Source organism: Aotus nancymaae, unplaced genomic scaffold (genome assembly GCF_030222135.1).
Source record: "Aotus nancymaae isolate 86718 unplaced genomic scaffold, 86718_ANA_hifiasm-v0.15.2.pri h1tg000006l, whole genome shotgun sequence".
Classification (NCBI taxonomy): Eukaryota; Metazoa; Chordata; class Mammalia; order Primates; family Aotidae; genus Aotus; species Aotus nancymaae.
Genome location: NW_026988417.1, coordinates 9,670,243 through 9,742,331, shown reverse-complemented (window position 1 = coordinate 9,742,331; position 72,089 = coordinate 9,670,243). Strand labels below are relative to the sequence as shown.

General features: G+C 38.8%; 1 protein-coding gene and 1 long non-coding RNA gene across 2 annotated transcripts; one reads left to right on the top strand and one right to left on the bottom strand.

The window, feature by feature from the left end:
- Positions 1-51,389: 51,389 nt before the first annotated feature.
- LOC135269664 (uncharacterized) lies at positions 51,390-57,391 on the bottom strand. The gene is made up of 3 exons (XR_010337909.1): positions 57,021-57,391; positions 54,252-54,366; positions 51,390-51,620 (listed from the first exon to the last, which is right to left on the bottom strand). It is a non-coding gene; the product is annotated as an uncharacterized LOC135269664 (long non-coding RNA).
- Positions 57,392-70,989: 13,598 nt separating this feature from the next.
- LOC110567996 (nascent polypeptide-associated complex subunit alpha-like) lies at positions 70,990-71,810 on the top strand. Its single transcript, XM_064363950.1, has one exon. The coding sequence runs from the start codon at positions 71,032-71,034 to the stop codon at positions 71,677-71,679; it is 648 nt and encodes a 215-aa protein (XP_064220020.1). The 5' UTR covers positions 70,990-71,031; the 3' UTR covers positions 71,680-71,810.
- The last annotated feature ends 279 nt before the right edge of the window (positions 71,811-72,089 follow it).

Sequence of the window (72,089 nt, the reverse complement as noted above, 5' to 3'; positions counted from 1 at the left end):
GGTAACACTATATTTGATATTTTGAGAAACAACTGAACTGTTTTCCAAGCAGCTGCACAATTTTACATTCCCACCAGCAGTGCATAAGTGCTCCGATTTCTACATGTCTTCATCAACATGTGTTTTTCACTTGATATCTTATTTATTGGATGTGTGTGTGGCTCAAGACTATTAATACAGTTCAGGGATTAACAGTTTTTGTTTCAGAAACTTAGGAGTAACTTGGCATTTCCTTCACCAACCACTAGTGACAGAGTAAAGCTCTCATGCACATTGTCCTTCCAGATATCCAAGGATAAGTGTGATTTTATTTTTATCCTGGGGTCCTTAGAAGTCCTCTCTGGGCCAGAGTAGCCAATTGTTCACTTAGTGTTTGGTCAGAGATTGTGGCATTGAGGCTTCTGGCCTGTGTTGACCGCAGTCTCTGTGTGACTTGGTAAAGTGCTCAAGTCTGCCCCGTATTTTACAAGGATTCCTCTCGAATCTGTGCAGTCTAATGTGTGTGCACAGACTTTCTGACCTCCAGTGTCAGAAGAGCTTTTCTTAGGTTTCTCTTTCCTTACTTCTCTCTATTAGACTTCTGGCTGGTCTGCTGTTTTGCTTGGATCATGGCGCTAATAGCTTCTACCACTTGATGGTGTTCTCTACCAAGCTCTCCATTGTGTGTGTACGTTGTTTTTTTCTTATGATGCCCTTAGGCATAGAATTCTCAAAGCTGTGTCCTAATATAGTTAGCCCCCTGAAGCAGAGCTTTGAAGCCCTGCAGGAGTTGTAGCCAACTGCAAACTTAAGCAGCAGTGTCTACACAAGACCACTCTCACTTCTGACACCAATTGCAAGCTCTGATGTTTTCTCAAACTATCCCAGGTTCTATAATTTCCTAAAAAGATTCACAGATTTTGTTGAAAGTTATTATATTCACAGGTATAGTTTATTACAGAGAAAGAATGCAGATCAAAATCAGCCAAGAGATTAGACTTATAGGATAAAGTTCAGGAAAAGTACCAACCTCAAACCATCCATTTTTCTCTCCCCATAAAGTCACAGACACATTAATTTCCTGGCATCGGGAAATTATGTATCATCACACAATAGTATATTTGAAGTCTGAATAAAACTGCAGAAACACAGATTTAATCAGCTCTATTGTCATTTCCTGGCTAGTTCTTAAAGATGAATTTGAGGGTCAGCAAGTCTGAGACCTTCATTTTGGAAAAATTAAAGACACAATAGTTGTTACAACTTGTTTATGGTTACCCAGAGCATGGTGGTGAGTTGAGACTACCTTCCAATTCCCTCAGGTTCCTGTGAGAACTAAGCAAAAGTGGCCCATCTAGAGTGTTTTATACATTTTAGAGAGAATATATTTATGTGGTAAGATAATATTATTTTCTTGGAACCTTTGGAATCTTCTTCAAGATAGCTTCTTTATCTATTCCTACACTCCTAGTCATGTAATACTAGTGTTCATATTTTTAGTTTTGATGTCCCTAGCTTTTATCTCCTTAAACATTGCTTAGTAAAAACCCCATTTCATATACAACAATTCTAACACAAATAGAGGATGGTAATTATTCCATTGTTAATTGTGTTAGTCTGTTCTTGCATTGATACATAGGAACACCTGAGGCTGCATTATTTATAAAGAAAAGAGGTTTAATTGGCTCATGTCTCTGCAGGTAGTACAAGCGTAGCTCTAGCATTTGCTTCTGGTGGGGCTGCAGGAAACTTACAATCATTAAGGAAAGCAAAGTGGAAGCAGGCACATCAGATAGAGAAAGGAAGCAGGAGACAGGGGAGGTGCCATATGCTTTTAAACAGCCATATCTTATATGAACTCTGAGCAAGAACTCGCTCATCACCAAGGGGCTGGTGTTAAGCCATTAGTGAGGGATCCACCCCCATGATCCAGACACCTCCTACCAGGCCCAACCTCCAACAATGGGGATTACAAACATCCAAGCCATATCATTACCCATCTTGTTACACAATTTACATTAGAAGCTGTAATTTCTTACCTTCTATTCAAGCATCTTTTCAATATACCTCCCATTGCTAATCATCATTTCTATCAAAATCGAGCAAAATTTATTGCCCTCCTCTCTTAAGCATATTTAAAATCACAGCCCCTTCAGCTATTTATCCCTCCCTATGCTCTTCAGTTTGATACAGTGTCAGAGCTCTCTGTCACCCTTCATTTTCTTTTTATTAAATAGGACAATGCTGTTATAACTCGACCTTCATTTGTCTTGGAAAGTCATGCGTTCACTTTTCTCCTAATTGATATTTAGGAGGCACGTAATTTTGAATTTTTTTTTCTTATCTATGGGTTCTAAAAATGAGAGAAAGGTTAAGCATTATTTTTGGTGCCACACTATCGACAAGAGCCCAGAAACTCTTGTGTTCATAAGCAGGTGCACAAAAGCAAAAGATGCCAAGATGTTACAAGAAAGATACCTCTGAGAACGAACCTTGTCTAGACTAGGGACAAAAGCTGTTAAAATGGGCAGATCCCTTTCCCAATACCCATAATTAGTGATTATGGGGTAAAAAGTGACCCAAATTTTGAAAAGATTAGACAACCTTGCAGGGGAAGATGGGATTTTTTGTTGTTTGTTTTGCTTTGCTTTGTTTTGTTTCGTTTTGAGATGCAGTCTTGCTCTGTCACCCAGGCTAGAGTGCAGTGGCGCCATCTTGGCTCACTGCACCTCCACCTCCTGCGTTCAAGAAGTTCTCCTGCCTCAGCCTCCAGAGTAGCTGGGATTACAAGCGCCCGCTGCCACACCCGCCTAATTTTGTTTTTTGTATTTATAGTAGGGATGGAGTTTCCTCATCTTGGCCAGGCTGGTCTCAAACTCCTGACCTCGTGATCCACCTGCCTCAGCCTCCCAAAGTGCTGGGATTACAGACGTGAGCCACTGCACTTGGTCAGGATGTTTTGTTTTGTTTTTCTCTTATATGAATGTTGCTTAAATGAATATATTGAAACTAGACTGAATATGTGCACTATCTTGCTTATATAAGATGGCAGAGATGACATCACTATAATTTCTTACATCTGCCAGCCAGAGCATAAAGCTTCCCTCTTCATGTTACTATGTTTCCTCAAGGGTCACAGCTGCTAAATGGGTTTACTATTTATATTGCCCTTATGCCAATCTGGCCCAATCAAGCAAAATAAGTTTCATGTGGACAAGAGCAGATGGTGAAGGTTAGCTTCAGGGTTTCTTGTGTGGGTTTCTTAAAACACTCTGGGAAGAGCCTTGTACATGAGTTCACATTGATTATATTTCTGGATTTTTTTTTTTCCAAATTAATACTTTTAATTGTGTGAAAACAAGTCACTTTCTTTGACTTTGCTTCTGTCCCACTTTTCCTCATATTAGATGAGTGAAGGTAAATTTGAATATTTTTGGACTTTATATAAAGAGGACATGTTGCTGGAGAGTCCTCTATATTTATTTTATTTACTTATTTTGAGACAGAGTCTTACTCTGTCTCCCTGGCTGGAGTGCAGTGGCACAATCTTGGCTGACTGCAACCTTCACCTCCCAGGTTCAAGTGATTCTCCTGTCTCAGCCTCCAGAGTAGCTGGGATAAGAGTTGAGTGTCACCATGCCTGGCTAGGTTTTGCAATTTGTAGAGAAGGATTTTCCCCATGTTGGCCAGGCTAATCTTCAACTCCTAGCCTCAAATGATTTGCCCACTTTGGCCTCCCAAAGTGTTGGGATTACAGATGTGAGCCACCAAGCCCAGCCAGGATTCATCTATTTTTAACTTAGTTGGATCCATTTATGTCAACCAATTCCATGGTATCAGTTAGAGAATGGCTTTCAGGAATAATCCTATTGCTCTCCTGCCAATCACATAAATACATAACACAATAATTCAGGGCAAGAAATTCTTACCATGATAATTGTGTCTTGTAGTACCCAGAACAAGGAGGACATTGGCAATGTGAAATTGGGTTAGCCTTAGAGGTTTATGGTAAGTATTAAGAGTTAATTTTTTTTTAACCATTGAGAATACACTGTCTGGCACATACCAGGTGCTCAGTAATGAGAATTGCCATCATCATCATTGTCATCATCATTATTATCTTTCTCTACCATTGCCATAAAGGACCTGGATAACCTCTCAACTGAGCAACATAACCCCATCTGTGAGATGCATGCATTAGAGAAAGTGATATTAAAAATCCTTTCTACTGCTAATGTTTTATGAGTCTACATAAAAATGCTCATTTGAGGAAAAGGACGCTATTAAAATGCTAGAAGTGTAGACTTGTTTCTACATTGGACACAGACATGTCAAAGGGCATCTGACATATTTCTCAGACAAGGGTGAAGGTGAAAGAAATTATCTGCCGTGAGTCTTTATGTCAATGATGCTAAAGAGCTTAATGATTTGTGTTGTTTCACCTGTTCTACTTGTAGTCAAAATTGAGAGTTTTACATTGCTAACAGGAACATTCATTCACAAATCAAGCCAGACATGACACAGAGCACATTCAAAGTGGGACTGCCTTGGCCTGTGGCAACCACAGACCACTGTGGATATCTATATGGAATTTTCTCAGCCACGAAGGGTAAAATGGGAGTTTCCAAATTTTCTCCTTCTAAGCCCTGTTTTTAATGTAATTTTCTTCAAATCGATGTTATTTTGTTTTAGGAAAAAAAAGAGAGAATCTGACTGTTAGACAAAATAAAATAAAATAACAGAAAACTAAAAAATTGCCTAACCTTAGCTCTTATTCCTAGATATGAAGGCCCAAAACATAGTTGTATAATTCTGCGTGAATGCTATCAATACTTGATGACTCAATATTTTAAATAGACCCCTTTATGTTTTTTCTAATTATTAGAACCCTTCTTGGACTTCTGGTCAATATAAAAGAATGTGATGAACCCTTATCCTGCAATCCAAAGAGTAACAAGGGCTCAAACAGTTCCACATGATAAAAGATCAGAGATAGGTTTGCTGTGTGAAATAGGGACCTGAAGTAGCTAGAAAAAGATATTGATAATTGCTGAAACCTCTGTCCAAGAGTAGACAATAATGGGTTGGTTGGCTGGGGTTGTAGGGAAGTGAAACAATAGTCCTCAGATCAAAACATTGCTGAAGGTGTATTGACTCACAGTTAAATATATTGCATTCCTCTGTGTGATAAATTATCTTTAATTACCAAAAATTCATTCTCTTCCTTCTTCTATAATGCAACCAAACTTGAGTGGATTGCTAAAGTCCACACAGTAGTCTCCACTAGGCTACCTAGAGGAGAACCAGAGTGCTGCCACTGATAGCCAGTCCCATCGCCAGACATGTAGTGAACAACCTCCTCAGTCGTTCCAGCTGGGAAGGCTCCACTGTGCTCCTGGCTAAATGCAAATAAATATCTTTAGCTTATACCGCATGAACAAAAATAAGTGACAGCCAAGTTAAAATTGGAGAATCAGGAGCAAATAAATGATTGCTGTTTAGGCCACCAAATATTAAAGTGGTTTGTTAAAGAACAATATTTATCTGCAATGCTGTGAAACAAAGCTCAAGCCGTCAAAAAGAGATCCAGTTCTCAACTGAGGAAATGAATGCAAAGGTTAGAAGCACAAAACCTCTACATGCAGAAGCAAGTATTAAGTTAAAAATAAAAATTAATACTACCCTCTTTCCTCAAGTTGAAATAAAATTTCAAAATTTATGAGGCCCACAAATTTCAACAAACCTAAGACAACAAAAAGTAATTCTGAAAAAATGAAAAAATAGCACAATCTTCAAGGGTCTTACAAACAGTTATATTCCAAAGCCTCAACAAGATGAATAAAACAGTTGCACAAAAAGTAATAGAAGTAATTGGAAGCAAATGAAGGTGAATATAAATAAAATCTTAGTAGGTCAAAAATTTATTTAAAAATTTTTAAATTATTGTCTTAAAGCCAGGCGCAGTGGCTCATGCTTATAATCCCAGCACTTTGGGAGGCCAAGTCAGGCAGATCACCTGAGGTCAGGAGTTGGAGAACAGCCTGGACAACATGGTGAAACCCTGTCTCTACTAAAAATACAAAAGTTAGCCAGGTATGGTGGTGGGTGCCCAGCTACTCAGGAGGCTGAGGCAGGAGAATTGCTTGAACTCAAGAGGTTGCAGTGAGCAGAGAATGTCCGATTGCACTCCAGCCTGGGTAACAGAGATTCCATCTAAAAAAAAAAAATTATTGTCTTCAAAAGTGATTAGATACTTCTGGGACACTTCTCTAGTCTGAGAAGAAGTAAATTATGAGGCATTACAGAGAAAAGAAAATAACATAGATAAATAAATAGGTAAAAGCCATGAGAAAAGGGAGATAAGTCATATAAATAAATAAATTGAGAAGTTCTAATTTAAAAGATTGTGATAGGCACTGTAATATGCGGCCCACATCTGCCTTCAATAAAAAATTTGCTGACACAACTTCCAGGAATACTGTTGACTGACAATCTATAAATGTTAGCTTCTTAAAGGATTCTCTCACCTAGAGACAATTACTTTCCCCAAAGTTAATACCCTTACTGGAGTGTCCCTTATTCTATAAATAATTAATTTGGGATTATAAGCACATAATGACCTTGGCCTACCTCAGGATAAATCAAGATAATATACTCATCTGCCTCTCCCATTTCTTTCAGCTCCCTTCTTTAGATATTAATTCCAAAGACATTTCTTAAGTGACATTCTGAATGCTGAATTCCAACTCAGAAACTGCCTTCTGAGAAATCTAACAGGAGCTATTTGGTTTCAGTAGTGATTCATGAAAGTGGAAGCTAAGATAGATATGGAGCTGAATCACTCACCACCTGGCTGCCAATAAGGAACATATGTTGAGGTGGGTAGTGTAATTGTTACATGACTAATATGCCAACAAATATGATAAAGTGAAATCATAAGAATAATCTAAAACAAGACAAAAATGCAACAAAGAGAAAAATGGAGAAAATAAAACAGCAAAACTATTGATAGACAATCTAACTATATAAATTATCATATTAAATATAAATGTTCTAAATACCTCAAGTGAAAGGCAGGGATTATCAGAGTGGATCTTCAGAAAAGCAAGATCCAACTATATTGGTTCTATATTGTACATAGCCTTATACATAATCTTGAGGTTTGTACTATGATGCAGGTAAGTTACTCTGAAATTTTGATACTTTTGGATTTGTTTATATCACATGTTAGGAGGGCCTCAAACAGTGCTCAAACTAAGGCTAATATTTCCTACTGCTGAGATAAGACTTCCTGAGTAATTTATCCAATTCTATATAAACTATAAATTTTTCCAGTATGACTGGTGAGAATAGGCAGTATTCCTGGTTTAGTGTGAGTGTAAGGCACTCTTCTCTATTACCCTTTGAAGAGCTTTTCTCCAACCTCAGAGAGCTTCATCATACCCATGCTCTGATCAATTTTCTGCAGAATGGGACCCTTTTCAGAAGGGATGCAGTTATCTCTTGTCTGATATTCTGTCCTACAAATTCTAGCCACCTTTTCTTTTATAGATTCTCAGCTGTATCACACAGTTCCCTCTCCCCAGGTCATGGACTGGAGATTTTCTCAAGGCAAGGAATATGGGAAAATCATAGGGTTCAACTCATGTTTTCTATCTTTCATTGATCACTATTCTTTTATCTTTTATGTTCCATGTTCCTTTATCTTTCACATATTCTTTTATGTTCCATGTTTTGAAAACAAACTGAACGATATTATTTTTGGTTTAATTTTTTCAGTAGCTTTGGGCTAGAGGGCAAATCCTGTTTCTGTTACTCCTTGCTGATTAGAAGCAAAAGTGCGACAGAATACTAAGTGAACAAAAGCTGGGTTCAAACATTCTGAAACCATATGATCTCAATCCCGTGAAACAGGGCATACAAATGTTGGCAGGTTATACAGCAAAGATGGCATAGGGCATCTGTTAAAATTCAATATTCTTTTAAAATTTACAACACTGAACAAGATTCATTTTTGAAATGAGACAATAAAATAGTATGTTGAAAGTTTTTAATATTATGTGCCATCAGTAACAATAGCAAATTTCAAAACCCCATATAACCATTGTTCCTAAACTGTTTTTAAAAGTTACCTGAAGCTGAGCATGGTGGTTCATGTTCATAATCCCAGAATGTTTGGAGGCTGAGGTGAGAGGATCACTTGAGCTCAGGAGTTCGAGACCATCCTGGGCAACCTTTAGTGAGACCTCCTCTCTACTAAAATTAAAAAAAAAAAAAAATCCAGAAGTAGTTACATATACCTGTAGTCCCAGCTACTCGGGGGGCTGAGGCAGAAGGATCACGCAATCCCTGAAGTTGGAGACAGAGGTTGCAGTGAGCCCTGATTGCACTCTAGCATAGGTGACAGAGTGAGGCCCTGACTAACAAAAAACAAAGTTACCTGAACTACCACAGCAAACTCTCAGTACTACAGGATATTGTGCCTTTTTAAAAGAAATACAGTCATAGTCAAAATCTGTTGAATACTAATAAACTACTAACTCAATATAGTTCACATTTTCAACAATAGTCCATGTTACATTCCTCTTGATAATGGCTTATCTTTATAAATCTGTGTTTTAAATAGTTGCTATGATTAAAAGCAAGTTATTTGTAAACAACATGAAACAGGAAATTAGGGTGGTTGTATCCAATCTTATTTCCAGTATTACAAAGCTATGCAGTGTTCAACAGATACACAGATCTTATTAGTGAATAATTGTGATTATGTAAAAATCAAATTAAAATATTACTTTTGTTTTTATTTATGTGCTTTATTTTCAAATGGCTATATACTTTGCATAAACTTATTGACTCTTTGGAAGTTAACATATTTAATAACTATGTAACTATGTGATAAATGAAAATTTTAGACATTTGTTTTGTCCTAGAAGTGCCACGAAAAACAGTCTTATGAAATAAAGCATTCTTTGAACCAAGATAGCTGGGGCTCCCCTATCATAGAGCAAGATCACACACACACACACGTATACACACACATGTGCACACACACACATTTACCCTCTGTAAAAAAGCACCACACAACATCAAGTATCAGCAGTGATTTACTTACACAATCCGAAACATCATCCTTTGTTGCTTTTGCTTAATCCTCCATTGCATTGCCACCAATGAGGACTATATGCAACAAAATGGTCAAGACAAAGAGGAATGAGTTAACAGATATATTCTGGGCAGAGTAGGCAATAGAAAAATAAAAGGCAATGTCTCAACAAGAAAACGGTTAAAAGCACTGTTTTTGGCAGATGTAGGGAGTCAGAGTTAAATGAACACTGGCAATAGACTTGAGGCAGAGATCCAGATCTAAAAGAGAAGACTCTTGGCAGTAAGATGAGATCAAATCATGAGCAATGGTCTCACAGATGGCACTACAGACCCAGGGTTGTGCAGGGAAAGCTACCACACCAGCTACTGAGGACCTGGGTTCCTGGAAAGTCATTCAGGGCAGGCACTAGGGGATGGATGCTGTGAGGAGCATTATAGAAACAGGACAAGGAAGTTGTGACTGAAACAAAAGCACAAATTGTCTAACTAGTTCGGAGCTAAGTTATAGTTACTAGTTCTAAGTCCAGAACATGATTGATGTTGAACCTTTAAGCCATAGTCAGGTCTATTTAACAGTCCTCCTAATCAGAGGGAGGGTACTGAGCCAGATGGAGTTATGAGATCTCACCTTCAAAGGTGAGCTATTTAGTAAATAAATAAGGAAGGAGATAGTTTTGTTGAGCAGATCTGATTTCAAGTCTCTATCCTACCACTTGTGAGCTATAAAACCTTGAGTAACTCAAACTTTTGGGCCTCAGTTTCCTCCTCAATAAAAAATAGAGCAATGATTTCTACCCTACAGTACAATAATGAAACCAAGGGACATTTTTCTTACCTAGGATTTGATCCTGCTGAACCTAGAGAATATTTTCATTTACTACATTTATAAAAGTGTCATTATTTATTTCAGTAAGCTCTGTGAACTGTATCCGAGTTCCAAACCACAGTGTACGAAAACATCCTTATTCATTGGGATTACAGCCATCTTTAAAGATCTGCTAGAATCCTTCCTTGATGTGTCTGAACAGAATTAATTGCTCCTTCCACATTGTTTACATGTATTTTTCTTGGACATCCTCCAGGATTTCTACCCTTTATCCTTTTTTTTGCTTTATCAAACACATATTGAGTGTAAAAATTAATGAAATGTGGTCTCTTTCTCTGGAACAAGGTTTGACATATTTTTCTGTTAAGAGCCAGGTGTTACATATTTTAGGCTTTGTAAACCACATATGGTCTCTTTTGCATATTCTTACTTATGTCTAACAAAATTTTTCTTTTTTTATTGTATTTGGGTTCTTCTATCTGACAATATTTTTAAAAGATTAAAAAAAAAATCATGCTCAGCTCATGGATTATAAAAGAGTAGTCTGCAGGACAGATTTCAAGCATGGGCCAAGCATGGGCCATCCATTCCCTGTTGGAAATTCACGTTTTTGTTTGTGAGAGAAACAGAAGAGCAAATAACAACATGTCAAGAAATCATAATACAGGATGACACACACCACATATGAAGTTTTGGTAGCACCAAGAAGAAAATAGCCAACACTTCCTTAACACCTACTAAGAATCCATCTCAGTTCTAAGTACCTTACACCTATGATCACACTTAAACCTGATTGCAAACCTATGAAGTAGGTATTATTTAACTCTATTTTATGGATGAAGACAATGAGGCACAGAGAGACTACATAACTTGTCAAAAGTCACACAACCATGGAAAAAAAGATCTCGTATTTGAACTTACGGAATTTGTATTTAGCATTGTCTTTCTTCTCTCTACTATTGGATTCTAAACTACTTTGTTCTTCCATCTCTGTGTCACAAAAACTGTCTTTTCCACTGCTGTGATCACTGGTCCCAGTGAAGTATTACTTTTAATTTCTCTTTCATCCCAGAGAATGTCTACAGAGGTACTTTCTGGGAGCCTTGAATGTATAAATCTACACCACATCTTTATTTAGTCATTTACTGTTATCCAAAATGATGTGGTCTGGAGAATAGAAGAAAGGAAGAAATTGGTTAAGAGTTTAAACATTCTATAGACCTTAAAAAAAAATAAAAGCCAAGCCCCAATCATATACTTAAAATATTGCAAAATAATTTTAGTTTCTCATTCACGACCAGAAAAAGGGTGCTAATCTTTTGGGGCAAGGGATTCATTAAGTTTGTGGAGAAGTTCTTATTGTAATGTTATGATGATTGTTCTGGTTGAGAAAGTTTTAGGTAGTGGAGCTTCTCAACCAAATAGTCAAATAATCCAAAATAGAGATGACTACAATTATAATGAAAAAGCAAAACATTTAGAATTTATAAAGGACTTAAACAGGTGATATTGTTTAATATTTTCTTTTTATTTAGGAATAACCTCAAACATTACAGAAATTAAATGAATTATGAAAAATAACCCAGCTGGTAAGCATCAGAGCCAAAACTCAATCCCAGCTCTAGGCAGCCAGGTCCTGCTGCATTCTCTGCATGTGGTATTCACACATGTGTGGCATTGTAGAATAAAGAGTGTTCTCTTGTGATTTGAATCCACCAGACTTGGCTACAAATCCAACTGTACCACTTAGAAGTGTGTCATACACTGGCGAAGTTTCTTCATTTCCCTAAACCTCAGCTTTCTCATGTAATGTGATGGTAATTTAAACATATATAATATCATGATATAATACATACATGGTGCATGTAGTTTACCTGATATAAAGTTTACCTTCCTTTAAGAAATGTGACTAATCACATTTTTATACATGAAGAAAATGAGCCGTTACAGAATCTCATCTTCCTAGTTTTAAATTCTTGCTCTGTCCACTAGATGGTGACGTCTCTATAGTCCACAGGAGATCTCAAGCAAAGAACTAGCTCTTCTGTTCTCCTGGGCGTCTGGGCTCATTTCCTGAGGGACATTGTTAAAATTGATATTACTCCACAATTTGTGGCCTTGAGATACGTGTATATTAATCTCTCTTTTTTTCTGCCTTCATAGCATTTTAAAATGGACATTAAAACATTTGCAGAAAATGCTGAGAAAACTACTTTGTAAATGTATCCATACTTTACTATCCATTCCTGGCACTTCTTGAACTGTCAGGAATTAGCCAACACTAGAAATGCCCCCTTTAAATTTGAGATTGCACCTGCCTCTCCAAAGTGATATATTGCTTCTTACTGGGCTGACATGCTTGGGAGGCAGATGGTGGGTCCTATAACCAGCTATGACTTTTTTCCTGATGTTAAGCATAGTCAGGTCTACATCCCCACCTCTCACTATTGTTGATTGCAATAATGAGTACTAAGTCTGTCATTTCCCCAAAGCTCAGGGCTTCTTCAAAATTTCTTGCAGTCAATCATGTTTACCAAAAAGCAGTTGACTCAAGCTCAAGTATTCTTTATTTACTACTTCTGTTATTCCACTTGTAGGTATTTCTACATATAATTTTTAGGTTAACCCTAAAGCCAATCCTTCAAAAAAATAAAGATAAAAGAACATAATTTACTTGTCCACAGTCATAAAATCAGTTAAGAGTATAGCTGGGACCCACCCCCGACCCTCTCACACACACATAAGGAAATTTCAGCCAAATGCATACTATAGGACAAAAGTAGATACACTTAATATGTGATAGAGAAAAAAAAAAAACAAGAAAAATATGGCCAAATTCTAGGATTAACCATACACTGTTTATGATAGGAACAAAATGCTTTGACCAGAGCTTTTATACAATAAATAGAGAGATCTTGATATCTATAATATGTCAAGCACAGTTCTGGATTCTGAGATGTAAGAATAAATCAGATCTTCACATTAGCCTCCAACCGGAAGGACAAAATGGGGACATAAGATATAACTTCTGTTTTTCCTAAAGATTTAGAGATAACAGCCAAACACAGGTTGAGGGATTAGATGGTTAGCTGACTAGAATGTGCCTATGCTGGTGACCCATGTCTTCTTTAAATTTCCCGAGATTGCCATAGACTATTCCAAAGATATTGCCACAATTTACTTTCTATTCTGATTATCTAATAAATATATGATCAGTTTATGAAACTTGAAAATAAATTTGTAATGAAATATATTTTAAAAACACCCCAGAATCCTGTACCTGAAGATAATTATTAATATTTTGTTGCACTTTCTTCCAATTTTACACATAGCATCAAAATATTATAAAAGGATGCATCATATCCCATTGTACAGGGACATCATACTTCACTTAACTATTCCCCTAATAAAGCATTTATACTTTATTAAAGGAATACTGCTATGATGACCATCTTTATCTGTATTTTATCTTTCTTGTTTCTGTTCAATTCCATTAAAGTGTCTATTAAATAGTTAAGTAAAGACAAATTTTAATACTTTGTGAATAATCTTAGTTTTTCTTTTAAAATAAAATTGTGGTCCAAGTGCTGTGGAAGGTGAAGAAGATGTATGACTAATTTTATTCCAGAATCATATGTGATTTTCCAGAAAAGAGACATTGTAGTGTTGTGAAAGGTGAACATAATTCCTACTGCCTTCTAAATAAAACCATAATACCTTAATTTGCAAAGGAAGCTCCCTCCTTCATCCCCAAATAAACTGTCATTAAATCACATCTGTGGCCAGTTCTATCAGCTTCTAGATTCTGACATATCTTTCTCTATATTTTGCCATTTTCTAACTCATGTTGTGCCTGCCAGTTTTTCGATCATGTAATCATCACAGAATCCTTCTCTCTCATTCTCACCTCTTGAATTCATAACTTTTCCTTAATACTCTTCAAGTTTCAGTCAAATTTCACTTTGCCACAAGTGATCACTTTAGATAAAATTGACTCCTGCTCCAACTACAGAAGTAGAACACAATTAAAACACTTCTACAGGAAATGATTTAAATATTCACCATAATTTGATTGCATGCCTACCTGTATTGTAAGTCTGTGAATATTTGTCTTATCTTCCCTGATAGAGTTCTCTCTGAGATAGGGGCCTATGTCTTTATAAATAGCCTCAATGGAAGCCTACAGAACCCTACACAAGTGAGGTATGCCTATAAACGTGGTCAAAAATACACTCTTGAAAGCCCCTTTTCCAAAACTTCTGTCATCAATTCTCCCCCCTTTTTTGCTGTTAATCATTAGCAGCAAAACCTCTCTACCATTAATCACTTGCCACTGCTAGGCTTTTACATCCCGGAATGGTCATCTCCTTGTCTGTCCTGTAATCTCCTGTAAGTCTGATATGAACACTGCATTGAGGTGCTGGGAGGGGGATATAACACGAAATAAACAAGTCACGGAAAAAGAAACAAATCAAGTAAACAGTAACAGTACTGGTGTTTTCTATCTTAGACCATTTTTGTGATGAGATCAGATAAGGCAGCCCATGTGAAAATGTGATGCCATGAATTTGTCAAAATAAGTCCCTCCTTCATAAGTTGCTGTGGACTGTCTGAGTCCCCTAAAAGTTCATATGTTGAAACCCTAATCACAATGTAATGATATTTGGAGATGAGACCTCTGGGAGATAAGTAAGTCACGAAGGTAGGGCCCTCATGAGGAGATTAGTGCTTTCATGAGAAGAGATATGAAAAAACTCACTTCTTCTCTCTCTTTTCTCCATGAGACAATAAGGCAAAAAGTCATCCATCCACAAATCAGGAAGACAGGCATTACCAGGAACCAAATCAGCCAATTACTTCGTCTTGGATGTTCTGACCTCCAGAAGTAGGGGAAATAAATTTCTGTTGTGTTGTTTAAGCCGCCCAGTCTATGGTAATTTTGTTATAGCAGCCATGACTAAAACATGAGCCAACCGCAATTCAGCATCATTTAATCAAGCAACTTGTATTGCACCCAAAACTACTTCAAACTCTATGAAATTGAACTAAAAACACTTCTAAGTTCCACTTTCATCACATACTATCAAATTAGCAAAGACAGCTGCTGCATGATGCCTGAAGGGAACTGTCCATTGATCTGGCGAAATTTAGCATCACTTGAGCAAGTTGTTATCAGGCTATAGCAACGATTACAATGAGTCAGCTAGTGCAGCAGTGTGGAGAGAGAGATGAATATTAATGTATATTCAGAGGGAATACCTTGAAATAAGATATGACAGAGGGTGAACAAAACACTGGAATAGTTGTCATGAGCTTTGACGTTTCCCAGACAGAGCTTTACATTCTAGTTCTGTCAATTTCCAGCTCTTTGGGAAAGAAATGTAGCATATTTGATTCACAGTTCTCATCCTAAAATGTAACCAATTATACAAAATTCATAAATAATAATATAAAATAATCCACACCAACATTATGGAGTAAATTGTGTTTCTTCAAAATTCACACATTGAAGTCCTAAACTCCAGAACCTTAGAATGGGACTGTATTTGGAGACAAAGTCTTTAAATAGCCAAGTTAAAATGAGGTCATATGGGTGGTCCCAATCCAATATGCCTGACGTCTTCATAAGAAGAGATTAAGATGCAGGCATAGTCAGAGGCAGGACCAGGTGAAGACAGAGGTAGAAGATGACAGTCTATAAGCCAAAAAGAGAACCCTCAGAGAAAACCAACTCTGATGCTAGCTTGATCCCAAAATTATGAAAAATTGCTTAAACCATCCAGTCTATGGTAATTCATTATGGTATCCCTAGCAAACTCATACAATGTCTTAAGCACAGTACCTTAACCATAGTAGTGGCTTTCTGATACATGTTACTTACCTTCATTTACATAGTAATGTTTATAATGTAGTATGAATAAAAATACATTTTAATATATTATTGTACAATAAATAGCTAAATATGATTTCTTCTCAAATTCTACTTAAAGAGGTAAGCCAGTTATTTGCAGTGAATATTTCGTTCCAAATATTACCAAGGTGACGAAATATATTTTACTGAACTTTTTTTCGTATTATTTTTTTCTTTTTTAAGCTTGAAAAGGTCTCTAAAGCCAAAAGCCCCAGCCAGGTAGGAAGGAGAAAGCCACGCCATGCTCTTCTTGTTAGAAGAAGTTAGTACTTCTGTCAACAAGAGTGATGGATAGACCATCCAAGGTCCATGCTCAGAGTGAAGAAGCTATAATGGGTAGGTCCAAAGGTGTGTCAAAAGAAAAATATTGCCTCAGAAAAAACAATTCAGAAGAGACAGTCCTTGCTAGGACACAGCTTCTACAGCACCCTTGGCTGAACCCATGTTCTTCATTCCAGTTTCCACCCAGTCTTAGAATATAGCCAACACAACAGTCCTATTTCTCATCACTCTGGCTCCCAGCCAGTTTGAGCCTGAGCATAGTCCCTGTTACGTTGTTCAAAATATGTACTTTGCAGGCACCCACATTATGCCAGGAACTATGAAATGCACCTCTGAATCTCATAGAGAAACAACCACATTTAATAAACAGTAGGAGACAGAACTGAGATTCACATCCATATCTTCTTCCAAATCTGCTGCTCTCCATTGAGGCAGGCTGCTACAGTGCTTTGTGGATGACGAGACATATATAATGTATATCTGGACTGTATAAACTTGAGAGAAGTAAAAATGTACTAAACGTAAAACTTCTTCTGGGAAGGTGACATAGAATAGAGGAAGACATTTATTTGTTCCCTTTTCTTTCAGTAATGACCCTTCCCATTTTTGCAGGGCAATTATCCACCATTTTGCAAAGCCAAATGAGGACGTGTATGCAGAAGTCCCCTGTACTTTCCAGAAGGTATTGCAGCTGAGTGGATAAGTAATAGACTTTGGAATCTTACGATCCTGCTGTGACTCTGAGCCCTATAACCTTCTAAATCTGTAATTATGGGCAAGTCTCCCTAGGTCTCTAAACCTTAGTTTCCTCATCTGTATTATGAGTTTTAACAGCTTCTTTGAAAGATTTTGTGAGGATTAAATGAAATAATTGATAGAAAATGTATATATATAGTCAATGCTCAGTCATTCCATTTCCCTCTTCCCTCTGTATAATTTTTTGAGACGGTATTCCTAGAATTCATTTTTCCATAAGAATATATATGTTGTCTCGTCATTTTTTACTTTTGTCCTTCTCCATCCACTCTAGAGAGGACTCAGGAATGCCATAGTGACCACTAACATCCTTTGGAATAAATATTGGAAATTTTCACAGCACTTTATGAATTCAAAATTGACCCCAAGAGGTGTTCCAGTATTTTGTTTTGTTATTTGGCTTTATATTTTTCCCACTGTATTTCACTGCCTACCATGCTGGCAAGCAATATGGAACAAGGAAAAAACAAATTAGGGGCCAAATCATTTACTGGAATCAGTGACTCATTTTAGGTAGCCCGAGGCTGCATCTGTAGTGTGCCGGAACAGCCCATCCATACTGAAAGAGAATCTCTCACCCTGCTCATTTGCCATCAAGAATCTGTCAATTATTGTCATCTTTCTTTTATCTGTTCATGGATTTTGAACGGTGTTGAGTTGTAAAAGAGAAAAGGAAATTTGTCTGGAAATTTGATTTTCATTGTCTGTGTTTTTAACTGGGTGGACTATGAGAACCAATAATTTCACTTGTGTGTGTATATTAAGGATTTAATATGGAGCCACAGTCCAGTCATTTCCAGAATGAATTTAGCTACGTTATAGTAAATCAGGCAAACGAAGCATGCTTCATAAATTTCGTCACTATTAAAATAAAGGTCACATTCAAAGGAGGGGAGCACAAGTTGGAAATTAATGCCTGGTTTTAAATGTTTGGGGATTAGAAATTTAAATTGCACAGCTCAATTCTGTTAACATTGAAGTGCATACTTTGAAACACTGGCAGTTTCAATAAGGATTCAAATGAAGGAGTAAAAGTTTTAAAGTTTTCTTGAACTGATTGTGAAGGTAAATCACTTGGGAAGCACTTTTAAAATATGGATTCCTGGTCCTCAGCCTGAGGATTCTAATGTGGTAAGTCTGAGGTAGGGATGTCGATTAAGGCTCCATGGTATTTCTGAGAATCGCAGCTATAAATTCAATTGCTGTTACTCACCTGCCTTACTCCCTCCCCTCCCCTCTGGCTCCTACCTTCTTTGGGCTTAGATATTCTCAGCTCAGAATCTTGTAAGAGACCCTGTCCCTCATCATAGGAATTAAAAGAGTGTTATATTTGTGGCTCCTATTATTAAATATAAAAATCACCTGTGTAATGAGTGTCACATAAAAACAAATCCAGACTTATGTAAGGAGAGATTTTATTTTTAAAAGATTGATGTAAGAGGTGAGAAAAGGAACACAAAAGGTAGAGGGATTGGCTTACCCATTTAAACCCTCCGGGATCATGGGGCTCAGGTAAAGTTCAACATTTTCATGATCCCATTGTTGTTTGACCTTGTCATCTATTCAACAATTATGGAGCACATACTATGTTCCTGAAACCACTTTTATTCTTGAGATGCAAATGAATCTGTCATCAAGACAACTTCAGTCCAGTAAGAGAGACAGGTGGGTAAACAAAGTTGCAAGAAGTGCAATAAATTTTATAATCATAGAATGTGCAGCCTGATTTGTAGAAAAAGAAGGGAACTTCCTTTTCCTTTCTTTCTCTTGAGTGCTTCTGTGAAGAGGAAGAGAAATATCCATTTGTTAAGACTCACGGTGTCTTATCTCCCAGTTCTCAATCCTTCCCAAGAGGTCCGACTGGTTGCAGAGCTTCAGAAGAGACACTGAGCAAGTTTTTTTCCTCACAAAATGATATCATGTTTTCTGTTCTGTTGTGATAATCTGTTGATAAAATCCTGGGCCCCTACAGAAAGGACTTTGGTTCCCCAACCCTACTCACAAATGGATGGGTTAGTCTACTTAAGGATGACATTAGGACACAAGATCCATTGTTGAAAAGTTCTTGGCCAGGTGTGGTAGCTTATGCTGTAATCTCAGCATTTTGGGTGGTTGAGGTGAGATGATTGCTTTGAGTCCAGGAGTTTGAGACCAGCCTGGGCAACACAGCAATACACCTATCTCTACAACCAAATAAAAAAATTAGCTGGGCATGGTAGTGTATGACTGTAATCCCAGCTACTTGGAGGGCTAAGGTTGGAGGATCACTAAGCCCAGGAATTCAAAGCAGCAGTGAGCTATGATTGTGCCAATGCACTCCAGCCTGAGTGACAAAGCAAGAACCCTGCCTCTAAAAAAAGAAAAAAGAAAAATAAATAAAATAAAATAAAATAAAAAAGGCCTCTTCAGTTTTACAATTAGGACAGATGATATTTTCATCACTGTTTCCCTTATATCCTGGTGTACTAGTAAATGTTTAGCAGTTGCTCTATGGGAGGAAAAAAAAGATGATTCATAGAATTTGAAGATTTATTTGGTGTAAATTTCTCCACCATGGTCGATTTCAACTTTCCAGCATAAAGCTACTGGCCATAGGGCCAGGCACAGTGGCTCACGCCTGTAATCCCAGCACTTTGGGGGGCTGAGGCAGTGGATCACCTGATGTCAGAAGTTGGAGACCACCCTGACCAATACAGTGAAACCTTGTCGCTATGAAAAATACAAAAATTAGTCTGGCATGGTGGCCTGTGCCTGTGATCCCAGCTACTCAGGATGCTGAGACAGGAGAATTGCTTGAACCCGGGAGGCAGAGGTTGCAATGATCCGAGATTGCACCACCACATCTCTACTGTGGGCAACTGAGACTCCCTCTCAAAAAAAAAAAAGTTACTGACCATAGTATCAAGTTAAGGTGACAACAATCACCTTTTACTACTTGGCAAAAGCCAGCTCTGGCACGTCATTGTCTGATAATTTTGAACTCTGGAAAGAGGACTCTAAAATTTATATTTTGAACTCAAAAGAGAAAAATCGATGTTATTTATTGAGTCTCTTAAATCCCCAGCAGGAGCAGTTCACTGTTTCAAAGGTCAGATAGAATATCACATTGGATGTGCAGCTTGAGGTATGTATAAGACGGCCTGGAATACAAGAAGGGAGGAGGGCACATTTGAGGAATGGAGAACAGAATGTGCAAAGACCCATAAGCATGAAAGACTCCAGTGGAGGTAATTCAGTGGGCCTAGAATCCAACAGGCATACAAGATAACAGTAAGACATGAGACTAAAGATAAGGTTTCATTGTGCTCATAGAAAAGATCATATGCCATGTCAACCAAGAGGAAGAAATTTTTCTTTAAACTGTATCAAAATCTAAGACCAGAGTTACTTGTAGGATGAGACCTCTGTGTGTGAAGAAAAGTTACAGCATGGAAAGCATACTAAGCCCAGCATGTGGCTGATGGAAACGCGTGAGAACACAGCAAAGCTGATCCCCTCTCCTAATGACAGGAACCATGTATTTGTGGTTCTGTGGGAGATGGGAGTGATGAAAAGAGTGGGGGAACAATGCAGGATTGAACATTGTGGGAAGTAGAAACGTTGTTCTTCAAAGTTTTCTTTCTTGTTAAAGAATAAATTTGCTAATAACTCTTTGCTAAGCGCTATCCTATGTAGCTGTTAGACATGCCATGCTTATAGTCAAGTAGTATATTCTATTTCCCTGTACTTTAACCAAGACATCTGTTCTGGACACGCTCACAGGCATGCCCCAGCTCACAGCCTATGTCCCTTACCTGTTTTAAAAAGTTTTAAGTTATTAGCCAATCAGGTTTTAGTTTAGATTGTAAGATCTGGCTCCAATCAACGGAGATAAGACACACAGCAGTAAGGACGAACCGAAATGCATAAGGGATAAATATGTCTACTTTTCCTTTTTTCATTGTAATCTCATGGCAAGATGGCTAGCAAGGGTACCCTTCCTGCAGCGCAGGAAGTAAAAATTGCTTTGCTGAGAGACCCTTTGTCTCAATGATGATTTTTCTTTTTGGCACTGAGCATCTGTTTCCAACAAACGTTGATGAGGAAAAGGCAAAGAAAGAAATGCAAGAATGAGATTGTTTAAAAGGACAGAGACCCTCTAATGGTGATGCTCATACCAACTGCGATTATCACAATCTCATCAGATGCAAACATTTCTTGAACATTTACCATGGGCCAGGCACCATTGTCAACTAACACTTTATGTGTATGAATGCTTTTATACAATAACCCTAAAAGACAGGCATTTCTCCTTATGCCTATTTTCCAGCTGAGGAATGCACTGAAAGGTTAGGGAACTTCCTCCAGGTTATCCAATGGGCATGTGTAGGATCCTGGATTCAAAACCAGACAGAGCACACACTTAGCCACTCCACTGTACTGCTTCTTGAAGAGGACATTAGAAAACTGGTATATCTATTAGAAATATTTATATTACTTGTTTTCAGGTAGAGTGATGTGTGTGTATGTGAACCCATTTTTCAACAAATTCCACTCCACTCATGAATTTTTATGATAGTAGGGATTATTTGTTTGTGTTTGTAAAAACCAAGGTAGAGGCTGAGTTGACACTCTTCTCATATAGAGTACCAGGGACTGCATAAAAAGAGAGACAGTACAAAGAATGAAGAGGATGACATAGAAATAACCATGTCACACATTTACTTCCACACAGAAGTTATTTCTACAGCTATCTACACAGACCCAAATGCTCTGATTTTTCTAGTGATTCTCAAGCTTCCTTTACTGTGAGAGCACAGATATTCTTATCTCAATCTGAAGAGGCAGAGAGAATCTACTGGACACCTACTATGTCCCCCAAAATTTCATGTGTTGGAAGCATATGAACTTTTTTTCTTCTTTTCTGGGGTATGCTGATTTTATATTTCCCTACCACAGGCTGGATTTTCCATATAGCAAGGCATATGTGGTCACAGACAGCTTCCAGGCTCACACTAACATGTCATTATATCAATGGGAATATCTCTTTTCTTGTAGCTCCAGTATGAAAACTCTAGGAAAGAATTCTTGCTGACCTGTCTTCCATCAAACATCTAACAGTATTAAGAGGTGGGGCATATAACGGGGAATTACTTAATGCAATTATTGCAGGAGTGAGTTAATTCTGTAAAGAGTAATTTAGTTCTCTGGAGAGTGAGTTCATTCTCTCAAGAGTGGATTGTTGCAAAAGCAAGCTCGGTTTGCTCTTACAGTCACTTTCACACATGTACAGTTTCCCGTCCACTTTTCTGTCATGGTATGACACAATACAAAAGTCCTAAGCAGAAGCTGCCACCATGTCCATGGATGTCCCAGCCTACAGAACCATGAGCCAAATAAAGTTATTGTCTTTACAAATTACCTAGCCTAAAGCATTCTGTTACAGTAACAGAAAATGGACTAAAACAACACAATTACAATTTAGATTTCATCTTGCAACCATTGGAAGCCATTGAAAGCTCTCAGCATAGGAAACAGATCTGACCTGATTTACATTCTAAAATTCTATGTTATTCTGAAATATTCACCATTATAGTATGATTGACTATGATGGAAGATTATCTGAACAGGTGTAAAACTACGAGGATGAACACAAGTTAGGAGATTTTTGCAAGAAATTATGGGCAAGATCTTTTAAAAAACATAATCAGAACAGTAGGCTGGGCGTGGCGACTTATGCATGTAATCCCAGCACTTTGGGAGGCCAAGGTAGGCGGAACACTTGACTCTAGGAGTTCAAGACCAATGTGGGCAACATAGTGAAACCTCGTCTCTACTAAAAATACAAAAATTAGCCAGGTGTGGTGGAGCATGCCTGTCATCCCAGCTACTTGAGATCATGCCACTGCACTCAAGCTTGGGTGATAGATGCAGACCCTATCTAAAAGTAATGATAACAATAATAATTAGAACAGTGATAGTAAGAAGGCATAGCAGAGTTAGGATTCAAGATAGTAGTAAGTAGATGGAATAAGTGGATTTTTGTAACTACTGTTTTTCTGCAGTAAAGCTTCAGGTTAATCAATCATCTTAGCCTGTGATCAACTGCTTCCTTTATTATGTTACCTTCAGTAAAATGACTTCCAAAACTCACTAGAAAAGCAGAAAGTTGGAGTGAAAATAACATAGACTTTGAAATGATACAGATGATTTACCTAATTTTTCTTATATATAAATGGAAAAAATATCTATCTTGAAGAGCTTTCACAAATATAGCAGGAATTAACTTAAAGTACCTGGTATATTTAATTCATATTTCTGGTTGCAATAGACAGAAACACAATTCAAACAAATTAACAGGATGATTTATTAGAAGGATACAGGAATATCACACAGAGGGGTTGAACAACCAACCCTCCACAAAGCAGGAGCCAGAGCAGGATGGAGAGCACAAGACTGAGAACAGTATCTTCTCTTTTAGTCTCCACTCTTCTTTTGGAGGGGGTTAATGTTGATTCTGTATTCCCCTGCCAAAAGCTGGCTTTTCTATATAGCGAGGTCTATGTGGTAACAGACAGTTTCCAGGCTCACACTAACATGATATAACATGATATATCAGTTATGTAACATGATATATCAATGAAAATGTCTCTTCTCCTGTAGCTCCAGTATGAAAAACTCTGGGAAAGAATTATTGCTGACCTGTCTTGCATCAGATATAGTCATGCTGGACAAGGAGATAGAAAAGGGCAGATTATTTTGGAAAACTTTTCAAAGAAGCAATTCACAGAATAAGTAGATGCCATTCAAGATAAGCAAATCCGTAGGTTCTCACCACATCTGGAATATATAGTTAGTGCTTAACAATTGATGTCATATTAAATGCAATGTTTTTAGAGACATTAAATGTTCTTATTAAATAATTTAAACTTTTATCCTGCTTGGTTATCTATGCTCTAATGTCAATACATTTACAATACTTCAGTTGATTAAATATCAAAATATATCTTTATTAAGAAAGAGGTATTAATACTCTATCTTTAAAACATTGTTGGAGATTCGGGATGGAAACAAGCTCAACTCTGTTTCCCACTGAAATTCTAACCAATAAGCCAAGATAGGAATCAGTATCAAGTAGAGTTGAAGGTCTCAGGTTTATTAATGTTTCAACAAAAGCATAATCACTCCCAAATGCATAGTTTCTGATACACTTTATCATAGGACAATCCTTGAACAAGAAAACAAAAAGCTATTTTCAGCTCCAGCTTCAATGCCCCTAGGTGCACAATGCACGTTTTACAAAATGTCTACACCAGTAAGATGTTGCAAAGTTGCAGAGATCCTGGAAGCCCTGACAGGCCAGATGAGAAAATTTAACAGTAAGCAAGAAGGCAAAAACATATGAACACTCACTCAGTCTGGGTTCAGGTCAGTATGAGTGGTCAGATGGCCAAGAGCATGACCTATCCACAGTGTCTCTATTCTCTACTGAAATGCATCCCAACACAGGTCAGATTATTTACTCATCCTGCTTTGGGGAACAGAGAGAAGCAATATGTCTTCCACATCCTTCCCTGTAGGGCAGAGAAATTGCAGGAACTTCTTTTCTCTTTGCTATAATATAGAGAAAAAAAGAGGAGGAGAAATTTCCTTCTAATAAAGTCTACGTTTTGTCATTCACTTTTAGCACAAAAGATTGAAGAACTCCCAACTTCACTTCCCCATCAATTCTTTCCAAACAGATGAAGACATTACAGAGAATATCTCTCCTGCTCCCTTTGCGCAGACCACCTGTACAACTCTGAGGAGCCCTTGTATGATCAACCAAATTTAGAAACAGGACTTCCCTGATCTCTTCCTCAAAAATAATCCGATTCACCTCTCAGTGTAGACCAATGTCAAGTGTTCCTATAGCATAGTCTAGCATGCCCCAAAGACGATCATATAAAGAATATGTTCTTGCCCCTCATTTTTTTCTTATTTCACTTATTTCCTTGTCAGAGAAGCAGCAATGCCTTCAGCTCCTAATGGCTTAGGAAGTTTGTTAGCGACATGTGTATCTCTACCCTATTCTTTCCTAGTCCTTTGTCGGGAAACTAGTATGATGACCAGCACAGCCTTTGAGATATGCAAATGCAAAATAATGTCCTCTTTATCATTGTCTCCAAACTCACTTTTTGCACCTGGGATAGCTCATCTCTTAAAAGGCTGCCTTCTTAGGAGGCGTCTCACGAAAATGTCACTGGGCCTCCAAACCTAGTCTACCTGAGTTTGCAGCAGTCCTCCATCACAGAATGAGAACATAGCACTAGGACACTCTTCAGAACATTCAAAAATTCTAAATTCGTCTTAGAACAGCAGTCAAGGCTCATGTAACTATTGATGACTTTGCCCTTTTTGCAATAATACATTTTGCTTCCCTGGTAATGGTTCTACTTTCAAAAGTTGCCAACTTAGTCTAAAGCTGAGTACAAGATTCTAAAGAGATGATTCTCAACACATTCCTTTGAATTTTGAATGTAATGTATGTGTAAATATGTATCTTCCCCAAGTTGTTGTGGTATGTGAATATATTGAAAGATTTTTTTTTTTTTTTGAAACGGAGTTTCGCTCTTGTTACCCAGGCTGGAGTGCAATGGCGCGATCTTGGCTCACAGCAACCTCCGCCTCCTAGGTTCAGGCAATTCTCCTGCCTCAGCCTCCTGAATAGCTGGGATTACAGGCACGTGCCACCATGCCCAGCTAATTTTTTTTGTATTTTTAGTAGAGACGGAGTTTCACCATGTTGACCAGGATGGTCTCAATCTCTTGACCTCGTGATCCACCCGCCTCTGCCTCCCAAAGTGTGAAAGATTTTTTAAAATACTTTAAAGTTTTACATTTTTCTAACAAATCTAGAATATGTGTTTTTTGGTGTTCATTAAGTTTGATGCTCATTCTGTAAAACAGTACCATAAGTAAATATAAGAACTTCTATGGGGCTTACAAAGAATTCTCCATGAGCAATGGTGAAGTACAGAGTATGATTTTCCACAGCATTAAGTAATACTTTCTATGAGGGTAATCTTCTAAGTGAATTAAATCATGGTATAGAGTTTGTGCAAAACATGAATTTTTTTTTCAGTTTTTTCCCAGTTTTTAAACAGAATGTTTCATTTTTATTATAATTATTAATGCAATATATGCTCAGCACTAAGAATTTGAATAATATAAAAAGATACAAGGGATACAAAATTCCCACATGACATCTCCCATCTACTACCCCAAGGAAATAACCACAGAAACATTTTATAATGATTATAGCATACTTTTCTGGCTTTTATAGACTCTGCATTTTATCTTGCCTTTTATCTGTGCTTCTTACAGTAGTGATTTTGAAAGTGCACAACCAGTTTTGACTTCTACTAGTGAATGCTCTTTGCTTTAAAAATGCTTTTCAGTCTTTGTCTGTTATCAAAGTACAGGACAAAATTATCTTTCTGAATCCAACTTAATCAATGATATAATGTACAGTTAGGAAATTAAAAACAAATTATTTCAATTGTATTAACTTCATTTTAAATTTTAAAATTTCTAGATAGTATTGAATACATTTAACATTTTAATATATGTACATTTACTTCATTTTCATATTACATTACTGTTATTTGCATTTGAAATTTATGATCTATGAATAAACATTTCAATATATACCACCAAGTCTTTAAAATTATTGATTTTGTAATTGTGATGATTTTTAAGGAATCCCTTCACTCAAATTGCATCTACTTATTCAATGTATTCTAGTTTCATATTGCAGACAAGAAATATAAAATAAGATTAATTATTACTTTGCATGAAACTGTTTAAAACTATTTTGCTCTTTTCCTTTCAGAATTCAGATGGTTTGTGTTTAATTCTTACATACAATATAATTCAGTTGTGTTTTGTGCTCTTCTGATATGGACAAACACATCTCTGATAAATGGACCCTTTCACAGATAAAACTGCAAACAACAAACACAACACAAATTACCTGAAAATACTGGAGTTAGAAAAAAGAGTAGAAAATTTGGGAAAAGGACCAACAACTGGAAAAATGAAATGGCATGGGATTAGCTACCCATGTTTATGATTTTTGGTGTGAGGGTGGACTACAGTGGTCATTTTGGGGCAGCTAAATCTCTGACAGAAGATTGCAGTATTTTTGTCTTGAAGAACTAATAAATAGAAAGAATTCAGAGTTAATGCAGCTGCTAAAAAGTAAGAAAGAAGCATGAGAAATCAGAAAGCAAGAGAGGAATGACTCAAACTCTGCGTCTAAACTCTATTTAAATTTCAACTTTGCAAAGGCCGAGAGAAGAACAACTTACACAATATTAGGCCTACCTACCAAAAGCCATTTGGACATCAGTCATTGTACCCCAGTGGAAGAGAAACAGCACCACCACATAAGTTGGGCACTACTGTGCTTGGAAGAGGTGGCAGATCAGGCATTCACCTGATTAGGCTGTTTTTGCAGAATCCCCGGTCCCAGTGTAGCCAACTATTCTTTCCTTTATTTTCATTGTTTGCTGAAATATACTCCCTGGTGTGTGGTTTGTGGTCCAGATCTCAATGGCACCAGCAGTAGAACCTCCCAATTCAAAGTAAGAAAAAAATACTACCTTTGGGAGTGTCCCAACAGTGGGACCTGAATTTGATGGTAAAGGGATGACAGACATCAAGGCACTAGGGTCCTCCTGGTCCCACTAAAGATTCCCAATCCTGTAGAAAGGGATGATGTTAAAAATGGGTGATGTTATAGGTATGGGGAGTTTGGATGTTTAGGATGGAAATTCTCTACGCTGGTTGGATGATGAGGACTGAAAGGTTTGGATCAAGTAACAGAAACAACGGCAAAAGTGATAGATGAAAGCATCTCTGGCCTTGGGAGGTTCAAGGAGTGGGAAGATAATGGAAATATTAATCTTTCCTCTTTTCATTCCTCAGAAGGTTTTACCTTGCCAGGAAGGACTATATCCTAGTAAGAATTAGCAGTCGTGACCAGGAGAGGAGAACTTAAACAAAGTTTGATTTGTCATCCCAGCATGAAGTTCCTCTGGTCCCACACTCCCATTATAATGAGCTGGCCTACACACAATGCCTTAACTTTCCTCAAGCTCCAAGAACAACAGAACTCACAAAACTCATTAGCCAAGGTGGTGATGGGCAACTAGATAGCCCTCAGTTGTCTGTTGGTGAAAGAAGAGGGCATTTATATTATTTTTGGCATGGATGTGTGTGCATTAACAATTAGAGAAAGGCAGAAACCCAATTGGGGAAGATCTCAGCTCGGGCAGAATGGTTGTCAGCTGTATGTCTTCAGTTTCCCTTAGATTCTAATTTTAACCTCTTTAGTTGTGTTTGAGGCTCCTTATTGAAGACTATCCTCCAGAGAGAACTGAACATACTCCTGGGACTGGTTCTCTGGGTGACTTCAGTGAGGTGCTATCTCAAAATTACATAGGGACTCTGCAAAAAAAAATCTCGTTCACAGCATCCATAAGATTTGTTCATGGTCCCCATCTGACCCAGCTCTGCCTCCAGATTCAGTATAAATAGTTCTCCTACCAGATTGGATGTGCTTTGTCTGCTATTTCAGGGGCCAGGCATGGGTTAGAGGATTGACTGTTGGGAAAGGCAGTTCTGTGCAGTGCTTGCCCCCTGCACTGCCCCATAAAAGTGGTCTTGAGTGTGTAACATTATTTTACTGTCAGATAAATGGCCCTCATCACCCATGCTAGGCTGGTCTCTCACGAGGGAACATCTTTCCTTAGTCTATACTTGATATATAATTCTCTGTCCTGCTTAAGCACATGTCCATGGCCCTTAAGCATGCCCCGAGTTTTCAGCTAGTGAAAGGAAGAAATAACACTTTCTTGGCAAAAGCAGAAATGCTAATTTCCATATTTCAGATCCTGGTGGCAGAGGGGGAGAAGCCCTTCTGCTGCAGCGTGAAACGGGGTGCATGCAGCCATACCACCTCATCTGCTTCAGAGTGGATCCCCTGGCCGTGAGGAACTGATGCATTACCAGGGGCTGGATCTTGTGCACACACTGACTACCCTGTTGCTGTAAATAAATGCCACATCACTTGATCCTGGTGTGTGCTTTGTCTGTTCTCAGTATCATCAGATTATGAAGTGTTCTCTTCCCTGGCAGATACTTATCTGCCGAAAGGCAGATTACACAGCCTTGGTTACACAGTAACAGTCCTTGGTTACACAGCCTGGACACCCAGAGAACAGTGAAACAATCTTCACAATTTAGTATAAGCAAAGGCTTATATGAGGACTTCACAATTTAGTATAAGCAAAGGGTATGTATAGAAAATAATACTCATTAAAGAAAAAATGTAAATTGTATTTCATCAAAATTAAAACTATCTGCTCATCACAATATACTAAGAAAAACAAATAGAAAGACTTAGATTTGGAAAAAATACTTGCAAAACATATATCTTACTAAAGACTGGTTTATATGATTTATAAGAAACTAAAAAACTCAATATTAAGAAGTCTAACGACCCAATTTTCAAAATGGCAAAATATTTTAATGAACCCTCCACTAAGGAGGATATTTAAATGGCCAACGAACACAAGAAAATCTGCTTGTCATCGTTAGTCATAAGTGAACTTCAAATGAAACCACTATAGGATACCATTATATATGTATCAAAATGTCTAAATTGTAAAAGATATAACAGCACAATGTGGCAAAGATGAGAAGCAACTCCAACTATCATCCATTATTAGAGGGAATGTGAAATTGTATAACCACTTTGGGAAAATTTTTTGTTTTCATAAAATCAAATACAAAACTACTCTATGCCTGACTATTTCCTTTCCTAGGAATTTGCCCAAGAGAAATATAAACATATTTTCACAACCACACAAGCAAAAGTTTTACACAAATGCTCATAGAAGCTTTATTCATCATAGACAAAAACTGAAATTAAGGAATTGGATAAAACCTGCTACATTAGAACAACAAAACGCCACTCAGCAATAAAAAGAAACATACACTGATACAAGCACTCACAAGGAGGGATCTCAAAACATTTGGGGAATGAAAGAAGCCACCCACAATGAAGTCCCTATGTTCTGATTCCGTTTATAAAATTATAGAACAGGTGAAACTAATGTAGTCTAGAAAAAGCAGAATGGTAATTATCTCAGGGAGGGGAGGATGAAGGTAGCAATTAAGGAAGTATAGTATAGGGTAAAAACAGGTGTGCGCATTTGTCAAAACCCAGTGAATGTATAGTAAGATTTACCCATTATATTCAACCTAAACTGCACATCTAAAGATAAAAACATGCTATAGTTTGAGCCCTAGTTAATAATATACATTCTGAAGTATTTAGTGAAGAGTGCACAAGTGTCTGCAATTTACTTTGAAATGTATCAAAAATAAGATAGATTGACGTATGGACAGGGAGAGGAATAGATGAATAGATATGCAATAAACAAACAAAATACCAATTTATAGTGTTAACAATAAACTTAGGTTAAATATTTTATTTTTTTATTATACTTTAAGTTCTGGGGTAAATGTGCAGATCGTGCAGGATTGTTACATAGGTATACACATGCCATGGTGGTTTGCTGGGGTTGCGGGGACTAGGGGAAGGAGAGCAGGGAGTAGGGGGATTGGGGAGAGATAACATTAGGAGAAATATCTAATGCAGATGCCTGGGGGATGGAGGCAGGTTAAATTTTTTAAAAGTTTATTTGAGTATTCAGTGAATCATGAATCTTGAGGGAACAGACAGCAAGCAGTTTAGTGCACCACTGGAAGAGGAAATTTTGTAAGATGTTTGAGGAAGCAAGAACAAGAAAACACACCTGACTGGTTAGAATGGAAAGTCCCTGTTGAGAGTTTGGTGGGTAGTTTCTCATTGGTAAAGATTCTAAATTTGTTTTATTGCTTACATTGGGTTTTAGTTTGCTTACTAGTGACCTAACGTTTGGAAACTTCCAATTGATTTTCTTGCTAATAATATAATCAAGGTGATATGTATTTGGTGTTCACTGTAAAGTTCCTTCAATTTGTACTAATATGTTGAAAATTTTTAATAATAAAATATTGGAAATATTTAACAATGTTTAGGTGCTTACTTTTTAAATTTTTTCCTGATATTCAGCAAAAATTCTTGACCAATAAATAAATGTGTCAAGAATATATTTATAGGTAATAAATATATACAACTTATTCAGCTCCTTTTAACTTATTCAGCTCCCTTTAACTTATTCAGCTCCTTTTCCAAGTCAGTCTGCTTATCAGGCACCATTTTCCTCAATTCAATGTGTTTTTGTTTTTTCTCCTAATTTTTCTTTTAATTTTGTTTCAGAGTTAACATTTTCTTGTTCTTCTTTGAGAAAACAAAAGAAATACATTTGAAGTATTTTTTGTTTCTGGTATAAAGTCTTTAAAATTGTATAATATTTCTCCTGTAACAAGAGTATAGTATCATTTTTTTCTCCTTCAACTTTATGGATCGAATATTTTTGTTTTCCCTTTTAATTCATGTATCAAAACCCTAAATTATTGTATATAATAAATATATTCTTTACCAATCTTATTCTGAGATCAAAAAAGTTTTCTTTACTTACATCTTAATTGTTATTCTCATCCTCTATCTTTTTTTTTTTTTGGCGGGGGAACAGATCTCACTTTGTCACCAACCAGACTGTAGTGCAGTGGCTCAATCTTGACTCACTGCAGCCTCTACCTGCCTGGGCTCCAGAGATTCTTCCACCTCAGCCTTCCAAGTAGCAAGGACTACAGTTTTGCAGCATCATGCCCAACTAATTTTTCAATTTGTTGTAGAGATAGGGTATTGTCGTGTGGTTGCTGAACTTTTAGGCCACTATCTGCCCACCTTGGTTTCTCAAAGTGCTAGGATTACAGATGTGATCCACCACACCTGGCCTGTAGATTGTATCTTGATTGCCAGTCTTCTACATCTGTCATCTTCTGTCATGATTTTCATCTTCTTACCCATTTTTCTCTAGTCAACTTTGTTATCCAGAAATGATGATTGATTTTCTGCATTATCTGTTCTTACACTTGCTGTTACCAATACCAATTAAAATTTTACTGTTCATTTTATTTTTAATTTATTTATTTTACTTTAGGTGCATACTATATCTGGCACTTCTCCCCTTGTTATCCCTCCCCAGTCTTCCCTCCCTCCTCACCACCTGCTGTCTCTCCACTACCAACCCCCCAACTACTATTGAGTTTTTAATCTCAAGCTCCCTTTAACTTATTCAGCTCCTTTTCCAAGTCAGTCTGCTTATCAAGCACCATTTTCTTCAATTCAATGTGTTCTTGGTTTTTCTTCTGATTTTATTTTTAAATTTTGTTTCACAGTTATCATTGTCTTATTTTTCTTTGAGAAAACAAAGGAAATATCTTTGAAGTGTTTTTTATTTCTGGTATAAAGTCTTTAAAATTGTATAATATTTCTCCTGTAACAAGAGTATAGCATCATTTTCTTTCTCATTCAGCTTTATGGATTGAATGTTTTTGTTTTTCCAAAATTCATATGTCAAAGCCCTAATGATCCCCAATATGAGAGTATTTAGAGGTGAGGCCTTCGGAAGGTAATTAGATTTAGATTAAATCATGAGAATGGGGCTCTCATGATGAGATTAGTGCTCATCTACAGTGAGAAAAGGAGAGAAATCTCAGTGTTTTTCACACAAACACATCCAGGAAAGGCCAAGTAAGAGCCTATTGAAAAGGTAGTCATCTGCAAGCCATGGATAGGGTCCTTAACAAGTGAGGAATCTGTTCACATGTTGATCTCAGACTTCCAGCCTACTACTCTGTGAGAAATGTCTGTTGCTTAAGCCACTCGGTCTATGATATTTGGTTATGGCAACCAGAGCATACTAAGGCATTTAATATATGTTTTATCACCACAGCTAGAAAATTGTAAAAGATTTACACATGTTTTGATTAGAGTTACCACCAGAAACAGCACATGCCAGTTACCAGATGGCCATGGCCTTTGTGATACACAAAATAATACCCTCTATGACACTGAGGCATTGTCTCAAGACTCAGCTTTTGCACCTGGGATAGTTCATCTCCTAAAAAAGGTTACCTTCCCAGGAGGCTGCTCAGGGAAGCTCCACTGCCCACACCCCCAGCCTAGTCTATCTGAATTTGCAGCAGTTCTCCACCAGGGAATGAAGACATAGCACTAGGGCATCCTTTAGAGCATCCAAAGATTCTAACTGCATCTTGGGAACATCAGTGGGGGCTCATGAGACCATTGCTGATATTGGTTTTCTTTAGAACATTCAAAGATTCTAACTGCATCTTGGGAACAGCAGTGGGAGCTCATGTAACCATTGCTGATATTGGTTTTCTTTAGAACACTCCTTTTGAACATTCAAAGATTCTAACTGCATCTTGGGAACAGCAGTGGGGGCTCATGAGACCATTGCTGATATTGGTTTTCTTTAGAACACTCCTTTTGAACATTCAAAGATTCTAACTGCATCTTGGGAACAGCAGTAAGGGCTCATGTAACCATCACTGACTTTGGTTTTTAACAAAAAAGATGCAATTTTTCTGCCAGTTGTAGCCTGAATTTGTGTGTGAAATGAGAGGTGCCAAAAAAGGGTAGTATGAGAGATAAAATAATGTTGTCTCAGCACAGCCTTGAGAACACTTAAATGTACAATGATTGTAGTGGAGGAGGTTGAATCAAACACCACTGACCACTGGAAGACTCCATATTCCTACATGTTAATATTAAAAATATTTGCATTTGTATGTTTAACACTTGGTTTATTTTTAGTATATCACTCTACACAAAAGAGATGACAACTTCCAGAAAACAAATGAAGCACAAATAGGAAGAGTAGGAAAAATAGATAAGAGGGTACTCCCTCCAGACAGAGGTGATGACTATTATTCTTAGTGAGAAAATAACTAAGAGTAGTTCATACAAAATAATGAAGAAATCCATTTTAATTAATCAGAATGATACGAACAATTGAATGGTTATAAATTTATGTAGTTAAATGTAAAGTATAAGTTAAATAATATTGCAAAATTCCAAATAGAAACATTGTCCCAGAAAAGGACCTGTGAACATATCACATTCTACCCTAAGAAACACTAGAAGGAAATTGTACAAATTCAGCCATTGGGTGGACCTCTCTGTCTACAGGCCAAAGGCAGGATGTCAGGGCTGATATCAGGATACTGGTTTCTGATCTGGACCTGGTCTCTTAATGGGATCTCTAGTAGACTCCAATGCCTGCTTCCCAACATTATCCTCACACTGGTACTTAGAAAGGAGCATGGGTCTTAAATGACTCTCAAGATATCCAATGATCGGTGCAATCTGTGCTTTTATATAAATAATAAAATTAAAGTTTATAAGATTGGGGATCTCATATTACAAAAAAAGATACCTTTATAATTGTGTTGTCAGTAGCAGCCTTAGACATTAACAGAGAAGGAAGGTGCATTCAGAATTATGATTTGAAGGGAAGAATTTTTACATGATTCTCTTTGATCTCTTCAGATGCCATGGTGTCTGAATCTCCATGATTACAGCTTGGATCAAGGACCTTCTGTTTATGTTGCTCTTTTTACGAAAGCAATCACAACCGAAGGGACAAATTTCCTTTGTGTCTAGCACTTTGATGTGACTAATTTATTACATATTAGCTGAAGATAAGAACAGTGTGGACAAATGGAATCTCTGATGGTGAATACAGAGAATAAAGACAAAGAGAGGAGAGATGAAGATCTATACAGAAAAAACTGACTTTATTTATGGTCATGTACTGATATATGTGAAAAGCAGTATAGTGAGGTGGAAAAGATTCTAAGGAAACATGGAGCCTTTGAGTTCTAGTCCTTTGTTGTTGTTTTCTTTAATTTTAACCAACAAAATATATTTATACAAGATCACCTTTCATTTTCAGATCTGCATTTTCATACATGAAACCAGACAAATAATAGCCATCCTATTTATGTCAGAAAACACTGCTTAAGAAACTCCAAATGAAACATTTCACAGCGACCAGAGCAGCTTTGGTCAAGGTTCAGTTCTCATTTCCCTGAGATGCTTCTAGCCCAAAAACAGACATGAAAAGAAATAACCAAAAAGAGAAGACAGCCTAAACTTTGAAATAGAAAAGCAGCTTTGATCAATAAGAATGTATTGAACAGCTATCATGTTCCCTCCTACCTTGATGTGAAAATCAGAAGTATAAGATGAAATTCCTGCCCAAGAAACACGCAAAACATTTTATTGTGCTATTATCATTTATCAAGAACTTACCCATGGCAGAAACTATGCCAAATACTTTATTTCTTAACATCTTCACAATTGCCTTGTGATGCTGATGATACTTCCAAACACAATAAACTGTAGAAAGAAATTCTATTTGTGGTTTCCAATTTTTGGTGTAGATAAAGTTCACTTAAAGAACTTTTTGTAAAAGCACATGAGTTATACTCTCAAGGATTCTGATTCAGCATGTCTTCAAGATAGCTTGTGAATTTTCATTTTTAGCTAACTCTCCAAGTAACCTGAAACAGGTGAAATACAGACCACTTATGCAGAAGCGCTTCCATATATTGTTAAGTGTGAGATGCCAGGGGACATAGAGATCCTGGAGGCCAGCATTTTCCAAATGTATCAGATTGCAAGCATCACCTGAATCTCTTGTTAAAAACGCAGGGTCCTAGGCTTATCCCTTGGAGATTCTAATTTAATAATCTGAAGAATCTGTATAAGTTAAGTTAATTGTCTGTGTTACCTAGTAGTATCCTATCAGAAGAACTAAAACTCAGTTCCCCATGTTCCCAGGTCAGAGTTCTGTAAGTACATTCTATCCTGTAAGGAAATATGCATGACTATTCAGCCATAAAAAAGGAATGAAATAATGGCACTTGCAGCAATCTGGGTGGAATTGGAGACCATTATTCTAAGTGAAGTAACTCAGGAATGAAAAAATTAACTCAGGAATAAAAGCCAAACATTGCATGTTCTCACTGATAAGTGGGAGCTGAGCTGTGAGGATGCAAAGGATGCAGTGGACTTTGGAGACTTGGGGAAAAGCATGGGAGTGGGATGAGGGATAAAACACTACACACTGGGTACAGCTTGGGTGATGCGTGCACCAAAATCTCAGAAATCAACACTAAAGAAGTTATTCATGTAACCAAACACGCTACCTATTCCCCAAAAACCTATTGAGATAAAAAAGAATATAAAAAGAAAGAAATGTTCCTGGAGTCTGCACAGGTTATTACACAGCCCCAATTCAGAAAAGTGTGAAGGGTGTGTTGAGTTCCCTTTCTTCATGCAGGTGTTTCAGGTGTCCTGTGCTCATTCTCAGAGCTGTGCCCCAGGCACGCTGTTTAAAGCTCATCACAAAGCACTTCCAGCATGGAAATTGTAGAACTGAACGGCTGTGTGAAAAATCTGATGAGGGGTAAAAAGAAATCTGTGAAAAGTGTTGTCGCAGTTACCAAAACTGCTTAGCCAGCTGCAGGAAGCAAACAAATCCACTGAAACATTAACTCAGGCAGAAGGTTCCAGCTCATTGAAAGCAGGCTAATTTGCTTTCCCATTACGGCTGACCAGCATCTACCTGGGCTGTGCTCGCAGGGTTCCCACAGCATCATGACAGACATGGAGAAGACTGACGGATTTATGACACATGGCCTCGATGACATATTTACCAAGCCTTGCTTGCAGAATTCCAGGAGCGGGAGGCCAGAAGCTCAAAAAAGAAGAGGTCTGCTGGAAATTGAGCCCTCTGGGAAACTAATAGGGAGAAGGCATCTGATGAGAGAAGGCTCTGCTGAAATGCGTGTTTAGGCAGCAGCACTTTTTATGCACAGAGGTTTCAGAGATTGGAAAGTGTTCTGCTGGGTGTCAGGAGAAGGGGATCTGCCTTCTGGCTCTGGTGCTTCCTGCCTACATAGCCATGAGGAAGTCACCTGACTTCTCTGAGCCTCAGTTTCCACATTGTGAAAAGTAGTATTAAGCCCGTCCTACTCACAAGATTGGGACATGGTACACCATAGAAATGTAGGGGCACTGTATATCATTACGTATTCTAGTATCATAAATAATCATTATATATTCCTTATGTATACTCTGTATATTATTACATATGCTAGTATTAGAAATAATCTTTTATATTCCTTATATAAGCCTATATATCTTTACAGATTCTAGTATTAGAAATAATCATGGTATATTCCTTATACCTACCTTGTATATCATTACATATTCTAGTACTAGAAATAATCCTTATATATACTAGAAGACAAGATGAAACTGGAGACTACTTTTGAGAAATAATTTTTTTATTCAGTTTCTTGTTTGTTTTGTTTATATTTGAAAACAAAATGTCAAATAGAAGAGCAAGGAAGAAGGAATACATCAAATTTTAAGCAAATACTGAACTGACAAAGCTCTCCAGAATTTTTCTCATTAAGTGCTAACGAAACCCCTGTGACTTAAAGACTAAATGTCCACTTTATGAATGAGTATACTGACACTCAGAGAAGTTAAGTAATTTGTTCACAATTACACAGCTTGTTAGAAAAGTCAGGATTTGAGCTGTGCTTGAGATGAAGTAGATGTTCAACAAATATTTTTTTAACTAATAAAGGAATGACTGTCCCTCAAGCTAGAATTTTTTTTCCCTCTGTGGTGCACATTTACACCATAGCCTTTATGTGTCTGAGTATCCATTCATGCTCATCTATTTATTCAACATGCTCTTCTTTACTAAGTGCAATGTGCAGGTCTCTATTGAAAATATAAAGATCAATGAGACAAAATTTATTTCCTTAAGAGTTTGATAGTGTATAAGAAAGAACTTGTACAGGAATTACTATAACATAATCCCAAGTGTATTTAGCAAATGAAAATTCCCAGAGATGCTTTACAGCAGAATCTGAAGGGATATTTAGGGCGTGGCTGTACAAAGATGGGAGGAAGACAACACAGGCACCAGGAACAATCTGAACATGGGCTCTGGGGAAGCATTTAATACAAGTCCAAGAGACAGGGTTAGGTTAAAGGAAAAAGTGGTGGTAAGTTTGATGAGTTAGGGAGGATGCAGCCACCAACTTCTGTATCTATTTGGTAGCTGGAGTGTCTGTCCAGCACCCCAGATGCTCTCATCCTCGGTATGCTTCCTTCAGTTTCTTTGCTGCTAACTGGTAAAGGAAAGAGAAAATTGATGCTGCAAAGTCTTCAGTCTTTGAAAACATCCATAGATGACCAGGATGTCATTTTATAACCTCAGGACACTCCAGTTTCCTCTACCAGTTGGAGTTAAGAAAACATCTGTATGGCATTTCTATGTGGCAGTAATCAACTAGAGCTAAAACATTAAGAAAGTTCCAAAAGAAAGATGAAAGGATAAAAGTTGGGTGTGTTGCTGTACATTTTATTTAGCCTGTCACCTCTATTTTCCTCTAAGAGGTGCGTAGGAAAGGTGGAAATGCAATACTGGCAGTGATACATTTGGAGAAGGCAAAATTAAAATTCACCTCTGGAAAAATATTCATTTTCTGTCTCAGATTCATGCAAACATTAATAACAAGACTATTATATTACGAATGAATGTGATTAGCATAACTCTGCCTAATGAATTAATTCCTTCTCTAGAACCAAGGTAAAAATGTTTTTCTTCCCTCTTAATTCTCTCTAATAGAGTCAGATTTGCTAATAAAAGTTATTTTTTTCACATTATGATGTATTTATTCAGCGGATTCTTACCTTGTACATAAATGAGTGGATAGAGAATATACTTAATCTCAATATGTGCAAATGTGGCCCTGCCATCTTCAGAAGCAGAGGAGGCAAAAATTATTTTTTTCAGTTTGTTCTTAGGAAATTTATGGTCACGTTAAGATGATATATTACTCAGAGATATTTGATCCAAAAAAATCATTTTTTTCTATGCCCTCATGAGTCTAAGAAAATGAATCAAATTTTACTTTGCTTTTAAAAGTGAAAAATAGCACTGACATTTGCAAAGCAATCTGTCAACATGCGTCAAGAAATTTAAAAATGCTTAATATTTTAGACTCAAAAGTTTCATCTCTGGTATGTGTCTTACGGAAATAATCCTAAATATAGAAATCACAATGTGTATTTCTAGCACCATGTCATTTATGACTAAGGAAATAATTAGGTAAGACCTAGATGTTCAAAAATAAGAGTGGCTAGACAAACTGTAGAGTTATATTTGATACTGTTCAATGATATTTGTAAAGACCATGCGAATTTGTTCTAATATGGAAATGCTCATGGCATAGTAATAATGACCATAAAAACAGGTAGTGATTATTGATCATTAATGATTCTTCTGATGTTTTACATGCAATATTAAAGCCTCCCATGATCTCATTAAGGTGGTATTATCCTAATTATCTCCACATATCTGATGATAAAGCTAAAGAAATATGAGTATTCTAGCCAGGGCACTGTGGCTCACACCTGGTGCCCGTGTAATCCCAGCACTTTGGGAGACTGAGGCGGGTGGATCACCTGAGGTCGGGAGTTTGAAACCAGCCTGACCAAGACGGATAAACCCCGTCTCTAATAAAAATTCAAAATTAGCCGGGCCTGGTGGCACATGCCTGTAATCCCAGCTACTCAGGAGTCTGAGGCAGGAGAATCTCTTTAACCCGGGAGGCAGAGGTTGTGGTGAGCCAAGATCACACCATTGCACTTTAGCCGGGGCAACAAGAGCAAAACTCTGTCTCAAATAGGAAAACAAAAAACAAAACCACCAAAAAATATGAGTGATCTGTACATGCTCAGATTCGTTTTTAAACCAGATTCAGCATTGTGCTGAGTCCCCAAGACCACCCTTAAGTCATCAACTGACTACCAGGAGTCACAAAGTGTAGTGATTAAAATCAGCAACAGCAAATGTGATAAAGTTCAAGAGAGACCAGGTACAAGCTTCCAGTTGTCCTCTCTCCCTGGAGTAGTACAGACAGCAACTAATTCTTCCAGCCAAATTGTGTGCCAGCATGTGAGTACTGCCAACCAGGGGACACCTATGCCTTGGTGTTCAGGGTTTCCATTAGACACCAGTCATACAGGTGTAGATACCCATTTTGCTGACTATAGTCACTCACTCTCCTGCCTCTCCAGATGTCAAAGTGACAGAGCGTAGCACAAGGTCCCCACCCAAAATAGCACTGTCAGCATAAACTGAAGTGGCAGAAGTCCCCACGGGTGCAAAGACCTTCTTATCAGGCAGGGTCTTCCAAGAGTTTAGAAGTTATCTCCTAGGAACTGGTCATGAGCCTGTCTTTTCTTTGGAATGTGCGGAGTTTGAATACCCCTGACATGCTGGGTTAATCCTTTGCTGTACAAAACCAACTAGACAAAATCCAGAGCCTGAATGTTTAGTCATTACGGATTCTGCCAAGCAGGAATCCACAGTCTTTTGCTGAGTACCTTCTGTGGGCTAAGAGTGTGCCTTCTACTAAGGGTTATGAGGTTGAAAAAAGAAATATTCCCTGCTATGGTAAGATGGGTTGACTAGCAAGTCACTGTTGACTAGCATGTCGTCGTTGACCAGCAAACCAATATTGCAAGTTGTGAATGAAGGTAAAGACACATGCATAGTGGTGAAGGAGGGCAAGGACAGCATCCAGCAATACGGAATCATTGTTTCAATGATTCCTACCCATTGAAGAAATCAGAATTGCGAGTACTCTGGAAGATTGTAGGGGAGGCAGAGGCAGAGTAAATCTCAAGAGTTAAAAGTAGTTACAGTATTATTGTTTATAACTGCATGTGAACCTATAATTATCTCAAATTTTAAAACAAAGTTTTATTAAAAATAGTGGTTGGCATTAGCTGGAATGAGGAGTAGAGAGAGAAGAGAAGGAAAAGTTAATCCTAGGTGGACAAATACAAACAGATCATTAAGGGAGTTTGTGTTTCTAAGAAATGTTGTATCTATCAGAGGGAGTGATAGGCAGAAAGATTTAAAGCCGAGGAGTAAGATGGTACTATTTTCACTTGATTAAAATAAGTCTAGCAGCAGAGTGCACCTTAGATTGGCAAAGTCTTGATGGAAGGTAGGCAGACTAGGTAGGTGGTGACTGCAAAAGTTTCCACTGGGTGAAATGAGTGTCTGAACTAAGATAGTGGTTGTCACAGTAGAACACAAAGGCATTGTGGAAAGAGGTATCAAGATTAGGACTTCATGAATGATTGGATGTGGAAGTCTTATTTTATTTCTATTTTATTTTATTATTTTTTGAGACAGAGTTTCTCACTGTCACTCAGACTGGAGTGTGTTGGTGCAATCTTGGCTCACTGCAACCTCTGCCTCCAGGGTTCAAGAGATTCTTCTGCCTCAGCCCCCTGAGTAGCTGGAATTACAGGTATGTGCCACCACACCCAACTAATTTTGTATTTTTAGTAAAGACATATTTTCATCATGTTAGCCAGGCTGGTCTCGAACTCCTGACCTCAGGTGATCCACCTGCCTCAGCCTCCCAAAGTGCTGGGATTACAGGCCTGAGCCACTGCTCCCAGCCTGAAGTCTTATTTTTTATTTTTTATTTTTTATTTTTTTTTGAGGCGGAGTTTCGCTCTTGTTACCCAGGCTGGAGTGCAATGGCGTGATCTCGGCTCACCGCAACCTCCGCCTCCTGGGTTCAGGCAATTCTCCTGCCTCAGCCTCCTGAGTAGCTGGGATTACAGGCACGCACCACCGTGCCCAGCTAATTTTTGTATTTTTTTTTTTTTTTAGTAGAGACGGGGTTTCACCTTGTTGACCAGAATGGTCTCGATCTCTTGACCTCGTGATCCACCCGCCTCGGCCTCCCAAAGTGCTGGGAATACAGGTGTGAGCCACCGCGCCCGGCCCCCTGAAGTCTTATTTTTTGGCTTCTGTGTCAGGGGCCAAGTAAATGATAATATTTAATTATATATGAAATGTAGAAAGGGAGCTGTTTTGGAACTGTGATTGAGACAATGCTGTAGAGTCACCAACTTATTTTACTTTCCCTCCAAGGCCCCCAGGAAGACTGAATTGCAGATCTGTGTGCCTGAGTTCCAACCAATTAAATGTGGGCATACATGGGGAGTGCCATGTCGAGAACCCGCCTGTAAGGTCTCTCATAAGCACTTCCAGGCTTTTTTTTTCCTGGCTTCCAAGTGGGAAGACTCCAGGGTGACATTGGACCTGCAAAATGGAAGAAGCTTAGGATTCTGAATCACTGCTGAAAAGAGAATTACCAGCATGCACTAGATCATAAGGTGAGTGAGGAAAAGTTCTCTGCTGTTTTAAGCCTGTAAGATGTGGTATTGTTTCCAACAGAAGGTAGCCTGCCCCAGCTAAATTAGAAATAGGAGCTTACTGTGAAAACAAAACAAAACTAACAACAATAGAAACTCATCATAACAAAATCAATGTAGCTAATGTCATTTCCTTTGCAGTTGATCACAAGTGACAAGAAAGATATGGCTGGCTGAATGTCTAGAGATCCATGCTTTACCGTAGCAAATCATCTGGGAAAATTGTCATGATATTTGGAGGACATGATATTCCATGATCTTAAAAAGTGGATATAAACAGATTTTGCTACTCTGTACAAATTGTTATTGGTTGTATTTGGTAAGGATTAAATGTAAGAAAAAAAGGTGAAAGAATTAGCTGGTTGGTAAACAGAAAATAAAGGAAATGTCAAAGTCCAAATATTCAGAGTAGCACGAAGTTGAAAAAGCCAGCTATTAATAGGCACTAAGTGTAAAAGATAAAAATTTTTAAAGGTTTTATGTGAAAGACTCAAAACAACTTATTTATTTGTTTATTTATTTGAGACGGAGACTCTCACTGTCGCCCAGGCTGTAGTGCAGTGGTGCGATCTCAGCTCACTGCAATCTCCGCCTTCTGGGTTCAAACTTCCTAATTTTACAAAAGCACTCATTCCCATGGCAAAGATCACAAGAAGGATTTGACCTTCTTACGTATTGTTTCAGATATTAGTGAATGCCTCAGTATATTAGCTACCCTTTGCTAGAGAAAGAAAGGAACCTGCTCACAGCAAAGAAGCAAAGGCATAAATCAGACTAGAGAATCAGGACTTTGGAGAGAAATTTGGGTATGGTAACTGCCACATTACACTGACTGAAAAAATAAAAGCTGTGAGGAAATTGTTTTGCCCAAAATAAAATGAAGGTAGAATAAAAATAATAATAAAAGGAAGAAAAAGTATCTACAAGACTCGAGATAATTCTACAATCACCTATCTTCCATGAGCTGAATCAGGCTAAAAAAGCTGTGAAGTTCTCAGGAGGAAAACGTTCCTCGTTCCTCTTCAGATGTAGTCAAGGGAGATTATAGTGCAAAGGAACTCTACAGAAGGTGGAACTGGTGTCCTTAGACATCAATGAGCAGCAGACTTTCTATATGAGAGCAGAGTAAAAACACAAGGAGGAACTTCTCATTCCTCTTAAGGTAGGAAACTTTCAGAGTTTTAATTCGGCAAGAATTAGAATTACTACGGCCCAGGAGCTGACGTGTGTTCCTTCCTTCTCCTTTGAGCAAATGCAAGTTTTATTGCAGTTTCCCTGCATCATTCTATGATGGCTGGCAGTGGGGACTTGGAGAGAAAAATAACTTACATTTTCATTCAGGAGTCACTGAACTGCAAGGAACAGTATCTAGTCTGATGGAAAAGACCCTGTTTTACTTATATACCTGGGCTTTGGAATGGGTGCGTTGTTTAAGAGGGACTTTCAGTCATTGCCCCTGGGGAGAAGGTTAAGTTGGCTATACATGTGGGGTTAAAGGACCTCGTCTCTAAAGAAAATCCCAAGTGATGCCCCCTTTTCTCTTTCTGCCCTCCCACTAAAAGGAACTTGAAGCTTAAATCCTCCTGTGAAATATAGAAGAGGTATAGCACTGAAATAGCCTGGGTCCCTGAATGCCTCCATGGAGGCTGGCTTTCCCATGATCACCTTGACCTAATACAGCACAAGTACTTAACTTTTCAGGGTTTGCATGTTATAGCAACTAGCAGGAATTATTCTAACACAGGGGGAAAGACTATGAATTCAATTCTAAACATGATGAATTAGAGATTAGAGATGACCGTGAAACACTGAGGCTGAGATATGAATAAGGCAATTATATTCAGGGTGTGTGTGTGTGTGTGTGTGTGTGTGTGTGTGTGTGTGTAAGAGACTTAAGATAGTCACTAATTCTTTTTTTTTATTGTTATACTTTAAGTTCTGGGGTACATGTGCAGATCTTGCAGGATCGTTACATAGGTATACACAAGCCATGGTGGTTTACTGCCTCCATCCCCCCATCACCTATGTTTAGTTATTTCTTCTAATGTTATCCCTCCCCAATCTCCCCATTCCCTGCTGTCCCTCCTCTAGCCCCCCAACCCTCAACAGACCCCAGTGGGTCCACGTGTTCTCATTGTTCAACACCCACTTATGAGTGAGAACATGCAGTGTTTGGTTTCTCTTCTTGCATCAGTTTGCTGAGAATGATGGTTTCCAGATTCATCCATGCCCCTGCAAAGGACATAAATTCATCCTTTTTTATGGCTGTGTAGTATTCCATGGTATATATGTGCCACATTTTCTTTATTCAGTCTATCACTGATGGGCATTTGGGTTGGTTCCAAGTCTTTGCTATTGTAAACAGTGCCTCAATGAACATACATGTGCATGTGTCTTTATAACAGAACAATTTATAATCTTTGGGTATATACCCAGTAATGGGATTGCTGGGTCAAATGGTATTTCTAATTCTTTTCTACTCCTTTCATTGAGAAAAAGAGTCTCATTCTTTTGAATCCAGACTGTGTACAGGGACTTGCTTGACAACTTCACGTGGCCAGTGAAGCTAAGTCATAAAAAACCTTGTAGCTTCTGCTTGGGCTTTTGCATCACTTGCCCCAAAAGCTTTCAGTGACCATATGAAAAGTCTGACAGCTGGGTGTGGTGGTTCATGCCTGTAATCCCAGCACTTTGGGAGGCTGAGGCAGGTGGGTCACCTGAAGTCAGGAGTTCGAGACCAGCCTGGCCAACATGATGAAACCCCTACACTACTAAAAATACAAAAGTAGCTAGGGGTGTTGGCACATGCCCATAAACCCAGCTACTCTGGAGTCTGAAGCAAGAAAATTGCTTGAACCCAGGAGGTGGAGGTTGCAGTGAGCTGAGTCTAGCCTGGGCAAAAAGGAGTAAAACTCTGCCTCAAAAAAAAAAAAAGTTTGGCAACCCTGAAACCACCATGCTGGAGATGCCATGTGTAGGTGTCCTGATAGACAGTCCTAGCTGAGTTTTCTAGCCGTCTCCTCCAATGTGCCAGACATGCCAGACATGGGAGCAAAGCCTTTTTGGAGCCTCCAGACCTGTCCTTCTGCCAGCTGAATATTCCTGAGTTACCACTCTCAATAAGATGTTGAACAAAAGAAGTGGTATGCTGGTAAACATCCCCTTGAAGGAAAAAAAATGAGTTCAGTGTTTACAACCTCTATCTGCTGGGTTCAAGCGATTTTCCTGCCTCAGCTTCCTAAGTAGCTACAACTACAGGTACGCACAACCACACCCAGCTATTTTTTGTATTTTTTTTTACGTAGATACAGAGATTCACCATGTTAGCCAGGATGGTCTCGATCACCTGACCTCGTGATCTACCCACCTCAGCCTCCAAAAGTGCTGGGATTACAGGCGTGAGCCACCACGCCCGGCCATGGCTGGTTTTACGCTATTGAAGGTTTAGCTATAATGCTCACAAATGTCTTGAATATTTAACAATTGGCTCTTGTGAGCTGATGCAAGCCAGCTCCAGCATGTCTTGCTCAAATTTCTGAACCACAAAATCATGAGGTATAATACAATATCTCTTTCTCCAAGACACTAAATTTTGAGTAATTTTTTATACTGCAACAGACAATCAGATGAAAAGATATAAGCATATAATCAGTAAATTGTTCTATTATCTCCAAATCAGGGATTAGAAACCAAATACAAGGACAGAGATGTATGCAGGACTTACACATATTAAGAATAACTGCAAACATTTGCAGTCAGAACCTCTTCAAGGCAATAAAACCCATCATGTCAATCACCATCTCCAAATTTCTATCAATATATGAAGATGGTCAAGACAAGGAAGAGTGTAAGTGGTGGTTTTGGGAGTGTGATGCCGCCTGCTCTCCTCCACAATGGTAGGTCCAAACCTACCATAAGCCAAATGATCTCTAGACTATACAAAGCCTAATATCCATGTCCTTTCTTAGGCATCTGCTTTCAGGCAGCAGATGGGTTTATCTGCTCTGCTCTTATCTGTGCAGGTGAAAAGAGAATTGGAATGAGATAGAAACGTAATTTTATACATATACTTTGTGTATGGAGATTATTTGTAACTTTAGACAGAACCTTCATGGGAGAGCAGAATAGGCAGAAATCATGGTGTAGCATGTCGGAAAGAGAGTGGAGGCTTTGATATGGAGAGAACGATCAATTCCCTTTTGAGGGAAGGGATCTAAGCTGAGATCTGAGCTTTCTGATTTGGGGACACTAGGGTTTGAGGAAGAAAGAGATAGCACTCAAGGTAGTAACTAAAGAGAGCCTAATGAAGAGACTATCACCTGGGCGCAGTGGCTTATGTCTGTAATCCCAACACTTGGGGAGGCCAAGGCGGACGGATCACTTGAGGACAGGAGTTTGAGACCATCCCGGTAAACATGGTGAAACCCCATCTCTACTAAAAATATGAAAATTATCCAGGAGTGGTGCCACAAGCCTGTAGTACCTGCTACTTGGGAGGCTGAGGCAGGAGAATCTCTTGAACCCAGAAAGCAGAGGTTGCAATGAGCTGAGATCATGCATGGTTAGGGAAACCAACTCCAGATGAGAAAGCAGCCAAGGACTGGCAGCAGCAGAAAGGAGAGGAGCCTTTACCAGGACCTGGCAGAAAGCCTGATTCCAGGAGCCATGGCCTCAAGTGAAGGCACACATTCACTGGTGAGGATGAGGAGGTTGCTCTGAATCTGTTCTGGGGAAGTCACTGGGGAAGGTCCTCAGGAATATTGAGTGAGCAATTTCTGGTTCTTCCTCTTCTAGGCAAATAGTGGAGTCCTTCTTCCTGGCCCCTTCATTGTTATGTGGGTCCATGCCATTAGTTCCAGCTACAGGATGTGAGTGGATATGATGTGGGCAACTTCCACTCATAGAAATCAGTGATAGGATTGGGGACCTTTAGTGATCTCTTTCCCTCTGCATAGGGACAAGGCACCTTCTGGATCACAGGTACTTTATAAACCTAGGCATTAGAGTAAGGGCGCTTGGAACAGAGACCTGAGATGCCCTTCAGTAGGCATGGAGTAGAAGCAAAAAAGTAAGCCTTTGCTACTTTAAGCCACTTAAATTCTTTTTAACCATAGTGCAATAGCTGTCATGATCGATAGACATTTAAACTAAGACTTGAAGAATAAGAATGAGCAGTGGGGTAGATTTTACTAAGTTAGAAATGGAAAATGAGAAAGCATCTTGACTGAGAATTGCACTCAAAATGTGTTTGATAAGTGGCTAAAAACCAAATAATGATAACAATAGAAACATACAACCAAAACACATATGTTCTGGCCATTGATTTGTCAGTCACTAACTGGCCCCAGGCAAAAGATATGAGCTCTTAGATTGCAGTTACAACATTTGTGAAGTGCAGGAACAAAGGCAAAGGATCATGTGCGACACGAGGGACTTGGCTTCAAACGCATACGCACCTGGGGTCAAGTTCTAGCTCTGCTGCTTACTATTTTGTGACAGCTGAAGTCTCAAAGCTTCAATGTCCTCATCTGTACTGAGGGTGCCTGTATTTTTTGTAAGGATTAACTGAAATGGTATGTGTGCATACTTTAGCCCAATGCCATGCATTTAGCATTCACCCTCATCATCATCAACAATAATATCTTCAGCACTGAGAATCTATGATAGGTTTCATTCAGCACTGATTACAGGTAATTGAACAGATTTTTTTTTAAGTTTTCTGTTTGTTTGTTAAATTCAGGACATAAAGTCCAGGCGCATATCTTGTTCGAGGATATGCACTGTGAGACAAGAAATCTGAAGCTAGAGTTTCAGGCTCCTATCACTTTTGTAGCCATAAGACTGTAATGGTTAATACTGTCAACTTGATTAGATTGATGGATGCAAAGTATTGATCCTGGGTGTGTCTGTGAGAGTGTTGCCAAAGGAGAGTATCATTTGAGTCAGGGGGCTGGGAAAGGCAGACATACCTTTAATCTGGATGGGCACCATCTAATCAGCTGTGAGCACAGCCAGGATATAAAGCAGGCAGAAAAACGTAAAGAGGCAAGACTGGTTTAGCCTCCCAGCCTACATCTTTCTCTTGTGCTGAATGCTTCCTGCCCTCGAACACTGGACTCCAAGTTCTTCTTTATAAACCTTGGCATTGGAGCAAGGGTGCTTAGAACAGAGTCCAGAGATGCCTTTCAATGGGCACAGGGTAGAAGCTGGGAGCTCGGACTGGCTTCCTTGCTCCTCAGCTTGCATATGGCCTTTGCGGGACCTTGTGATCATGAGTTAATACTACTTAACTCCTCTTCATATATATATGACTGCATAGTATTAATGATGGTTGGGATATATATATAGTGAAATAGCTTTCATGACTGATAGATATGTAAACTGAGACTTGAATAAGAATGAGCTGTGGGATAGAGTTTACTAAGTTAAAAATGGTAAATGCGAAAACATCTTGACTGAGAATTGCACTGAAAATGTATAACAATAGAATCAAACAGACAAAACACATATGTTCTGGCCATTGATTTGGTTAGGATGATTAGGATATATTTATCCTATTAGTTCTGTGCCTCTAGAGAAGCTTGACTAATACAAAGACTAATGACAAGAAAAAGCTCCTATCTTTTTAAATTGGTTGGTTAGAACACTGCCACTTAGGCCAATTCCGTTTGTGGATGTTCATTAGTATCTCATGGCAAAGTTGACATTTGCCAACAACACTGCACCAACATTTGACCTTAGCCAATGCTTATATAAAGGCCACTTGTTAATAATAGCCAGTCTGACTGGTGTGAGAGGGTTATTCACTCTCTGGCTTTGAATATATTTAAGAAGCTTCATTTTCCTTGCTCTCTTTGTCTGCGCATTGTCAATTGTCTGTTACCTAAGTGTTAACAGGTTTCTGGGAATCAATAGATGCTTTGCAAAAGCATTTTCTAGACCTCAAGGACCGGTAGCTCTTATAATTTGTTTCTTTGCTTATGCTGTTCCTTTTCTTCTCACTTGCACCTCACCAGATAGCTAGTGGCATTTAAACTAATGCTGGTTATTGGGAATAACTTACCACTTTCAAAGGATATAATAATGCTGCAAAACATTACGTATTTCTTTCTTGCTTATTTATACAACAAATATATCTTCCGTGTCTACTGCCGGTAGAGCCCCAAGAGTCAGGAAAACTAGAAACACTCCTTTAAAACCATCACCTTCACGGAGCCCATAATTATTTAGGAGAGCAACAGAGGTCAATAAAGAGAGAATTGCAACATGGTGTAATAAAGAAATATCTTTATCTGTCTGTGAAGACATTATGGGATTACAAAAGAGTGGGACCATATCCAAGAGGTAGGAAAATGATCTTGGAAGCCTTCCACAAAAAACTATATTAGAACTGAACCGCAGAGCATAAATCTGGGTTTGGGAGCAGATGGGAGGATACAGATCCCTTAATGTACCCTCATCCATCTAATCAATATTGGCTTGGCACCTTCTCTGTGCCATATGCTATACAAGGTGTCAAAAAGATGACTTTGAATAAGAGGATCCACCTTCTTCCCAGCCCTCGAAGATCCTATTGCTTAGTAGTCAAGTGTTAGGGTATGATAACAAAAGTCACACTCAGAACACATAGCAGTATTGGATGTGGGCAGTGTGGGCTTGGGAGTGCAGCTCAAGCAGCCCTGCATGGGCTCCAAGTGTCTCAGATGCCGGGCGAGGAGTGAGAAGAGAAGAAGACAGCAGCACTCACCTCAGATCCCAGAAGTTCTCCTTCGTCAGGCCAGGAAAACCAGGAGACAAAGAAACCAAACACCTTGTTTTCATTCATTTCAACAAATACTTAAACAGCATCTTGACATGGTTTGGATCTGTGTCCCCACCAAAATCTCATGTTCAAATGTAATTCCTAATTTTGGAAGTGGGGTCTGGTGGGAGTTTATTGAGTCATGGGAACAGGTTTCTCATGAATGGTTTAGCACCATCCTCTTGGTACTGTTGTCACAATAGTAAGTGAATTCTCATGAGATCTGGTGGAATTAAAGCATATAGCACCTCCCCCATCTCTCCCTCTTGCTCCTGTTCTGGCCATGTGAAGTATCTGCCCCCTCTTCACCTTCCACCATGATTTTAAGTTTCCTGACACCTCACCAGAAGCTGAGCAGATGTCAGCATCATGCTTCCTATACGGCCTGTGGAACCATGAGCCAGTTAAACCTCTTTTCTCTATAAATCATCCAGTCTCAGGTACTTGTTGGTAGCAATGCAATAATGGACGAATACACACCCAAGCACTGATAAGACAATTATGAGACAATCGTACGCTGTGTCCTTAAGGATCTTGCTTCTCAGTAGAGGAGGAATTTACATATCAAGCTCAGTTCCAGGAAGTTTTCATAGCAATAGAAACAACATGAGGCCTTCATTCCTCCTTTCACAAGAAAATGGTTCCGACCAAGGTAGAGTGAATGGTATAAGAGAAGACCAGAGCAGAACAGGTGTAAGTCTTTGGGTCTGGTGATGTTTCATCCAGTAGATAAAAGGCAAATCTACTGAAAGGAAGGGAGGGAATAAAACGATGATCAAAATGATTGCAAAAATACTGTAATTCAAAATCGACTATGAAGTAGAAACATGTCATTTGCATAGGCTTCTAATGAACTCTATTCACTGTGCAGAGATCTGCAAAGATGGTTCAGCACACACGTTCAGGTAAAAAGCACCCTCTGAAATATGTTACTACTTTTATCTGACTCAGCAGTGGAAATCTAGGATTATCTCTCAGAGAAAAGAGATTGTCCTTGTCTCCCTACAGCAAAATGGTGTTTTTGGAATGAAGGAAAACTATCAAGGGGCTAATTAAAAAGAGTTACTGAAGACAGGGTGCAAATCCAAGAGCTGAACAGTCGGAATTTGGGAAGGTGCTTTGCCTCCGCAATGTCTTCATAAACAGAAATGGGCAGTGTGCCTCTCAGAAAGTTAAAGAGTTAGCTTCTTTAAAGAACAGATAGCAGAGGCCTACAGAATTCCACTTTCTACACAAAAAGTCACCTATATATAAAAAATAAAGTGATTTGATATTGTCCTTGAAAACCAACTAGATTCCTTTGCAAAATAATCTAGTTTTAAATTAGGCCAGAATAGCAAGATAAAGTTCCAAATGCAGACGATTTTTAAATAGTTTATTTCAACAAATACTTATGTCTCTTGTGGGAAACTAATACAAATATGGTGACGAGTTCCTATTCTCACCAAGTTTTCTCATTAAATAGAATCAGTTCCTGTTATTTAATGATGACTCTTGAACCTGGTACAGCTCTAGGTTTGCTGGATACACAGACAAGGGACACCCAGGTCTTCTCTGCAAAGGATATCACCTTACAAGAAGATGGGAGCACAGCAGTTGTAATATGATGTGGTGAGGTCTGCAATAGAAATATACACACAATGTTAGGATTGCAGAAGAGAGTCAACCAAGTCATTTTGTGGAGGGGGAGTAGGAGACATCAAGAAGGACCTTGTAAAGTAAGGGAAGTTGCAAAGGAGGAGAAGAAGTAAAACACGTAGGAAGAGGTAGAGCAGCAGAGAGAGAAGCCTTTTGACCTTAGGAGACAGCATCAGCAGACACTGAGAAGCCAGAGGCATACACTCCAACCAGCTGGTCAGAGATCGCGGAGCACAGAGCACTAGTTGATGTGTGTTGAAAGACAAGACGGAATAGGTAGAAAGACACCACTCCAGTGGAATCTGATGTACCCTGCTAAGATGTGTGGGCTTTTCCTGTCAGCAATGGGGTGACATTGAAGGGTATGAAACAAGGAATTCAAGTGATCAAGATTGAAGGGAACAAGGCTGACAACAGAGCCTGGCTGTGGGTGTAAGAGCCCTGGGTAAAGGTGGGCTCTGTTGCCTACAGTTGACTTATCTCGTCATCTCTCTAACCTCCAGTTTTCTCTTCTGCAAAATAGACATCATCATACTTACCATAGTATTTACTACAATGACTCAGTTAGAAAAGACAAGGAATGTTCAATTAAATAAGGTAGAGGAAGCCCTTCCAGCATGAACAGTACAGAGTAAGGACCAAGTCAGTATTGGGAGGGTTGTGTGACGTGGGATGTGTGACATGATGAGATTTGAGATGGCATTCAAATTAACATTTTTAATACACATAATGATACATTCATTATATACTGGAAAAATTATGATTTCATATGAAACTGATGTTTTCATTTGTATTATTGTTTAGCAAAATTTTAGCTAAGTTTGAAAAGATCAGTCTATTTTTTGCTGCATGAATAATAATGGAGTTGCTATAGACATATGATGAACACAGCAGAAGAAATTCTGAGGTGGTTTGAAAATGTAGGAAGTTTGGAAAACCAAACTACCAAGGGTAGCTTTCAATAAGGCTGTTGAGAGTGATACCGATGGGAGAAGATGGGATTTGAAGCAGGTCCATAATTGCATGATGTGAAGGAGAGGTAGATTTGCAAAATACTTAGTAGGGCAGTCACAAGGAGTGGTGATTATTTGAATGGAGAAGAAAGAGAGAAAGCATTTGATGAGTGAGAAACTGAGTCTGATAACTGTCCATTTGGACAGTGGGAACCCAAAGCCATTTAGCCACTTAGAGAATACAGGGAAAATTGTGTTTAGATGCAAACACTCCTCCTGTGTCTGCCCTGCCTATTGGATATTAATGTAACAAGTCAGATGTATAGGCTTAGAGTTCACAAAGGTGATATGTGAAAAACGAAAGATAAATATCTGCGAATTTGATTTTGTGGGTTTTTGTTTGTTTGAGACAGAGTTTCCCTCTTGTCCAGGCTAGATTGTAATTTGTATGATCTTGGCTCACTGCAATCTCCACCTCCCAGGTTCAAATGATTCTCCTGCCTCAGCCTCCTGAGTAGCTGGGATTACAGATGCCCACCACCATGCCCAGAAAATAATTTTTGTATTTCCAGTAGAGACAGGGTTTTACCACGTTGGCCAGACAGGTCTTGAACTCCTGACCTCAGGAGATCTGCCTTTCTCGGTCTCCCAAAGTGCTGGGATTACTGGTGTCAGCCATTGCACCCAGACTTGTGGGGTTTTTTTCAGCAAATGTTTATTTAGCACTTACTATGTACATTGTCATGCTAGACAACGAATATACAATTTTAAGCTACACAGATATAAGTCTATCTTCGTAGAACCTAGAGTTTGAAGAGGAAAAATTCTAAACAAATAACCACATGAAATTGTATAATTTAACATCATAACTAGTGTTATGAAGGAAAATGGTGATAAGATATAAAATTGAGGGTATGTAAGGTCTAGGGAAAGCTTCTCTGATGCGGAAACTCTCCAATAAAACTCAATGGTGAAAACCAGAGAGTTGGGTAAGGAGTGTTTGGCATGTAGGTTGGGGTTGAAACTGAGAATAGCCATGAGAACCTGTGATAAAAATAAGTAAAATAAATTAAAAGTAAATTCTGAAAATTACAGGCCTGTGAGGAAGCTAAGAGAATCCTGCAAGGTGTGGGTCTCAGAGAGGCACAAGAGAGGGTAGGCTCCTAGAGTAGCTGAGAGCTTGGAGGAGGAGGGAAAAAGTCACCTTGTCAAATGCTGGCAAAAATTGCCCCTGAAGCAGGACCAGCTTAGCAGAGTGGCTCACACCTATTAACTCAGCACTTTGGGAGGTCAAGGCAGACAGTTCCCTTGAGGCCAGGAGTTCTAGACCAGCCTAGCCAACATGGTAGAACCCTGTCTTTACTTAAAATACAAGAATTAGCTGCTGGGCATGGTGGCACATAACTGTAGTCCTGGCTACATGGGAGGCTGAGGCACAAGAATCACTTGAGCTGGGGAGGCAGAGATTGCAGTGAGATGAGATAGCACCACTGCACTCCAGCCTGGGTGACAGAGTGAGACCCTGTTTCAAAACAACAACAACAACAACAACAACAACAAAACAAAAACAAAAAGAAAAAAAAGGCCAGTTTTGACTTGGAAGAGATTTCCCCAAATAATATTGATTCAGAGGAGAACGATGGAGGTTGTTCTCATACCTTCAGCCCTCCCATCATGGGGGCCAGGAGAGGATGTGGGGACCTGCTGGTAGTTGTTAATTGCCATGTGACCATGGATGCCTTGTGATTCTTCTCTGAATCTCAACTTTTTAATCTGGAAAATAAAGTCAAAATATCATTTTTTAAAAAATGTCAGGCACTGGATAAGCGCTAAAGAAATAAAACGATATAAATGGACAGATGCAAAAGAAAGTAAATTCAGATATGATTGGTACTCGTAACTTCAAAAATGTCAATAAATGTGAATTTCCTTTTTCTACCCTGTCATATGTATATAGCACAACTCAAATTATCATCTTAGGTGGAAAAAAGAAAGAAAATGTGGAAAAACAAATGAACAAACAACAAGAACAAAACTCCCTTTGATCTCCAAGTGAGTAACAGACATTTCCCTTTCTGGGCTCCCACAGCAGTTCATAAACACCTGTCTTGTCATACTAATCACATTGGATAATAATTGTTGTTAATGCACCTGTTTTTTTCTCAAACATAAGATTTATTTTCCTAGATATGCTGTTTGATTTGTGTTTGCAGTTCTAGTGCCAATCGCTAGAAATGCGCAATTTTCAATCTTGATGTAAAGCTACAATATGTAATTAGAGTAAATTAGTGATCCCCATGGAAATGGTATTATTTCATACATTTTACCTTGATAACCTGATATAGCTCAGATAAATGATATGATTTGCCTATGGTCTTCCAGCTCATTTATAGCAGAACTGGAATTCCAACCCCGTGCCCTTTGAGTTTAAATAGATGCCATTTTAATACCAGCATTCTGAGAAGTGAGAACATGAAAGAAAGACCAGCAGACAGAAAGTGGTGTGGGTCTCTAGAAACCAGAAGAGAGGAGTAAGTGAGCACAGAACGATTCTGCCCCTGCCCATCTCATTCTCTGCATTTCCAAAGCAGAGAAAGTGTGCACACAATTCAGAATTTCCTCCATAGCTATTACACACAAATAAATAGTGTAGTAATTAAAATATGAACTGCAAAATACCAGGGTAATCATTATCTCTGGTGATGGAAAGAGAAAATCAGATTGTAGGTGGAGACTTTAGCTGTCTGTAATGATTCGTTGTTGTTTTTCTAAGAGCTGAAATACGATGAAATGATAGCATTTGTTAAATTTACGTGGTGAGTACACAGGTGTTGTATTCCAAACTTTCCTAAATATTTGAACTATTTTAGTTTATTTATTTTTTTTTTTTTAAGACATGAAGTGTCTCTCCATTCTTTCCTCAGCACACAGGAATCAGGCGCCCTCACAAGCTCACACAGCAGAAAACAGCAAGAACAAAATGACTGTCAACCAAGATCAAAGGGCAAAGTGAGGGGCGGCAGGATCCCAGCAGGAAGGGCAATGGAGTCTAGAAGAGAGTGAAATTCTTAGGAGAAGAGTTGAATTTTAAGGTAGAGATCTTCTGAGGGGCAAAAGGAAGGTATACTCTTGGGAAGCTCCAGAACTTTAGAAAAAACAATGGCCAGTCTTTGGGAGCTGTATCTGCACCTTTGAGATTGCTCTGCTTTCCAGAGGCAGTGGGCTAAAACCATCCTACTGTTCAGGAATCAATATTTATGGGAAGAGTCTTTCTTCTTCAATAGAAAAATTTAAATGCTCCCCAGAAAAACAACCAGAAACTTTCCTTTCCCCTCTGTGAAAGCCTGATCATTCTTTGATAAAACTTCTCTAGGCGAAGAGAACAAAATCTTCCCCATTTCCATTGCATAATAATGATAGTAATATTAACAACAATGTGTCAACGCAAATTATTTCCTAAGACTTAGAAAGCAATAAAAATGAGGAGACACAGCACATTGCCTCTGAAAGTATAACGCCCATAGCTTTTAGCATGTATCAGTTGTGTGTTCACACTAGATAATATACATTTTTAGACTTTAAGAATTGACACTCTTTCCTCCTTTATGCCAGAAAAATACATGATATTGACTCAATGCTGTCACCTTGTGGTCATATGTCATAAGTCAGCTGAACTGGAGGATTTTTTTCTCCTTCTTAGGTGAAGTTGTGATTTCCCAGAGCAGAAGTGGTAATTAACATTTGTTGAGAAAGCCCTTTATTTTGTGTAATGAGATATCAAGTATTTTCATTAATTTTCACTATGCAATGAAACGTCACCTTATTTTCTAGTCTTGTGGGGAATAGGGAACGGGTTGAAAGAGGCTAGAAATCTAGCAGAATGTCTTGAAACTGGCACAGTAGAGGTGAAATTTTAGACTCAGAACTTCTGATATACATCCTTCTCTCTTCTCAGTGCACAGCATACCCTCAGGAAAATGTGTCTATCTGTCTTATGTGACAACAAGCTAGTAAACTGTCATTTATATTTATGGAAATCAGATAGATATTTTAAATATCAGATAGATGTTTAAAACTCACTCACTCATTCATTCATAAAACATGTATTTGGCATCAACTACATGCTGCCAGAGCATTTTATTAGATCATGCTACAAACGGAAACTAATCACATAATATCAGCTCTTTGGGAACTATCAGCCTAGAAAAGATGACCACATGCAGAACTAAGACATCCTAAGCAGCAGCAAAGAAACCATCATGGCCACTGTGCAAATTTCACACTATAAAAATGATCTCTTGAAAATAATTGAGCACTGAATTTAAATTCTCTGTGCAGCAGCCTCCGTTCTCTAATTTGATGTGTGAAATGCTGGTAAAATGTGCAGATGTGTCCCTTGCCCAAACCATTTGGGCATTTCAACTTACTTTGTTGTGGAGCTGCATTAGTCAGGTTAATTAATGCTAACAGTGGCTTCATGCAATAAAAGTTTGTTTTTCACTTGTATCACAGTTTGATGTGGGTTCAACAGCTGTTTTTTATCTTGTACCTTGTTCCATCTTCAATCTCCATCTGGAAGGCATGACCCCCAAGGTTGCTGCAAAAGGGAGAGGAAAGAATCGGGGAGGCATGCCAGGATTAACAGGCATTTTGGTTTTCAGGCCATTGACTGGAATTCGTCACATGACCCCATCTAATGGCAAGGGAGGCAGAAGAACAAGGGGAGTGCCACCAGGTACAGGGAACTTAATTGTCTATGAACCAGGGACAAAATCAACATAAGTGACAGGTTGCCAATGTGTTTGCATTTTCTGAAAATGTGGCCAAAATATATTATGAAAGTCAACAAATAAAAAGAAATGGAATAGTTCAACCATTGTGGAAGACAGTATGGTGATTCCTCAAGGATCTAGAACTAGAAATACCATTTGACCCAGCAATCCCATTACTGGTGATATGCCCAAAGGATTATAAAACATTCAATTATAAAGACACATGTATACATATGTTTATAGAAATGCTGTTTACAATAGCAAAGACTTGGAACCAACCCAAATGCCCATCAATGAAATGGGGCACATATACACCATGGAATACTATGCAGCCATAAAAAAGGATGAGTTCCTGTCCCTTGCAGGGACATGGATGAAGCTGGAAACCATCATTCTCAGCAAACTGACACAAGAAGAGAAAACCAAACACCACATGTTCTCACTCATAAGTGGGTGTTGAACAATGAGAACAACACGTGGACACAGGGAGGGAAACATCACATACCAGGGCCTGCCGGGGTTGGGGGTGGATAGAGGAAGGATAGCAGGGGGTGGGGGGATTTGGGAGGGATAAAATTAGGAGAAATACTTAATGTAGTGATGGAGTGGGGGATGGATGCAGCAAACCACCATGGCACATGTATACCTATGTAACAGTCCTGCATGATCTGCACATGTACCCCAGAATTTAAAGTATAGTGATTAAAAAAAAAGGAATAATGTCTTACTTGGAAAAAACTGGTTGTGAGTGGTAAGTATCCATTTTCACAAGAAATATGAATTCTTCCTTTCACATTGCACATTGTGCCATGCCTCGTTATAATTGTATTCACTGGTATGTCACACTTAATTGTGCCTACTTGTTTGTGGCAATATGAAGATGGCAAGATTATTTTTAATTGGCACCTTGTCATACTTGTTGAAGGAAGACAGAGATAGAGAGAGCACCAGAGAGAGAGAAAGATCTGTGTATGAAATCACACCCACAAATTTATCAGCAGTGCAAAATTATCATTGATCTGATTATTTAATTATATAAGTGATTTCATCTAAAGCCAGGTAGCTTGGCTTGCCTTCACTTTCTCCAAAACCCACATGAGTCTGAAGTCTTCTCTACCTCAAAACAAAAGAAAGCCAGTTGGAATTAAATAACTATCAAGCCTAGGATGAAATATGGCAAGACCCCATTTGGAGGAGGATCAGGTCTAAGTGATACTGTGAGAGTCAGGGAAAGATGACCCCAGGGCAGAGCGTTTCTGAGGACCCAAGAAAAGTCACCTCTTGGGCAGCTCCAAAAGTTGCCAGCAAAGCCCACCATGCCTCATGCTGTACATTCTTCTGGACCCCAGCTAACCATGAGCATGATTTGCTTGCTTTTGATTTTTAGGGTTGAGAGTGGAGCTTTCTAGCAGCTGCTGAGGCCATCCTGCCATACCAAGATTAAGAGCATAGTAGAGGGCTTATATAACCTAACATTTAGAAAATCAAACAAACGACATTGTAGTATGTTGTGTACGTGCTTTCAAGATCTAAAAGTGCTTTCCTTCATGGAGTACTCACCACAGGGATTCTAGGTAAGCTAAAATAGATATACTAAGCCCGACTTTACAGACATGGAAGATTAGCATTCGGAAAGTTGTTGAAAGCAGTATAAATGGGTGAGCCAGTTATAGAACCTGGTCAACTAACAACCCCTTTCACTCTGGCTTAACTGTGGTTTTAAAATATGTTAAAAAGAACAGTGATTTTTTTTAAAACTTGGTATAGGATTCTGAACATTAGTTTTCAATGTATATAAATCTCAGAGACTAGAAATTAATTGGTCCTTGAAGTGGTAAGTCATCTCACCAATAGAAACATCTTGGGTAGGTGTTTTTAACAGAGAAGGAGAAACATGAATGGGGTCAGGAAGGAGGGTTTCGAAAGTCTCAAATTCTGATTTGATTACTATACTGATTATTTTTGTTCAGGTTTTCTCTTCTTAATTTTTCTACTCTATTCAGTTCACTATCAATAGAAACATAAATAACAGTTCTTTTGGCATATAAATGCAAGTCAGATGATGCACCTTTTATTATTGTGTGGTACACACAGATCTACATGCCATTACCTTAGCCTCCTGCTCCAGCAACAAAATACTATAGATTGGGTAGCTCATACAATAGAAATTTATTTCTCGCAGCTCTGAAGACTGGAAATTCTAAAATCAAGGTGTAGGCAGATTTAGTGTCCAGTGAGGGCTCAATTCCTGGTTCATAGAAGGCACATTTTCCCTGAGTCCTCACATGATAGAAGGAATGAATGAACTCTCTAAAGTCTCTTTATAAGGGTACTAATCCCATTCATTCGGGCTTTACCCTCATGACTTAATCACTGCCGAGAGGCATCCCCAGTTAATACCACATTGGAGATTAGGTTTCAACATATAAATTTTGAAAGGACACAAACATTCAGACCACAGCAGCCATTGTGTATATAACCTACATCCTCCATCTGTTATATGAGTAAATATAGGTTGTAAAGTGAAATGTTTGGTAGGTATGTGTTAACACTGTTTCAAAAATACTGTTTTACTCAGTTCATGAATGCAACTCATGAAATCTCTAAAAGCATAGTTGTCATCACCCTAACTGTGCTTAGAAACATGCCCTTATGTAAAAAATACAGCTAGAAAGCAAATGGTGCTTGTTGTAGAATGCACCCTGGCCAAGTTGTAAAGAACTGTGTCTGCTGCTGCTATTGCTAAACCTTACAAGTTTTCAAATATTCCTCAGAGCATTGGCTATTCATTGTTCACAGAGGCAGCGCCTGAAATTATCCGGGATTGGCTCACTGGCCATTGGCAATACTGGAGCATGTCTAATCCAGATTGTACCTTGGGATATGCTCACATTTAGGGGATGTCGATTTCCAGAAAAACACCTATTATGCAAAGAGCTGCCTGATGTCAACACTAAGCCCATATTAGTCTGAATAATATAACAAGACTAAAATTTGAAGTGCTTTAAATACAGCAAAGGTTTATGCATACCCATGTGAAGTCTGCTACAGGTTGGACAGCACTCTGCCAACCTCACCTTGGGGGCCACATGCTTCACATGGCAGAACATAAAACAGAGAAGAGAGAGCAGGAGAAAGGAACACTGGCTCTTTAATGCCTTAGCCAGGAGGTGACACGTGACATGTCCCCAACATTCCATTAGCTGGAGTTAGTTCAACAGTTTCAACCATCTGCAAGAGAAATCAGGAAATGTAGGGGAGCATGTGGAATATTTGCTAAATAACTTGCCACATTAACTGTCTGACTTTGCCCAAGTAACTCAGCCTTCCTGTGCCCCAATACATGTAGTATTGGCTCTAATTTTATAGCCAAAACTAGCATATTTTATATCTTGAAGGATTATTACGAGAATTCACACGCTCAACATGGTATCTCAGATAGTGTTGGTTCAATAAGCACTAACTGACATCTTTTCTGGAGCAAGCACAGACCATCTTGACATAACAGTGAGTATGCTAGCAAGATCCTTGTCCTCATGTTGCCTAGAATTTGCTACTCAAAATGGGGTCCTTGGTCTGATAGCATCAGCGTTACCTGAATCTTGGAAGAATTATAGAATTTCTGGCCCCATCCCAACCGACTGGATCAGAATCTGCAGATGCCTGGATGGCCTGCATGCAGATGAGAGTGTGAGAAACACTGACTAGAACACTGCTCCTTCATTTCCCCCTTCATCTGGTGAACTGTTTTCTTTCCCAAGAACACCTGCCCTGATGACCTCACCAACTCCACCCCCATCCACAGTTAGGGATTAGATGTTGCCATGACATTGCTATTGCTCTTAGAAAATGAAAGGAAATATAAATGCTTATGGTCCAGTGGGGAAGACAGCATCTTTATGTTATTAGAGGAAGCAGTGCCATAGGCAGTAATTAATGGTAATGTGAACCAGAGGCATAACAGGGAAGGCGTAAGCAGGGAGGAAGAAGTTGGGGACTGAAAGACAGTGTCCTTGCACTGTGCACACAGGACAAAACCGCAAAATCCAGGGTTGAAGGGAAGTGAACAAGATTCTGTTGCTGTCCAGTTCAGTTAAGAACTTGTTCAGCACTAGTCTCTCCAAAGTAGAATACCTGCTTGCTATGGCTTTTTGTTCCTAGTTTACTGTATTGCTGGGACTGAGAGCAAGGCTTCCCAGGGCCTTGTGCATAATAAGCCTGTGATTTCAAGTCTCAGTGGAGTTTGAGAGGCACCCGCTTATTGTGCATGCAAATTACTGAGAATCCCATTAAAAAGCAAATTCTGAGTCAGTGTGTCTGAAGATGTCGATGCTGCTGTTCCAGGGACCACACTTGCAAATCTTAAAGTTCTTTATTAAAACAGAATAAGCAACAGCTTTCGGGGAAAGTAGCTTACAGCCTTGCTATTCAAACATTTTTACATATTTCTATAAACTGACACAAAAAGCAATCATATCCTTAACTTGGCGATTTACCCTTTTGAGCCTAATATACTAAAAAATAAATTTCTTAATTTTCCCTTAAACACTAGAGAGCAAATAGTGCATCTGATTACAGGGTTGCCCATCAGCATCTCAGCAACTCAGATAAGGCTGATCCTAAGACAGCTATACCTCACCCCTCTACAGCCCTCCTCTCCAATGCCATCTTTGAGGATTTGGCCCTTAAAGCTCTTAATTAGGTAATTTGAACCATGGACATCTACAACCTAAGAATTCTGAATAGTACTTTGTAATGACCTCCTATAACTAGCCATTGTGTGGGTGGGCCCTTGGAGATCTCTAAGCTGGTCCCCTGGTTTAAAAATCACTTGGGATACTGGGCAGGTGCTTCAGGGCTACGCAGGTGGCACTGGAGTCTCCATCCCCCACCCACATTCCAGACAGAACAGCTTCAATTTTACCTATTACTTTGGCTCTTGTTTTTAATTTGTCTGCAAATGTTTTGAGTAAAAGAAGCAATTTGACCTTTTGGTGTATTCCTAATTTATCCTATCATCTTACCCCAGTTAGAATGACTATTATCAAAAAGGCAAAACATAGCAGATGTTGGCAAGGATGCAGACAAAAGGGACTTTATACACTGTTGTTGGGGGGAATGTAAATTCATACATTCATTATGGGAAACGTTAGAGATTTTTCAAGAAACTGAAAATAGAACTACCATACAATCTAGCAATCTCATTACCAAGTATTTATCCAAAGGAAAGGAAATTATATAGGAAAGGGATACCTGCAACTCTAAGTTTATTGCAGCACTGTTCACAATAGGAAAGTTAAGAAATCAACCTAAACTTCCATGAATGGATGAGTGAAGAAAATGTGGTGTATATGTATATAATGAACAGTATTCAGCCATAAAAAGAATGAAATCCTGACATTTGCAGCAACATAAATGGAACTGCAGGTCATTATGATAAGTGAAATAATCCAAACAAAGAAAAATACCACATGTTCTCACTCATATGTGGGAGCTAAAACAGCTAATTTCATAGAGGTAGAGAGATCAGTGATGGTCACCAGAGGCTGGAAAGTTGTGTGTGTGAAACAGGTGGGTGGGGACGGGGAATAAAGAGAGATTGGTTAATTGGTACAAACAGATGGAAGGGATACATTCTAATGTTTGATAGTAGAGTAGGGTGACTTTGGTTAGTGACATGTTGTACATTTTAAAATACATAGAAAGGGTCAGGTGTGGTGGCTCATGTCTGTAATCCCAAAACTTCGGGAGGCCAAGACGGGCAGATTACCTGAGGTCAGGAGTTTGAGACCAACCTGACCAACATGGTGAAACCCCACCACTACTAAAAAGACAAAATTAGCCAGGTGTGGTGGTGCATGTCTCTAATCCCAGCTACTTGGGAGGCTGAGGCAGGAGAATTGCTTGAACCCAGCAGGCAGAGGTTGCAGTGAGCTGAGATCACACCACATCACTCCAGCCTGGGCAACAAGAGCAAAACTCCATCTCAAAAATATACATATATATATATGTATATGTGTGTGTGTGTGTGTGTGTGTGTGTGTGTGTGTGTATGCATGTGTATATATATGTGAGAGGACTTGAAATGGTCCCAACATATAGAACTGGTAAACACTCAAGGTGATAGATACCCTAACTACTCTCACTTGCTCATTACACATTGTATGTATGTAACAAAACATCACATGTACCCTATAAATATGTACAAATGTTATGTATCAAAAAAACTTTAAAAAATTAAAAAAAATACTGGATGAGTCAATTCATTTCGTCTAGCTTCAATATTATACAAATCCCCATCTTTTAAAGGATTATGTATTATATTTAGCAGGAAAAAGTGTTCTTCTTTCCAGTCGATATTTATTTTGGTAAAAATTTCACTAGGAAAGCCATAGAAAAGTATAATTTAGAACTCAGGCTTCTCAAATAAAATGAGAGAAGATCATTATTATCAGTTGTATTTGCTAGTAATTTACACAAATGCTTTCTAAAACTGGATGTTATCCATATATTCAATGACAGTAAGAACTAAGACTTGTAAAAAAGCTAAAAATAGCAATAATAAATATTTAAACGAAGCATTTTTAAAAGCAAAATAAATTTTTAACCTGTAGAATGTAGGGGCAAGACTAGACCATAAAAATAATGGTGTTTGTTATTACTATCATTATTGCTACCGCCAAGTAGAGCTGGAAGGAACCCTATTTCAGTCCATCTAAACCAGGTTCTCAAGTGGGCTTTCTTCTGTTTTTGGCCCCAGATTGGCAGACAAAATCCCATTTGCTGGCACAGCTGGAGAACCACAAGCCGTACGGCCTGAGCACACACAGGACAGGCCCTGTCTGCAGGTAGGCAGGCAGGCTGGCACCAATAGAAGAGAGCTTAGAAGCAGCTGACCTTTCCATGCTCACTTCCTTCTCCCAGAGGCAGTAATTGCATGTCATTCCATTTCCAGTGGAGAAGAATGAGTGGGGATGGGCACAGCTACGGTATTCCTGGGTGTTATTCTAGTGGAAGACCCATCATAGCAACCACTGCAGTTGGTGGTTACCAATGCACTCATGCAATGAGTTGCCACTCATGGCAACCATTGTGGTTCTCATGGCAACCACTAAGGTTCTCCACAATGCTGGATATGTTCTGCTTGTCCCATCACCGCCTTGCTTATGTCCAGAGGGGCTGAACTCTATGGACTGAAATACTTGGGCCCTCTTAATCTCTGGCTTCTCTTCGGGTTTGAAGATCAGAAGGTGGCAGGAGAAAAAGATCAGGGTATGTATTCCTCCAGTTTCCCCATTGCCAAGATCTCCTTAAGAAGTACTTATATTTCTCGGGCTAAGACCACAGCCAAGGGCAGAACTAGTTTTGTGAGGTGAGGTGGACATTTACACAAATTTTGAACCCTCCTTTAAATAATAAAATATTGGCCAGGTACAGTGGTTTACTCCTGTAATCCCAGCATTGTGGGAGTCTGTAGTGGGTGGACTGCTTGCTCAGGAGTTTAAGACCAGCCTGGACAACATGGCAAAACCTTGTCTCTCCAAAAAAAATTAAAAAATAGAAAAAATTAGCAGGGCATGGTGCTGCATGCCAGTGGTCCCACCTACTCAGGAGGCTGAGGTGGGAGGATTGCTTGAGCCCAGGAGGTAGTCTGCAGTGAGCCATGGTGGTGCCACTGTACTCCAGCTTGGGTGACAGAGCAAGAACCTGTCTCAAAAATAATAATAATACAGGATGGCAAGATGGCAGAATAGGAACAGCTCTGGTTTACAGCTACCAGCGAGATCAATGCAGAAGGTGGGTGATTTCTGCATTTCCAACTGAGGTACCTGGCTCATCTTATTGGGACTGGTTAGACAATGGGTACAGCCCTCAGAGGGTGAGTTGAAGCAGGGTGGGGCATCACCTCACTGGGGAAGTGCAAGGGGTCGGGGAACTCTCTCTCCTGGCCAAGGGAAGCCATGAGGGACTGTGCCATGAGGAATGGTGTACTCTGGCCAAGATAATATGGTTTTCTCATGGTCTTCACAACTTGCAGACCAGGAGATTCTGTCGGGTACCTATGCCAGCGGGGTCCTGGGTGTCAACCACAAAACTAGGTGACCGTTTGGGCAGACACTGAGCTAGCTGCAGAAGCTTTTTTTCATACCCCAGTGGCACACGGAACACCAGCGAGACAGAACTGTTTACTCCCCTGGAAAGGGGACTGAAGCCAGGGAGCCAAGTGGATCCCACCCCAACAGACCTCCCAGCAAGCTAAGATCCACCGGCTTGAAATTCTCACTTTCAGCACAGCAGTCTAAAATCAACCTGGGATGCTGGAGGTTTGTGGGGGGAGGGGCATCTGCCATTACTGAGGCTTGAGTAGGTGGTTTTCTCCTCACAGTGTAAACAAAGCCGCAGGGAAGTTCCAGCTGGGCTGAGCCCTCTGTAGCTCAACAAAGGCCCTGTAGTCAGACTGCCTCTCTAGATTCCTCCTCTCTGGGGAGGGTATCTTTTAAAGAAAGGCAGTGGCCCCAGTCAGGGGCTTACAGATAAAACTCCCATCTCCCTGGGATAGAGCATCTGGAGCAAAGGGCAGCTGTGGGCACAACTTCAGCAGATTTAAACAATCCTGCCTGCTGGCTCTGAAGAGAGCAGCAGATCTCCCAGCATAGTGCTCGAGCTCTGCTAAGGGCAGACTGCCTCCTGAAGTGGGTCCCTGATCCCTGTGCCTCCTGACTGAGAGATGCCTCCCAGCAGGGGTCAATAAGACACCTCATAAAGGAGAGCTCCAGCTGACATTTGGTGGGTGCCCCTCTGAGGCAAAGCTTACAGAGAAGGAACAGGCAATCTTTGCTGTTCTGCACACTCTGCTGATGATACTCAGGCAAACAGGGTCTGTAGTGGACCTCCAGCAAACTGCAGCAGACCTGCAGCAGAGTGGCCTGACTGTTAGAAGGAAAACAAACAGAAAGAAATAGCATCAACATCAACAAAAAGGATGTTCACACAGAAACCCCATCTGAAGGTCACCAACGCCAAAGACCAAAGGTAGATAAATCCACGAAGGTGAGGAAAAAGTAGCACAAAAAGGCTGAAAATTCCAAAAATCGGAACGCCTCTTCTCCTCCACAGGATCACAACTCCTTGTCAGCAAGGGAACAAAACAGGACCAAGAATGAGTTTGATGAATTGATAGAAGTAGGCTTCAGAAGGTGGGTAATAGCAAATTCTTCCTAGCTAAAGAAGTGTGATCTAACCCAGTGCAAGGAAGTTAAGAACCTTGAAAAAAAAAGTTAGTGAAAATACTAACTAGAATAATCAGTTTAGAGAAGAACATAAATGACCTGATGGAACTGAAGCACGAGAACTTAATGAAGCATACACAAGTGTCAATAGCCGAATCAATCAAGTGGAAGAAAGGATATCAGAGATTCAAGATCAACTTAATGAAAGAAAGCATGAAAACAAGATTAGAGAAAAAAGAATGAAAAGGAATGAACAAAGCCTCCAAGACATATGGGATAATGTGAAAAGACCAAACCTGCATTTGATTGGTGTACCTGAAAGTGACAGGGAGAATGGAACAAAGTTGGAAAACACTCTTCAGGATATTCTCCAGGAGAACTTCCCTAACCTACCAAGACAGGCCAACATTCAAATTCAGGAAATACAGAGAATACCACAAAGACACTCCTCGAGAAAAGCAACCCCAAGACACATAATTATCAGATTCACTAAGGTTGAAACAAAGGAAAAAATGTTAAGTACAAACAGAGAGAAAGGTTCAGCTACCCATCTTCTGGTGGGGAAGCCCATCAGACTAATAGCGGATCTCTCTGCAGAAACCCTACAAGTCAGAAGAGAGTAGTGGCCAATATTCAACATTCTTAAAGATAAGAATTTTCAATCCAGAAATTCATATCCAGACAAACTAAGCTTCATAAGTGAAGGAGAAATAAAATCCTTTACAGATCAGCAAATGCCAAGAGATTTTGTCACCACCAGGCATGCCTTACAAGAGCTCCTGAAGGAAGCACTAAAGATGGAAAGGAAAAACCAGTACCAGCCACTGCAAAAACATACCAAACTGCAAAGACCATCAGCACTATGAAGAAACTGTATCAACTAATGGGAAAAGTAACCAGCTAGCATCATAATGTCGGATCAGATTCACACAAAACAATATTAACATTAAATATAAATGGGTTAAATGCTCCAATTGAAAGACACAGAATGACACAGTCAAGACCCATCGGTGTGGTGTATTCAGGAGACCCATCTCACATGCAAAGACACACATAGGCTCAAAATAAAGGGATGGTAGAATATTTACCAAACTAATGGAAAGAAAAAAAAACAAAAAAATCAGGGGTTACAATTTTAGTCTCTGATAAAATGGACTTTAAACCAACAAAGGTCAAAGAAGACAAAGAAGGGCATTACATAATGGTAAAGCAATCAATGCAACAAGAAGAGCTAACTATCCTAGATATATATGCACCCAATACAGGAGCACCTAGATTCATAAAGCAAGTTCTTAGAGACCTACAAAGAGACTTAGACTCCTACACAATAATAATGGGAGACTTTAACAACCCACTGTCCATTTTAGACAGATCAACAAGACAGAAAATTAACAAGGATATTCAGGACTTGACTCAGCTCTGGACCAAGTGGACTCTAATAGACATCTACAGAACTCTCCACTCCAAATCAACAGAATATACATTCTTCTCAGCACCACATCACACTTATTCTAAAATTGACCACAAAATTGGAAGTAAAACACTCCTCAGCAAATGCAAAACAATGGAAATCATAACAAACATTGCACACCACAGTGCAATCAAATTAGAATTTAGGATTAACAAACACACTCAAAACCACACAACTACATGGAAACTGAACAACCTGCTCCTGAATTTACTACTGAGTAAATAATGAAATTAAGGCAGAAATAAATAAGTTCTTTGAAACCAATGAGAACAAAGACACAATGTACCAGAATCATTAAGACACAGCTAAAGCAGTGTTTGGAGGGAAATTTATAGCACTAAATGCCCACAGGAGAAAGTGGGAAAGATCTAAAATTGACACCCTAACATCATAATTAAAAGAACTAGAGAAGCAAGAGCAAACAAATTCAAAAACTAGCAGAAGACAAGAAATGACTAAGATCAGAGCAGAACTGAAGGAGAGACACAAAAAGCCCTTCAAAAAAATCAATGAATCCAGTAGCTGCATTTTTGAAAAGATCAACAAAATAGTTAGACCACTAGCCAGACAAATAAAGAAGAAAAGAGAGATGAATCAAATAGACACAATAAAAAATGCTAAAAGGGATATCACCGCTGATCCCACAGAAATAAAAACTACCATCAGAAAATACTATAAACACATCTATGCAAATCTAGAAAATCTAGAAGAAATGGGTAAATTCCTGGACACACACACCCTCCCAAGATTAAACCAGGAAAAAGTCGAATCCCTGAATAGTCCAATAACAATTTCTGAATTTGAGGCAGTAATGGCCTATCAACCAAAAAAAAAAAAAAAAAATGCCCAAGACCAGATGTATTCACAACTGAATTCTACCAGATGTACAAAGAGGAACTGGTACCGTTCCCTCTAAAACATTTCCAGACAATGGAAAAAGAAGGGCTCCTCCCGAACTAATTTTATGAAGCTAGCATGATCCTGATACCAAAATGTGGCAGAGACACAACAAAAAAAGAAAATTTCAGGCCAATATACTTGATGAACATCAATGTGAAAATCCTCGATAAAATACTGGCAAACTGAATCCAGCAGCACATCAAAAGCCACGATCAAGTTGGTTTCATCCCTGGGATTAAAGGCTGGTTCAACATATGCAAATAATTAAGCATAATTCATCACATAAACAGAACCAAAGACAAAAACCACATAATTAACTCAATAGATGCAGAAAAGGCCTCTTCAACAAAATTTAACAGTGCTTTATGCTAAAAACTCTCAATAAACGAGGTATTGATGGAACATATCTCAAAATAATAAGAGCTATTTATGACAACCCTACAGCCACTATTATACTAAATAGGCAAAAACTGGAAGCATTCTCTTCGAAAACTGGCACAAGACAAAGATGCCCTCTCTCACTACTTCTATTCAACATAGTATTGGAAGTTCTGACCAGGGCAATCAGGCAAGAAAAATAAATAAAGGTTATTCAATTAGGAAAAGTGGAAGTCAAATTGTCTCTATTTGCAGATGACATGAACAGTGTCCCACATTTCTTAGGCTTATTCCTATGTGTTTAATTGTTTTATCTTAGTTCTATAAATGTGATCTTCCATTGTATGTTAATCATTCATTGTTTTTAATCTGTTTTTTAAAAAATGCTACTAATTTCCATAAAGTTCCAACTTGTCATATTTCTGAAGTTGGTATTAGTAAATATGATACCAAAATAATTTGCATAAAATTAGTATACATATGTAGAAATTATTGCAAATAACATACCAAGTTCCTTCTTCTTGTTATACCTATTTTTTCTTCTATTTAACTGCTTTGACTGGTATATTAAGAACCATATTAAACAGTACTGGTTATTCAGAACGCTGAGAAGGTAGGATTGCTTGAGCCCAGGAGTATGAGACTGGCCTGGACAGTATAGTGAGACCCATCTCTAAAAAAGAAATTAAAAATAGTACTACTAATATCAAATCCAGCATTAGTACTAGTAAGTATCAGATTACTTTTGGTATTTCACTCTAATCCAGGCTTATTGCTTTGGGCAGAGGAATCTGATTAGAAACACATATAACTTGCTAGACATTAAATTCTACTATGTTCCCATATGTACATAGGTCAGCATGTGAACATACTATTCTATACAGTTATTTTCTCCTGTATTATATTCGCAATTATTGAACTTTATGATAAGCTTTGGCATCTATAATCTAACAATTACTTTTTGGGAATGGTTGTTGAATTTTTTTCAAATACCTTTTACATTGTAATGATTATATGTTTTCTCCTCCTTGGGACTATTAATAAAGTGAATCATTGAACCATCCTGAATTCCATTTAACTGTATTATCGATACTATTCCTGTTGTTACTATTATTTATACTATAATACCCAACAAAATATAGTTTATATGCATGGTCCTAGTGGGCCCCTAATATTTCACATTGATTTAGAGAATTGATACTCAAAGCAACTTTTTCTTAATATTAATAGCAAACAGGTGATTTCTACATAATTCAGTAGCTAGCCCTTTTAAAAAAGATATTTTTCTTATGTAAATCAAAATATTATACCCCCCAAATTAAGAACTCTTTGGTATTGCCTAACACCCAATCTATATTTAAATATCCCTAATTGTCTCAAAACGTATTGTTTAAATTAAGATCTAAACAAAGTTTTTGCATTTCGTTTGCCTGTTATTTTCTTAGCTATCTAACTTGACTCTGGATGCTGTTGTAAATAGCACAAGTAGGAACTGATTTTGAGGCAGGTAGTCTGAGGCTAACTTCATATGACTAGCAAGAAGCCTACAGGAATGCCTTGAGCCCCACAAGAAATACAGCTGTCTTTCCAGTCCTGGCCTACAGACTTGGCTAGGAAACAAGAAAAATAGGAACAGCCGGCTCACTCTCTTTCTGCCGCCATCTTGATTCCGCGTTCCCTGCACGAAATGCCCGGCGAAGCCACAGAAACCGTCCCTGCTACAGAGCAGGAGTTGCCGCAGCCCCAGGCTGAGACCGGATCTGGAACAGAATCTAACAGTGATGAATCAGTACCAGAGCTTGAAGAACAGGACTCCACCCAGGCAACCACACAACAAGCCCAGCTGGCGGCAGCAGCTGAGATAGATGAAGAACCCGTCAGTAAAGCAAAACAGAGTCGAAGTGAAAAGAAGGCACGGAAGGCTATGTCCAAACTGGGTCTTCGACAGGTTACAGGAGTTACTAGAGTCACTATCCGGAAATCTAAGAATATCCTCTTTGTCATCACAAAACTGGATGTCTACAAGAGCCCTGCTTCGGATACCTACATAGTGTTTGGGGAAGCCAAGATCGAAGATTTATCTCAGCAGGCACAACTAGCAGCTGCTGAGAAATTCAAAGTTCAAGGTGAAGCTGTCTCAAACATTCAAGAAAACACACAGACTCCAACTGTACAAGAGGAGAGTGAAGAGGAAGAGGTCGATGAAACAGATGTAGAAGTTAAAGACATAGAATTGGTCATGTCACAAGCAAATGTGTCGAGAGCAAAGGCAGTCCGAGTCCTGAAGAACAACAGTAATGATATTGTAAATGCTATTATGGAATTAACAATGTAACCATCTGAAAGCAACTTTTTTTGGTGTCTCAAAGGAGTAACTGCAGCTTGGTTTGAAATTTGTACTGTTTCTATCATAAATAAAGTTATGGCTTCTTGTTGGATGAAAAAAAAAAAAGAAAGAAAGAAAAATAGGAACAGCCACCAAGGTCAAGTCAGTCACACTGGAAAGATTTGCCTATTTGGAATGGAGCCTTAACCAAAGCTCAAACACACTTTTCCCGTTATCTTCGCCTGAGCCGCCCTTTGCCAAGGGAATGACTACACATACCCGAGTCAGTTCAGGTCAGTGCTAGAGCATCACAGGGCCCTGCTTCCTAAGTCCTAATCAGCCTGACCAAGTAGAAACAGCTGTTCGTTATAAGCAATGAAGAAAGATGCTTCCATGATCCACCAACTGCTCTTGTACTA

Bases quoted from the DNA above. Each gene is read 5' to 3' on its own strand.
- LOC110567996 (XM_064363950.1), top strand. From the start codon at position 71,032: ATGCCCGGCGAAGCCACAGAAACCGTCCCTGCTACAGAGCAGGAGTTG.